General features: G+C 40.0%; 1 protein-coding gene across 1 annotated transcript; it reads right to left on the reverse strand.

Annotated features, from left to right (window-relative positions):
* Positions 1-4,180: 4,180 nt before the first annotated feature.
* Positions 4,181-46,259, reverse strand: ACTR2 (actin related protein 2). The gene is made up of 9 exons (XM_050754827.1): positions 44,914-46,259; positions 36,288-36,398; positions 28,940-29,155; positions 24,923-24,995; positions 21,651-21,787; positions 19,543-19,692; positions 14,225-14,370; positions 9,972-10,104; positions 4,181-6,860 (listed from the first exon to the last, which is right to left on the reverse strand). Exons 1-9 carry the CDS (start codon positions 44,959-44,961, stop codon positions 6,690-6,692), a joined length of 1,185 nt encoding a protein of 394 aa, XP_050610784.1. The 5' UTR covers positions 44,962-46,259; the 3' UTR covers positions 4,181-6,689.
* Positions 46,260-72,089: the final 25,830 nt, after the last annotated feature.

Genomic DNA, 72,089 nt, shown 5'->3' on the forward strand with positions numbered 1-72,089 from the left:
GACAGCCTCCTTAATTGATTCTTTGAATCAAGGTCCTTTAAATTCTCACCATAGTTTAGGTTTCACTCCTTTCTAATAGATCTTAAAAAAAAATGCCAGAAGTTTTCAAATGTAAATCTAAATTAGGGAAAAAAACTCCCACATTTGGAGGTAAATTGTGAGTTTCCAATAAAGAGGTCAACTGTGTATTATCAATTTAACAATTGAGTCTCAGTTAAGGCCCAAATTTCTTAGTCTTCAAACACTAAGTTGTCACAAAACATAAAAATATAAGAATATATACATATGTAAACATAAGAAAATATGAAAATATAAGAATTGACAACTCAGGAAACCCTTAGATTTTTATATTTTATTATTATTATTATTTTTGAGACAGAGTCTCACTCTGTCACCTAGGCTGGAGTGCAGTGGCGTGATCTTGGCTCACTTCAGCCTTTGCCTCCTGGGTTCAAGCAATTCTCCTGCCTCAGCCTCTTGAGTAGCTGGGATTACAGGTATGCGCCACCAGGCCTAATTTTTTGTATTTTTAGTAGAGATGGGTTTTGCGATGTTGGCCAGGTTGGTCTCAAACTCCTGACCTCAAGTGATCCACCTGCCTCGGCCTCCCAAAGTGTTGGGATTACAGGCATGAGTCACCATGCCCAGCAAGATTTGGCTTCCTAAAGTAAAATAGATCTCTTAATTTTCTTGTGTATAGACACCTCGAAAAAAATCCCAACCCCTACAGAACATCAAGGCACTCACATAAACATATTAATTTAAAATGATCCAATTAATATTGTGGCAGACTTTAATTTTAGAATTTCTCTAATTTTTTTTTTTTTTTTTTTTTTGAGATGGAGTCTTGCTCTGTCACCCAGGCTGGAGTGCAGTGTTGCGATTTCGGCTCACTGCAAGCTCCGCCTCTCAGGTTCACGCCATTCTCCTGCCTCGGCCTCCCAAGTAGCTGGGACTACAGGCACCCACCACCACAGCTGGCTAATTTGTTTAGTAGAGACGGGGTTTCACCGTGTTAGCCAGGATGGCCTCAATCTCCTGACCTCGTGATCCACCCACCTCGGCCTCCCAAAGTGCTGGGATTACAGATGTGAGCCACTGTGCTCAGCCTAATTATTTTTTTTTTTTTTTTTTTTGAGACGGAGTCTTGCTCTATTGCCCAGGCTGGAGTGCAGTGGCGCGATCTTTGGTCACTGCAAACTCTGCTGCCTCCCGGGGTCACGCCATTCTCCTGCCTCAGCCTCCCGAGAAGCTGGGACTACAGGCGCCCGCCACCACACTCGGCTAATTTTTTTGTATTTTTAGTAGAGACGGGGTTTCACCGTGTTCGCCAGGATGGCCTCGATCCCCTGACCTCGTGATCCGCCCGCCTCGGCCTCCCAAAGTGCTGGGATTACAGGTGTGAGCCACCACACCCGGCAGAATTTCCCTAACTACTTAAAACCTTTGATATTAATGCATTTGCATTCACATTTTTATGATACTTTTTGTTTTTTGAGATGAGATTCGCTCTTGTTGCCCAGGCTGGAGTGCAATGGCGTGATTTCCGCTCACAACAACCTCTGCCTCCCGGGTTCAAGCGATTCTCCTGCCTCAGCCTCCCAAGGAGCTGGGAGTACAGGCATGCACCACCACACCCAGCTAATTTTGTATTTTTTAATAGAGGCAGGGTTTCTCCATGTTGGTCAGGCTGGTCTCGAACTCCGACCTCAGGTGAGCGGCCGGCCTCAGCCTCCCAAAGTGCTGGGATTACAGGCCTGAGCCACCGTGCCTGGCCATAATTACACTTTTATGCACAAAAAGTGTAATTTCAAGAATCCTTATCCTCAAGAGTTGAGGCCCTCTTTTTCAAACCCATGTTTAAGGAAGAGCAAATATGTTACTCACTGGAGTTTTCTTTTCACCGACTGTTTAAAGTGTTCATCAGGCAAAAGCTCCACTTGCTGTGAATGGCAAAGGGCACCGTTCTTAAAGGTCACCCTGGGCATAAGAATCACTCTGTAATACCTTTGTGATCGCTTTCTGCACTTGCCAAACCCAACCAAACCTTTCAACTGGTCCACGAAAATCTACTCAACATTCTCTAATTCTTCTATTCCTATGTCAAGTGTTTCATGGAAAATTATATGCAAAGTCTTTTCCAGTCTTTCCTTTTTCCTCTGGTGGGTGGGAGGAGTTGAGGGGGTAGATATGAAACCGACAGGAACTCCATTCTGCCAAAAGGAAGAGATAAATCATTTGAATTCCCCCTACTCAGATATTTTACATCTGCAGATAACGCAAACTGAGATACTTATAATAGGCAACAAGACTGCCAGTCTAGACAATTTGAACAAAAGTAACTATGGTTCAATAGCTTATTTCTTCCTAATTTCAAACGTTAAACAATACAGAGAAAGATGCTTTAAAATGTTTTTAAAATGTTATGTGAACACCACTTGAAATTCATGTAATAGCTGCCTTATTTTCACCCCCCATAAATCAAGTTTATTTTTATTCTGTGACTACAAGTTACTTCCAATATAATGGTTAAAGTTACTAATTTTAGCCTTTTAGTTATATTCACACATGCAAACATGCTTTCCCAGGTACTACCCCTCACCTCCTCTACTTACCTCTGATGTAGCATTTTTCAACCTTCAAAGAGGTCAGGGATTTTTGAGCCAGAGGAAAAAAGTATCCCAGTATTGTGTGTAGTTGGCCAATTAGTCCAAGGTTAGACAGCATGTTAAATACTGAGCTTAGCCAGGTGCGGTGGCTCATGCCTGTAATCCCAGCACTTTGGGAGGCCGGGGCGGACAGATCACCTGAGGCTGGGAGTTCGAGACCAGCCTGACCAACATGGAGAAACCCTGTCTCTACTAAAAATACAAAATTAGCCAGGCTGGTGGCACATGCCTGTAATCTCAGTTACTTGGGAGGCTGAGGCAGGAGAATCACTTGAACCTGGGAGGCGGAGGCTGCGGTGAGCCGAGATTGTGCCATTGTGGTAAGCCGAGATCGCACCACTGTACTCTAGCCAGGCAACAAGAGTGAAACTCCGTCTCCAAAAAAAAAAATTAAGTTTAGATCAATCCTCGAGTTTCTGCTTCACTTTAGTTGGCTACCCTCTTTGATGGTTCTAAATACAGTTAATAAACTCACTCAATTGTATAATGGTCAAAGTTTGTGGGTGGAAGAAAAAAATGAAGGGCATTGAGAGACATTCATTCCATCAAGGGCACTATGCAGTGCCTGGTATTTTCTTCCTCCATTACATATAGAGATAGCTGTCATCACATTCTTCTTCTGCAACTCAGAAGAAACTTGATGAAACACCAGACAACCTTGCGATGTCTGGAAGGACTCTGGCCCTGAAGCGGGCAATGAGGTTTGCACATACAAGTCCGTGAAGAAGGAAAGGCAAAAATACTCTCTAATCTCCAGCCCTCATCCTCAAGGATAGTATAAAACAAGAAAAGGGCCGGGCGCGGTGGCTCACGCCTGTAATCCCAGCACTTTGGGAGGCTGAGGCGGGCGGATCACAAGGTCAGGAGATCGAGACCACGGTGAAACTCCGTCTCTACTAAAAATACAAAAAATTAGCCGGGCGCGGTTGTGGGCGCCTGTAGTCCCAGCTACTCGGGAGGCTGAGGCAGGAGAATGGCGTGAACCTGGGAGGCGGAGCTTGCAGTGAGCCGAGATCGCGCCACTGCACTCCAGCCTGGGTGACAGAGCCAGACTCCGTCTCAAAAAAAAAAAAAAAAAAAAAAAAAAAAAAAAACAAAAAAACCAAGAAAAGGTCAGTTAAATGTATTTTCATCCTTCTTTTATTTTGTTAAATATGCCTAAAAGTCTGCAGGTGAGTTAATATGTCCTTGAAAGGGGGCATGTGACACCTCGGTCTTTTTAGCATTTCTAATTCTGTGAAAGCCACCTTAAATCTTTTGGGAGACAAAACGGTCTGTTGGAAGAAAACAGCCTCTGATGTAGCTATAAATCGCTCTTCTATTTTCTTATTTATAAAATCATAACAGAAATAAGAAGTTGTTTTGTCAATAATAGAACACAGACATGAACTTGACCTAACAACGAGCATAAAGCTGTCAATTCATCTTGCATTAACAAAAATAAAAATACGAATAAAAGATAAAATGAAACAAGAGAAAAAACTATTAGAAAGAAATGACAAAATTCAAACTGACTTTGAAAAAATCTGATTTTATTTTCTGAATCAAAAAGAAGTATTTCATGTTAAATTTAGACTGTTTAGCTTTCCACTGATCTCTCAAGATACTTTCCAGATATTAACAGTACTCAGAACTGTGTAAAAGTTAACAACCAATACCATGTTTTAAAGAAAAAAGTTTAAATGTAAGATTGATGTCTTGGGAACATTACTAAATGTATTTCTAAGAAATCCTTCTCAAAGGTCAAAGTATTGACAATTCTGATTTAAAAATTTAAAATTTTTAATTATTGGAGATTTAAGTAACAATAGTTTCAAGAGCCAAGAATCAGATTGCTTTTTAAAACAGATTTTTTTTTTCCTGAGGGATTCACACTTGCCAACAACTCCAGTTAAATATAATAGTCCACCCAAATCCCAAATGTAAATGTATTATGTCACCTTGGAATAGTAACATTATAAAATGGGATTTCTAAATTATAATACATACACATAATATACCATTTTAACTGACATGTTTACCAGCAGAATTCTGAAATCAAAAACAAATTCTACATTCAAGGGACAAATGATAAATGCTCTTTCATTATTTTAAGAGTCCGTTCCATTTTTTGTTGTTTTCTACTCCCAGATTTTAAAATGGACCAAGGGACCCAAGGCCAAGTCAATCCTATTTTCCTGAACCCAACTGCCAGTAGGTACTGGCCCTACATACGCGTCCTTTAACAAGCCCCATTCTCAAAAGGCTGGGGGTATTTATATAAGAACTTATTCCAAAGTGGCTCTAAGATCCATGTTCCCAAGATCTGGTACGGGCTATTCATGTGTTCTGAGGCATGTCCAGCATGCAAGCAAACTTATCTGTTCAAATTGAGGTAAAACAGACAAAAAACACTTAATATTAACAGAAGCTACATAATTAAAACTAACCTTTTGCTGCTTATTTAAGCTAATTATGTATTCTTACAAAACAGAGACCCTCAAGTCAATAATTTCTTTTGATTTTAGTCACCTCCAAATTAAGCCTCTTCTTTCAAAGACATTATTAGTTAAAAAGTTTTTAAATGAAGAAAAATATTTTTTTCCAGAACTTGTATTTTGTCATTAGTGTGATGCAATTTCTTTTTATTTTTCAAACTTAGAAAGAACTCATGTATGGGTACTATTTGATATTTTTTTCAGATACCAAGGAATACCGACAGGATTCATAAATAGGATTTTCTGACACTGGCAGGAAAGTCTGCTAACGTTTACAAAATACCAAAGACTCTTCTTTCAAGCTTCAAAGATGGCTGAGAATTAACAGTTATGATTAGTTTTTCAGTGCAAATAAAAAATTTAAATCTTGATTTTTTTTTTGGCCAACATTTTAAACAGTCAAATTTTACTGTACTTCCAGATTTCAAATCAAAACAAACAAACAAAACAACTAATGAAAATTACCCAATTGGCAACAAGTCCCGTATTTCAATGTTATTTTTAAACCACCAATTATAACCTACTGCCAGTAATTATTTGTAAGTACCTGCTTGTTTTATTAAGCACTGGTCAGTTACATAAAAGAATAATTTGCAAGAATGATACTTGGCAATGGGTTACTTTAATGCTTCTGGAATAAACAGAAGCATTAACAAAACACCAGATCTTAAGCACTTTTAAATCTGTAATTTGAATTACCAAAAGGATTTTTAAATGTTACTTTTCCATTGAAGGACTGTAGGGAGTCTAGTCCCAGCTAACATGGTTGATTTTTAAAAATAAATAAATCCCTAAGCCACATAGTAATGGAATACTACACTTGCTTTTTATATCATATGGAAACAGCTCCAGACAGAGCACAAGTAGAAGAAAACCTGCCAAATCAAAGTACTGTAAATAAAGTTCCTCTATGTACTCCAGTGAGAAAACCTCAAAAATAAAAATCAGAAGACCACCCACTGTTACCCCTCCCCCCAACAGAACTCACCCAAAACACTTTAGTTCTGAACCTAACATTTCCCTAAGATGTTCACAGGAGAAGCTTTAAGGTACTTAAAGCTGCAGCAGTACAGCTGAAAGCGCCACATTACAGAGGAAATGCCCTAAAGGGTTCAGCAGCTGCCCACCCATCCCGAACCACCCCCCACCCCAGTAATATGTAAAAGCTCCTGAAGTTTTTTTCTTATGCTAATAAAGGCATACCACCTAGTGTGCTAAAGACTACGACTAGCAGCATTAGAGCAGTAAAGTGAAAACAGGAAGCCTACAGGAATGATCTAAATGCCTACTTAGAAGAAACAAAGCAGCAGACAGGATCCTGAGCCCTCTAGTCTATGTAGGGAAGCAGTTGAATTAAACTCAGATTTACCCACATTAACAAAAATTTAACAAAGCTTCCCCAAGACACCAGAATAAAACTTGACCTTTCCAGTCAAAGGGCAGAGAGAGGCCTCTTCCACGTCCTGGAGTTGAATGAGTTCAAAGATTGGCAATAAAGGAAAAAAGAAAGCATTAGGGGTGTGATGGGAACAAGCTTTGGAGTTTATCGAACAGTCACACCAAGTTTCTCCAGCACACGGACACCCTTTTCTTGGTACTCTTGTCGGGTCATCCAAAAGTTGTCTTTGTCTTTCATGATATCCGCTAGAACTGCACCACCCAGGAATACCATGTGCTTTCTGCGGGGTGGGTCTTCAATGCGGATCTTAAATTTCTAAAGGAGAAAGAAAGGATAATAAAATGGTACATGTGCACAGTGCTTTCTGCTTTATGAAAATGACTTTTAAATATATGCTCTCGCTCAACCTTGCAACAGTCCTGTGATATAAGTAGAACGGTAGGATTTGGTACCTGAGGTACAGGAACACTTAGTAATTTGCCCAAAGCTCATGTTTAGGAGACCACACATCCATCCCAGCATGCCTGGAACAGTCCTGATTTACACGTGGTGTCCCATCATTATTAACACCATCCCTTTTCATTCTTGAGTGTCCTAATTTGATCAGTAAATTACATGACTTAACACCCTACTGAGGGACCAAACATGAGAGACATAATTAGCGCAAATTTCCCATCCCCTGGCAGATGACCACTTGGGAAAGTCACTTTGCTATCAAACAAAGTCTGGATAAGAGGACTTGCATGACTTCTTAAAGGTCTAATACTGTTATGATTCTAGTCCAGTGCAACTGAGTAAAACTGAAGTTCTTTTCTTTTAAGCAAAGCTTACTTTCTATTGTCTCAAAATCAAATGAAATGTTCTTAAACAAGGCCAAATATGGTCAAAACAAATCATGGGGATGTTATGAGAAAATGAACACAGTAACCAAAATTAAAGACAACTGGGAAAAGTTTTATACTCTGTAGCTACTATTAAGTGTCTAGGAAGGACACACTCTCCTTATCTTTATGGTTGGTCAACACTGAAAGAGACCTTAAAATGACATAGCAAGTTTTTCATTTACAGTGTCACAATCCTGCAAAAAACACCCAATGTAACTATGTCATTCCAAATCATTTGTATATTTATGTCACATAAATGAACTGTAAGGGTTCTGAGAACTGTAAGGGTTTCCAAGATAAAGAAAAACATGAGTTTATTTACCAATTCTGAGACTATTTTAATTGTTCCTTTAGCTTTCTTGCTCTTAGGTAGGGGTCAGCCAATTTTTTTGGAAAGGGCCAGATACTTGAGGCTTTGCAGGTGTGACAAGTACCCAACCCCACATGTAGCTAGAAGGTGCCCACAGACAGTAAATGACAACAGGTAACATTATGTAAACAAATGGGCTTGGCTGTGTTCCAATAAAAGTTAAAACAAAAACAAAAACAAAAAAGCAGTTTTGGCATAAGGGCTATAAATGCCCACCTCTGCTCTAAGGGAAACTTAGCTAGCTCCTGAAGACGCTGCTTCTGTAAATATCTCAACTGCTTACTGTTTCTCTCTCACACACTACCTTAACCCTGGAGGTTTGGTAATATGAGTTCTTGCTCTTCATTGCTTCATCTTGCTCATCCCTAAAACTCCATAGCTCCAATGAAACTCATTCTATCAGATTACTCCATTTACCACTCCCTCCTTGCTGAACTCATGCACCTGCTCTCAAGCAGCTGAACAAGATAAGAAAGATACAAAACATCTTGCTTCAATGTATCACTAACCTCAACTGAGCTTGCTGCTGCATGGTAATCCTATTACATTTCTCTATTCTTTCTTCCATTCTCCAAAACAACCATTGCAACCTTCTCCTCTAGTCTAAAACTCTACCATCCCTTCCCTCCTCTCAGTGCCTCCTAACTGGTCTATGCCCACCTTTGTTCCCTCTTCCCCCAAGAGTCTATTCAACACACCAGACTTAATGAGCCCTTAAAAATATACATCAGATCCTATCATTTCTCTGCTTAAACCGCCCCGGCACCCAAGACTTTCCATTTCACCAGGAGTCAAGCCAAACCCTTTACCATGGCTGAACAAGACCTGCCCTCCTGCTACCCTTCTGACCTCATATCCCACGTGTCCTCCTCCCTTGCTCTCTCTGCTCCAGCCACACTGGCACATTCCCACCAACCTGGGGCTTTTGCATTGTTCCTGCCTATAAGATTCTTCCCCCAGATAGCTGCATGGCTCACTCCTCTCACGCTCAACTTAGGTCTCTGATCAAAAGTCACTTCACCCAGAAGGCCTTAGGCCTTTCCTGATCACAGTTTATGAAGGAGCACACAACCTCTCCAACCACTAACAGTTTCCAGCTCTTCACCTTACTTTTCTTCATATCACTTATTACCACTAATACATTATTTAGACTAAAAGTAGGGATTCTGTTTTCATTGTTTTGTTTGTCCCCAGCACCTAGACCTATGTCTGGCACCCAGGAGTTCAAGAAATGTTTGCTGAATAAATGATCACCTGAGATCAATTATAAATTATATGTAAAACTCAATAAAATCAGAAAAATGAGTGAAGTACCTAGACAGCACGGCTCCTTTCGAGTCTGTTAATCTGTTTAATGTATGTGAGCCCATACTCAATTTAATTTCAACAATTTGAGTCATATATGAAAGATGTAACATACAGTACTCTATAATACATAATCTCATTATCTAAAATAGTTGATCAAAGTCAGTGAGACAAAGCTCAGAGATTAACTCAAGATTAGATAACTCTTGGTTGAGTATACAGCACATACTGTATATTTCATAGTCCAGAGTTTGGTGGAAAAAACACACAAACCCATGCCAAAGAAACATCAACTATTACTAGTTAAAAAATTTCTTTCTACTGTACATACCAACAACTACCAATTAAAGTCTGTTTCAAGAGCTATGACAGTTACCGGGATGCAAAAAAATTTGAGACATGATGTTTTACAATCTGATGGAGGAGAGAAGACAACATATGTAACAAACAAAGTCAGAAATATGAGACAGCCCAAGAGAAGTGCTAAAGGCTGATTGCATATCCAAAATAAGTTTAAAAAAAAAACAAAAAACAAAAAACAAAAAAAACCTCAAATGGGGCATTTATTCCCCCATAGTACAGCAGGTTCTTCTTTTGCACATAGAGGCGCCTCGGAGTCTGTGCTGGTTGTTACAGATGAACCAGAACTTTTGGCCCTGACCTCACTGCCTCCATCCATTGACTATAGAGGTGACCAGAGCTTATCTTGAACTATTTCCCTCTTCCTGTCATTTCCAGACTGCACTTGACTGCAGTAGGAATTTGTTTTGGAAGACATCTTGCCCCCTCTGGTGGTTGTCAAGATTCACAAACTACTGTACAGTCTTTTAAAAGAATGTTAATAATAGTTGATTTACTAATACTTACAGAAAGTTTTTCCACATCACCCTTCAAAACTCGTTCTAAGTAAAGCTGTTTAAGTTCTCGTTCCAACCGTGATGGCAGGCCAGGATACATAGTAGACCCTCCAGAAAGCACAATGTGTTTGTAGAATTCAGATCTAGAAAGACACAATGGTTATTCATTTGGAGTTTTAGGTTAGGAAAATGGTATCTCACGGTTACTGTTACTTATGTCAGCCTCATGGGGTTGCTGGGAGAATTAAATAAAATTCCACATGTAAATCACAGGGCTGAATATTTGCTGTTATTACTACTGTGAAGTAATGACCCCTCTTTACACATAAAACCTTTTTATAATTTTGATGAAAATAAAATACTTCTAAAAGTATATAATACATTTTTTTTGTGTGAATGTAACTGAGACTTCTAATAATGACCAAGATTTACATTACAAACTTCTAGTACTTGGACTATGTTGTCACATGCTTCCCTAAAGCCATTGAAATGTGGTGATTTACTATAATTAGCCCTATTCTACTTTAATCCAGAATTCCTGCTTTTTAATTTTTTTATTTATCTTTTGTAGTTTTCTCTTTTATGTTCCTTTGCTTAGAGGCTGTCTGCTGTTATTTTTGGCTAGAATGATGTGTATGCTTCTTATAGCAGCACCCTCTTTTTTCCTTAAATATGCTGTTGTCTATGATATCAGATAATCCAATCTAAAAAGACTGCATATGTAGTAAAAGTAACAGAATCTGAGTGAGGGTCTGAGGAATAATACAAAGTTTGGGAGCTGATTTGCACCCATTTTGGCCTTATTCAAACTGGCTTCCAGGTTCTCAATGGCTAAAGCTACTGCAACTCCAACAAAGCATTGTTTTTGTATTTAATTGCCAAAGCAAGCCTGGTGAATGTCGCATAAACTAAGCAGCTGAAATACAGATTCACGTGATAAGTACACATAAGCATTTACATGTACATTTTCAACATGCAGAACACACAAAACAAAATTTGAGTTATTCCACTTTGCAACGCCAACTCTGTGGAGAAGGTACTGAATCTGACTCCACGCTTTGGGAACGTCGAAGCCCTAATCAGCAACAACAGGCATGTACTTTTTTTTTTTTTTTTTAAATATACAGAGTCTCACTTTGTCGCCTGGGTTGGAGAGCAGTGGCGTAATCTCGGCTCACTGCTCCGCCTCCTGGGTTCAAGCGATTCTCCTGCCTCAGCCTCCTGAGTAGCTGGGATTACAGATGCCTGCCACTACACCCAGCTAATTTATTGTATTTTTAGTAGAGACGGGTTTCACCATGTTGGCCAGGATGGTCTCGAACTCCTGACCTCGTGATTCGCCCGCCTCAGCCTCCCAAAGTGCTAGGATTACAGGCGTGAGCCACCGCGCCTGGCGAGCATATACTTTTAAATACAATTCTGCTGTGAATGAACATCAAATCAAAGGACAAAATAATCTAATCCCTATCATGAGAATTTACCATGATTATGAAGGCTAGATTCGATTTCTGATCATCTTGCACAAGGTTTATAGCTTGTTATAAGTCAACTGCTATTTTTATTAATTTCTATTACTATCCTGGCTCCAAAGCCATCCCATCAAAATTAATTAGGTGGCTTCAGGGTCACACAAACAAATAAATGCTTGCTGTACAAAATGCTTCTGGGTGAATTCCTCTATAACCTGAGTGTAGAGAAGGGATTTCTAACGATGACTCAAGCTCTAGCTGTAATAAAATATGACTATAAATCTTCTTATATGACTAAATAAAAACAAACTTTTGCATGGCTAAAACACTAAGAGCAATAGACAAATGGCAAACAGAGGAAATATCTGTAAAAGACATCAGAAAGCTAAAAGAAAACTTTTCAAAACTGGAAAAAAAAACCCAAAAAACCCAAAACTCCAAAATCTACAGACAAAAAAGCCATGAACGATTTGCCAAAAAAAAAAAAAAAAAAAAATCAAAAATGTCCCTTAAGGCTGGGCGCGGTGGCTTACGCCTGTAATCCCAGCACTTTGGGAGGCCGAGGTGGACGGATCACGAGGTCAAGAGATCAGAGACCATCCTGGCCAACATGGTGAAACCCCATCTCTACTAAAAATACAAAAATTAGCTGGGCGTGGTGGCACGCACCTGTAGTCCCAGCTACTTGGGAGGTTGAGGCAGGAGAATCGCTTTAACCCAGGAGATGGAGGTTGCAGTGAGCTGAGATTGCACCACTGCACTCCAGCCTGGCGACAGAGCAAGACTCTATTAAAAAAAAAAAAGTCCCTTAAATATACAAAAATATGTTATATATATATATATAATTTTCATAGTAACTTTTTTTTTGTGGAGGTGGGGAGAGACAGGGTCTCACTCTGTCACCCAGGCTGCAGTGCAGTGGCACAATCGTGGCTCACTGCAGCCTCTACCTCTCAGGCTCAAGCGATCCTCCCACTTCAGCCTTCTGAGTAGCTAGGACTACAGGAGTACACCACCACCACACCTGGCTAATCTTTTTGAAAAAAATTTATGTAAAGACAGGATGTCCATATGTTGCCCAGGCTGGTCTTAAACTCCCGGGCTTAAGCACACCTCCTGCTCAGCCTCCCAAAGTGCTGCAATTACAGCCAGAAGCCACCACACCTGGCTTGACTTCACTCTTAATGAGAGAAATAAAAAGTAAAATTACACTGAAATAATGTCTCACTCATCAGACTGGTGGAAAGGATAAATGATACAACTGCCAGAGAGGGAAATTTGGCAATATCTAACAAAAATACATGCATTTACATCAAACTAAGAAGTTTCTCTCAGCACTTTGGTAGGCTGAGGGGGGGGTGGATCACTTGAGGCCAGGAGTTCGAGACCAGCCTGGTCAATATGGCAAAACCCCATCTCTACTAAAAAATCCAAAAACAGGCCGGGTGCGGTGGCTCAAGCCTGTAATCCCAGCACTTTGGGAGGCCGAGACGGGCGGATCACGAGGTCAGGAGATCGAGACCATCCTGGCTAACACGGTGAAACCCCGTCTCTACTAAAAAATACAAAAAACTAGCCGGGCGAAGTGGCGGGCGCCTGTAGTCCCAGCTACTTGGGAGGCTGAGGCAGGAGAATGGCGTGTACCCGGGAGGCGGAGCTTGCAGTGAGCTGAGATCCGGCCACTGCACTCCAGCCTGGGTGACAGAGCATGACTCCGTCTCAAAAAAAAAAAAAAAAAAAAAAAAATCCAAAAACAAACAAACAAACAAAAAACCTGGGCATGGTGGTGCATGCCTGTAATCCCAGCTACTTGGGAGGCTGAGGCACGAGAATCACTTGAAAACAGGAGGCAGAGGTTGCAGTGAGCCAAGATTGCACCACTACACTCCAGCCTGGGTGAGAGAGTGACATTCCATCTCAAAAAAACACAAAAAACAAACCAATAACAACAACAAAAGAAGTTTCTGCACAGCAAAGGAATTAATCAACAAAGTGAAGATACAACCTATAGAATGTGAGAATATACTTGCAAACCAGACATCTGATAAGGAGTTAATATCCCAAATATATAAGAAACTCAAATCTCAAATGACTCAATAGCAAAAAAACAAATAACCCAATTAATAAATGGGCAAATGACCTGAATAAACATTTCTCAAAACACATACAAATGGAAAAAATGCTAAGCATCCCTAATCATCAGGGAAATAAATGCAAATTAAACCACAACGAGATATCACTTCACACCTGTTAGAATGGCTATTATCAAAAAAGAGAAAAGGTAACAAATACTGGCAAGGATGTGGAGGAAAGGAAACCCTTGTACACTGCTGGTGGGAGTGTGAATTAGTACAGCTATTACGGAAAACAGTATGGAGGTTCCTCAAAAAGTTAAAAATAGAACTACCATATGATACAGCAATTCCACTACTGGGTATATCTCCAAAGGATCTGAAATCAGTATGACTATGTAAGAGAGTATCTTTATCCTTAGGAAACACCAACTGGTAAAGAATTGATGCATTTTATCTACTCTCAAACGGTTCAGAAAAAAAACAGAATGAAAAAACAAACACGCAGAACATTATAATTAGTAAAATGGTAAATATAGATAAAGGATATAGATTAGGTTTTCTATATTTTTCTTGCAACTTTTCCATAAGTCTGAAATTATTTCAAGTAAGTTTATAAACAACTTAGTCATTCTATTTAATTCCACCTATTTCTGATAAATAACTTTAAAATTTTTTTATTTTTCTGATAAATAACTTTGAAATCACCATTTCTAATATACCTGGTATCAATGTCAGCCGCCTGAATTGTGTTAAAAAGCAATTCAGCAACACCAACTCCTTCAACATTGATCAAGTGAGGCTGAAATAAAGCTTCTGGTGCTTCAAATCTCTCTCCCCCAACTTTGATGATACGTCCATCTGGGAGCTAGAAACCAAGAATAATCAGGTACTAATCAGAAAAGATTAAAATTTCCCAGTGTTCTCCAGAACACTAGTACTTACAAATACATCTGTTCTGTAACCAAAATCATTACCAACAATAACTTTTCCTAAAAAATATTTTGGGGAAAAAAAGGTAAATTAAATAGATTCAGGTAACTGTTCTTATCATCACATTCTGTTTTGCTTTTAAAAGTGGTATGCCATGCCCCCAAATATCAGGAATTTCTTGGAGAAATCACTGATGCATAAGTGCATGACATTTGCAGCAAAGCAGAAACAGCCATCACTAACCAACCACTGTATTTTGATTACTGCTGCTATGTGTTACTGCAGTTTTATAATTTTAACATATTTGTGATTTTATGGATATTTCTGCTATGTAGAATAGACATGTTAAACATTGATTGACTGACTGAGATGGAGTTTCGCTCTTGTCACCCAGGCTGGAGCGCAATGGCGCAATCTCGGCTCACTCCAACCTCTGTCTCCTAGGTTCAAGCAATTCTCCTGCCTCAGCCTCCTGAGTTGCTGGGATTACAGGCATGCGCCACCACGCCAGCATATTTTTATATTTTTAGTAAAGACGGGGTTTCATCATGTTGACCAGGTATTGAACTCCTGGCCTCAGGTGATCTGCCCGCCTTGGCCTCCCAAAGTGTTGGGATTACAGGCATGAACCACTGCACCCAGCTACATCAAACATTTTAAATAATTTTATGTCACCAAATAATTACTCTGTGAAACTATTATTTTGCCATCAAAATACTTTATAACATGTGTGCCACTTCTATCAAATCATTTAATCCAAAAAATGTTTTATGATCAAAGAAGTTTACAGAACACTGATCTAGACTATTTTTATTAGGCAATTCTGTTGTATCCTACTAGGTCCTAATAAATTTTAAATAACTGATAAATATAATTTCAATTTAAGCAAATAAGATTTAAACAAATCAGGTGTCATATTATGACTTTGTACAAAAAAACCTTGTCAGTCACACATCATGTTCATATTTAATTAAATGAGAAATGTTAAGTAGAAACTTCCTCTCATAACACCTCAAAATTCACTGGATTGTCCTAAGTAATAAGCATGCCCATGTATGCTGGCATTTGACACATTTCTATACAAGATACCAGAATTAATTTTACATTAACAAGTCTAACAGTACATTTATAATATAATTACTTTTTTTTTTTTTTGAGACAGAGTCTCGCTCTGTCACCCAGACTGGAGTGCAGTGGCTTGATCTTGGCTCAGTGCAACCTCTGCCTACCGGGTTCAAATGATTCTTATACCTCAGCCACCCAAGTAGCTGAGATTACAGGCATGTGCCACCACGCCTGGCTAATTTTTGTATTTTTAGTAGAGACAGTTTCTGCATGTTGGCCAGGGTGATCTCGAGCTCCTGGCCTCAAGTGATCTGCCCAGTTTGGCCTTCCAAAAGTGCTGGGATTACAGGCATGAGCCACCATGCCTGGCCCTACTATATATATATATATATATATACTTTTTTGAGATAGGGTCTTGCTCTGTTGTCCAGGCTAGAGGGCAGTGGTGTGATCATGGCTCACTGCAGCCTCAATCTCCCAGATTCAAGTGATCTTCCCACCTCAGCCTCCCAAGTAGCTGGCACTACAGGTGCACACTACTATGTCTGGCTCATTTTGTTTATTTTTGTAGAGATGGGGTCTTGCTTTGTTACTTAGGCTGTTTTTGAACTCCTGGGCTCGAATGATCCTCCCATCTCGGCCTCCCAAAGTACTGGGATTACAGGGATGAGCCACCACGCCTGGCCAATTACAATGATTGTTTAGATTCCAAAACTGACTGATTCTGGTCCCAGCTACCTAGGAGGCTAAGGTGGGAGGATCACCTAACTCTGGGAGATTGAGACTGAAGTGAGCCGAGATCATGCCACTGCACTGCAGCCTGGGCAACAGAGTGAGGAGACCCTGTCTCAAAAGAGAAAGAAAAAAAAAGGTTACCAAAACTTACCTTAAAAAAGCCACCTCCATCAGGTGGGTTCACATGAAATCATCCAAAATATTTGGAAAAACTTCGCACAGCAGATCTTACTAGCAAAACCTCCTTCCTTAAGCACTTGAAGCCTGATAGTGTGGCTTCTTTCCATGCTCTGGCTGCTGGCCAACATGGGGTCAAGTTTTCTAACCACCTTAATGAACTGTTAAACGTAGGCATCCCATTTCTTTGCACCAAATCTTACCCTGTTCTGTATTTGTCCACTCATGCCCCTCTTTACTTACTCACCAGCTTATTACTTTATACTTGTGTATATGTGTGTGTATATATCAAATATATATATATATATGTAAATATATATATGGGTTTTTGCTTTGTTTTTTTGAGACAGGGTCTCGCTCCTTCACCCAGGCAGGAGTGCAGTGGTGCAATCCTAGCTCTGCCTCAAAACTTCAGCCTTGAACTCCTGGGCTCAAGCAATCTTCCCACCTCAGCCTCTCAACTAGCTAGGACTACATGCATGTGCCACTATGCCTGGCAAATTTTTGTATTTTTTGTAGAGACAGGGTCTTCTTGTTATATTGCCCAGGCTGGTCATGAACTCCTGGCCTCAAGTGATCCTCCTATCTCAGCCTTCCAAAATGCTGGGATTACAGGTGTGAGCCACTACACCCAGCCTATTTGTATATATTTTTGTAGTCTACCTCAAATGCTTTGAGAAAAGAGAGAAGAAATAAAACACGTTTTACATTTCTAGTTTGCTTATCTTTTGCCCTGTGCCAGCCACTTTCTTCCAAACTAATCAGGTAGATGGAAAATTAGACAACTAGAGAAACTATCAAGAAGACTTCAGGAAGGAATCTCCAGAGCAAATCTGGAGATGATTAAGTTACAAAATGGGTTTACTCCTAGAAGAAAACCTAGACAATACCATTCAGGACACAGGCATGGGCGAAGACTTCATGACTAAAACACCAAAAGCAATTGCAACAAAAGCCAAAATAGACAAATGGGATCTAATTAAACTAAAGAGCTTCTTGCACAGCAAAAGAAACTATCAACAGAGTGAACAGGCAACCTACAAAATGGGAAAATTTTTTGCAATCTATCCATCTGACAAAGGGTTAATATCCAGAATCTACAAGGAACTTAAACAAATTTACAAGAAAAAGACAAATAGCCCCATCAAAAAGTGGGCAAAGGATATGAACAGATACTTTTCAAAAGAAGACATTTATGTGGCCAATAAACATATGAAAAAAACCTAGTCATCACTGGTCATTAGAGAAATACAAATCAAAACCACAAAATCTCATGCCAGTTAGAATGGTGATCCTTAAAAAGTCAGGGAACAACAGATGCCAGAGAGGATGTAGAGAAATAGGAACGCTTTTACACTGTTGGTGGGAGTGTAAATTAGTTCAACCATTGTGGAAGACAGTGTGGTGATTCCTCAAGAATCTAGAACTAGAAATACCATTTGACCCAGCGATCCCATTACTGGTTATATACCCAAAGGATTATAAATCATGCTACTATAAAGACACATGCATACATATGTTTATTGCAGCACCATTCACAACAGTAAAGACTTGGTACCAACCCAAATGCACATCAATGTTGCAGTGGATAAAGAAAACGTGGCACATATACACCATGGAATACCATGCAGCCATAAAAAAAGAATGAGTTCATGTCCTTTACAGGGACATGGGTGGAGCTGGAAACCATCATTCTCAGCAAATTAACACAGGAACAGAAAACCAAACACCAAATGTTCTCACTCATAAGTGGGAGTTGAACAATGAGACCATATGGGCACTGGAAGGGGAACATCACACATGGGGCCTGTCGTGGGTTGGGGGGCAAGGGGAGGGATAGCATTAGGAGAAATATCTAATGCAGATGACGGGTTGATGGGTGCAGCAAACCACCATAGCACATGTATACCTATGTAACAAACTTGCATTTTCTGCACATGTATCTCAGAACTTAAAGTGTAATAAAAAATAAATTAAAAAAAAATTTAAAATGGGTTTACTGAATATTTGGGTCACTATCTTAACAACTCATTTTTTTTCCAACATGGAGTCTTGCTCTGTCACCCAGGTTGGAGTGCAGTGGCATGATCTCAGCTCACTGCAGCCTCCGCCTCCTGGGCTGAAGCAATTCTCCTGCCTCAGCCTGCTGAGTAGCTGAGATTACAGGTGCCCACTACCTTGCTCAGCTAATTTTTTGCATTTTTAGTAGATGGGGTTTACGCCATGTTGGCCAGGCTGGTCTCCAACTCCTGACCTCAGGTGATCCACCCTCCTCGGCCTCCCAAAGTGCTGGGATTTACAGGCGTGAGCCACTGCACCCAGCCAACAACAAATTTTTTATAATTATTTTTAAAATGACTATTTTGCACATATTTGTGAATATGTAGAGCTAGTATGCATCATATGGTTTTAAAATACTTGCCTTTATTGCCTATTACTATTTCATTTTAGTAATAACTAGTCAACTCCTCTGGTATTATAAACTATAACTAGGTCCTAAATCTCATTAGTTACAATTTCAAGTTAACATTTAACACCTCATTAAAAAATATTAAGTCAGGAAAGGCTGCCACCTACTGAATTAGTAAAGCAATGCTCCAGAATGACCATTTCCAAAGTACGTTTCTTAGACCACTGATCCCATGAAATTCTGAAAAGTCCTAGAGTGTAAGTCTGAGAAACACGCATACTATATTAATTGTGTATATATTAGCATACCAAAGGCTCTTGAGTTCTACAGTGATTTCCCAAACTTTTTTGACAATGTAATTCTTTTTAATTTTTGTGAAATGCTTATTAACATCTCAGGGAAATAAAGTTCTGTGAAACATATGTTGAGAAATGCTATGCCAAATACTAGAATCTCAAAATAACATCTCGCATCTAATTATATCCTAGTGTAGAGAGTAATTTATGATTCTTGCTTAAATTTGCATTATATGGTGCCCTAAAATAATTAAATAGCATCTTAATGTAGAAAGAGACATTAAAAGTCACACATATACATATTGCAACAACCCAAGACAAAAATACTGACTCTTAAGAAAACCTCAAGCTGACACCAATAACCATGGCTGCCCACTTTAAAACATATATATATATATATATATAATACACTGGAAACACTTACTGTATAAGATTCAACTAGTACTGTGGTTTCTAAGGCCAGTTTCTGCTCTTGCTCAATATTATATCCCACGTAACACAGTTTTTCTTTAATCATGCGAACCGTTTCAAAATCAGCAGAGTGGTTGAAGGCATATCCTCGCAACAGAAGCAGCTGGTACAAAACAATAGCAATAAGTTCATAATAGATCTGAATGAGTTCTACTCTGCAAAAGCTATTACTGCTCATTAAATATGTCACATCAATAACAGAATGGGCAGTGGATTCTCAGCTCCTACTGAGTACTTCAGAAGTAGGAGTTTACCCCCCATAAAAGGATTTAGAGAGGGTAAAATAATTAACAATTCATAAATAAGTCAGTAAAATGACTAGAAAAGTCAGTTTTCGAAAAGCTCTACATGAGTACTAATGTTTTGATAAACAATCAAAAGTATATTAATAAATATTATTTTAGTGCTGGACTCCTGTAGCCTGCAGTTTGCTCATACAATTAATGCCATATTTATGAAATGCCCCCAAGTCTTTAAAAGTTTTATCTTTAGCTTCTAGTACTGCGTCTGGCACATATTAGAACGGCAATAGCATTTGTTTAACAAATGATAAGGGAATTATTGGGATACTCAAAGGTATAATCTCTATTGTTATGTTTCTTAAATGCTAGAAAATATTAGTTTTTAACCCACTGAGAGAAAAAACATTACTAGACTTTAGAAATAAAAAAAATATCCTCTAATATTTGAGTCTGTGCTCTAAAGACAACCCCAGAAATTCTGTTGGTTACCCTTTGAATTTTGGCCTAAAATGAGAGTATTATAATTCTCATTAATTTAATCTCCCCTCATGAGGAGGATTACTTTAAATGACACTGAAGGAACCCAATGTCAAGGTAAAGACAGTGCAACCCAATTTAATGCAGAGACAGGGTTTCTTAACAGTAGCACCACTGACAGACTATACATTGTTTGTGGTGCAGCCAGCCCTATTCATTATAGAATGTTCAGCAGCATTCCTGCCCAGCTCAGACAACCAAAAATGCATCCAGAAATTGCTAATATCCCCCAGGGGACAGCACTGTCCCCTGGTGAGAACCACTGTCCTGGAGAGGATAGACTAATTACAGAATTCTGGTATAAACAATTTTCTAAATTTTAATATTCAAAATGATATATGTTAGCAAGTAGACGCCTTATGTACCTTCTCCAGCAATGTTTTAAAGAAAATTATAACTAGTTATAGTCACAAGTAAACTAAAATAGTAAATGTTAAAAACTGGATATATTCCATGAAAACTACTAAACATTAAAGTCTGGTGTATTTGGGCTGTTTTTCTCAAATATCATTAATTTGCTATCACTGTATTTTGTGGGAAAGGACAAGTGTAGGCAACCCAACCAAGAATATGGCTTAAAACATACCTCCTCAAAGAAAGGTTTTATGGCAGAAAAGGCTGCCTGAGCTGACCAAGAAAGTTTCTTTTTTTTTTTTTTTTTTTTTTTTTTGAGACTGAGTCTCGCTCTGTCCCCGGGCTGGAGTGCAGTGGCCGGATCTCAGCTCACTGCAAGCTCCGCCTCCCGGGTTTACGCCATTCTCCTGCCTCAGCCTCCCGAGTAGCTGGGACTACAGGCGCCCGCCACGTCGCCCGGCTAGCTTTCTGTATTTTTTAGTAGAGACGGGGTTTCACCCTGTTAGCCAGGATGGTCTCGATCTCCTGACCTAGTGATCCGCCTGTCTCAGCCTCCCAAAGTGCTGGGATTACAGGCTTGAGCCACCGCGCCCGGCCAAGAAAGTTTCAAGATAGGGGTCTCTTCCATCCTTGAAATATCTGTCTACTCATTCCTCAGGAATAACAAATATAATTAGGTAATGATATAACGTACTCTCATTAGTATACAGAGATCATGTTTGTACATCTTTTTTTCTTGTTTTTATGTATCTTTTTCTCTTCATGTGTATAAAACTTATATGGATTTTTATATAAATAAGGGAGGTAATTGGGTAATTTCTCTAGTGGTACAGATTTACTGGAATCCTAAAATGATACATTCAATTCTGTGTTAAGATGGTAAACAAATTACAAAATTTAATTTCCATGATATTTTCCTTTCACTTACCTTGATAAGATATCTAGTTATATCCCTCCCAGCAATATCCAGTCTCCTGGTAAGATGAGGGAGAGAAAAGCCTTCATATACTGGGCAAATGTGAGTCACACCATCTCCAGAGTCTACCACTACACCAGTCAATAAACCTGCATAAAAGCCGGGGAGGGGTTAAATAAAAAGTCATATCAGAAAAATCAAAGCCAGCAAGTTCCAAATACAGTACGGGAGCCAAAATAGAAACGTAACCAACTAGAAGCCAGAATTTATTATTTACTTTGCAGGTTTTTCTAATGCATAAGTATTAAAGCGAGTGTTCTCTTTTCAGACTTCTGGTCTACTATTATGTGCTGCCCAAGGAGATGAGAAGAAACAGACCCTGAGACCGAGGACTGAAAAACAGGACTTTTTTTTTTTTTTTTTTGAGACAGGATCTGGCTCTGTCACCAAGGCTGGAGAAGTACCAGTGGCTCAATCTAGGCTCACTGCAACCTTCATTTCCTGGGTTCCAGTCATACCTCCCACATTAGCCTCCTGAGTAGCTGGGACTACAGACATGCTCCTCCATCATGCCTGGCTAATTTTTGTATTTTTTTGTAGAGACAGGGTTTCACCATGTTGCCCAACCTGGTCTCGAACTCCCGGCCTCAAGTGATCTGTCCACCTTGGCCTCCCAAACTGTTGGGGTTACAGGTATGAGCCACCATACCCAGCAGAACATGTTCTTAAAGCTCTGTACAATTCTTCGTTTTTTTCAACTTAGATAGTTTTGAATATACTACAAATAACATATACGGTGTATTCTGGAAAAATGCCTATGGATACTAGACAACTAGAAATCTGAGAAAAATTAAACGTGACTACCCAAAGCATCCCTTTGATTATTCACTGGAAACCTTATAATAAAAGGCAATGTCAGTTAAACCTCATAATAAAAGAACAGCAAAGAAGCTGCTTTGTTTCCCATGTTTCCTCAACCTCCTGGGCTCAAGTGATCCTCTCACCTCAGCCTCTCAAGTGGCTGCGACTATAGGCGTGTGCTACCACACCCAGATGATTTTATTTTTTGTAGAGACAGGGATCTCACTATGTTGCCCAGGCTGGTCCCAAACTCCAGAGATCCAGCAATTTGCCCGCCTTGGCTTCTCAAAGTGCTGGGATTACAGGCATGAGACACCATACCTAGTCAAAGAAACTTTTTTAAAATTTTATTTATTTATTTTATTTTATTTTATTTTTTGAGACAGAGTCTCACTCTGTCACCCAGGCTGGAGTGCAATGGCGCGATCTTGGCTCACTGAAACTTCCACCTCCTGGGTTCAAGCAATTCTCCTGCCTCAGCCTCCCTAGTAGCTGGGATTACAGGCGCCTGCCACCACGCCTGGCTAATTTTTTGTATTTTTTTTTAGTAGAGACGGGGTTTCACCGTGTTAGTCAGGATGATCTCGATCTCCTGACCTCGTGATCTGCCCACCTCGGCCTCCCAAAGTGCTGGGATTACAGGCGCAAGCCACCGCGCCCGGCCCAAAAACTTATATTTTTTAATTTAAAAAGTTATTTTAAACCAAAATATGCAATTATCTATAACATGTCAGTATTATGTTATTTGGTTCTCATCCCTAATAGACTGTCTCCCTTTTTCTTATATAATTTTGCATGTATTATAGTATTTAATTACAATAATTTGTCTTGGGAAACATTTATTAAAACTACTTTTTTTTTTTTTTTTTGGTGAGACGGAGTCTCACTCTGTCGTCCAGACTGGAGTGCAGAGGCACGATCTTGGCTCACTGCAAGCTCCACCTTCCGGATTCATGTCATTCTCCTGCCTCAGTCTCCTGAGTAGCTGGGACTACAGGCACCCGCCACCACCATGCCTGGCTAATTTTTTGTATTTTTAGTAGAGACAGGGTTTCACCATGTTAGTCTCAATCTCCTGACTTTGTGATCCGTCCACCTTGGCCTCCCAAAGTGCTGGGATTACAGGTGTGAGCCACCGCGCCCAGCCTAAAACTACCTCCTTTTTAAGTTGATAACATTTTAAGTTGATATAATTATTGATGCAATAAGCCTCATAAATAAAACTCATATACGGACCTTGAATACTGTACTCTTCTAAAGAAGAGGCTTTCCATTGCAAAAAAAAAAAAAAGAGGAATCCACACCATCATCAATTCAAAAATACTCCCAGTAACACTGACTAAAGCAAGAATTTACATTTTATTTCCCAAAGAGCCCTTCCTACCCACCTCACCTTATCTTCTACCACTTCCATCAGGTCACACACTGGCCTTTCTCCAAACACACTTGACCCATTTCCAGTGCCACACCCTTTTCCCACTGGATTATCCCATTAACTGCCTAAAAGACTCCTTGGCACATATCTGACAGGCCCAGACATTCTCAATAAGTTCCTGTTGAATTTGTAAGACCATAAAAAAAAAAAAGAGCTCTCCCGACATGGCCAATATGTTATTTCCAATAACGAGGGAGGCAGCTGCTAATGGAAATATCAATGGAATATAAGTAGTCCCCTCCATTAAACCCACCTCAAAAGTTAGACATGCACTCCCAAATGTTTACCTTCTCCTTTTTAATCTACTATATATTTGACAGGCATGATTTTATGCTACCTTTTTGAATCTCTGTGTTTTTTATTTAACTTGAGTCAATTCTGAGGACAAATTCCATGCATAAAAAAATAGCTATGCCGGGCACAGTGACTCATGCATGTAATCCCAGCACTTCAGGAGGCTGAGGCGGGCGGATCACGTGAGATCGGGAGTTTGAGACCAGCCTGCCCAATATGGAGAAACCCCGTCTCTACTAAAAATACAAAATTAGCCGGGTGTGGTGGCACATGCCTGTAATCCCAACTACTCAGGAGGAGGCTGAAGCAGGAAAATCGCTTGAACCCAGGAGGTGGAGGTTGCGGTGAGCCGAGATTGCACTGTTGCACTCCAGCCTGGGTAACAAGAGCAAAAATCTGTCACACACACAAAAAAAATTAAAATAGCTTAAAAGAGGGAACATCCTATTTAAAAAAAAAATAAGTTTTAAGCCTTTATTTAACCTTAAATCCATATTTAGCAAAGCAAATAAAAATGTATATAAAATATTATTTGACAAATTTTAGAAACTGTGAAAATATTTCAAAGTGTGGTATATAAATAATGTACTTTTCTGGGGCTTATAACTTATTGAGAAACCAAATTCTCTGACATAAAATGTACATAATAAATGTCTGATGAAGTGATTTTTTCTAACAGTTAAGCTTCACCTACCTTGAGCGTACAAAGTCAGAACTGCCTGGATGGCTACATATACACCGGAAAACTGGTAAGTTTCAAACATTACCTGTAAATGCAGACAGAAAGAAAAAAAACTAGTATTTAGAAATTTACATAATAAATATATGTTTTCTTCATGGTCACAAAGTGGAATTAATTGCCCAAAATAGAATCAAAGTGGACCTGAAATAGTCTTCCATTTTCATCAGCTCCTCTTGTTTATTAAAGTCCTGCTGCTACAGAGCTCCAAGTCTGAAGACAGACTTCTGGATACATACTAAGTCTCCAAGTATTTCATAAGTGTGACAAAGCAAAGATTTCTTAGTGTATTAGTTAATGACTAATTAGTGTGAAAGAAAGCTCTCTGTATTGAACAAGACTTTCTTAATTGATGTCCCTTAAGGGAAATATCTTTTTTTTTTCTGAGATGAAACCTCACTCTGTTGCCTAAGCTGGAGTACAGTGGTGCAACTTCGGCTCACTGCAACCTCCACCTCCTGGGTTCAAGCAATTCTCCTGCCTCAGCCTCCCGAGTAGCTGGAAATACAGGCACGCACCACCATGCCTGGCTAATTTTTGTATTTTTAGTAGAGACAGGGTTTCACTATGTTGGCCAGGCTGGTCTCGAACTCCTGACCTCATGATCCACCTGCCTCGGCCTCCCAAAGTGTTGGGATTACAGGTGTCAGCCACCACGTCTAGCCAGGGAAATATCTTTTAATTCAAAGATAAAATACAGAAATTGCTTTACAGAGCTTCACAACCCCTCCCTCAATCTGGGCCAAGAGTGTAGCTCTATCTACTCTGAGCAGCTTAAAAATTAAAAGAAAGAAAGAAAGAAAGAACAACAGTAAAATGGCATGGCAAAGGGTTATTTCCTGATTGCTGGAAAATACAGAAATGGCTTAGCTGCTAAGCCCAGTCCCTACTTGAATCAAGACTGTAATTACATCCTCCTAATGAACTATCCTGGAAGGAGGAGTTGTTTCCTTGGTGCCCTCACTGGTCACACACATGTTCATTCTCTGTAGCCCAGGTTGTCTGGGAATATCCTGCATGATTTTTTTTTGGTGATCTAGACTGAGCACTCCTTGACTGGTAGGGTTGCCTATCACTCTGAATATCTATATATTTAGAAATTTTACAATGAAAATTACATAGAATTTAAATTCTACAACTCTGAAACACATACTCATCAATTAAACAATTAGATAGTCTGAATAGCATTTTATCCATCATCCTTTATTCCACCTCCACAGGGATGAAAATAGAAGAATGATCATATATATGCACATACCAACTTGAAAGCATGTTAATGAGATTAAGGTAGGACACTATCAGTCATAGACATATTTGTACTCAAACAAATAAGAATATTAAAATGTAAGCCATAAGAAATCATACGGAATCTTTAAAAATGATCTTAGATTTTCAAAACACTTAATACAAAAATTGAGTTTTAATACAGGCTTTAAAAATACTGTCTAACAACATTTTCTTCTAAACCCTTTCAAAAATATCCATCAACATTTAAACATTCATAAACAAAACATTTACATTAAATAGTAACTGGAAAGCTACAGAAGTTATTATATTTCTACCTCATATATACAAAAATAAAAGAACCTTGAAAACTTACTTATTTAAACTGTGAGGACCATAGCTCTCTTGTTCTCTCTTTCCTCTGTAACTGCTTATTTCATTATTTCATTAGCATGTTTTTTTTCTGTTTCTTTTTTTTTTGAGACAGAGTCTCACTCTGTTGCTCAGGCCAGAGTGCAGTGGGGTGATTTCAGCTCACTGCAACCTCCACCCTCCTGGGTTCAAGCAATTCTCCTGCCTCCGCCTCCTGAGTAGCTGGGATTACAGGTGTGCGCCACCACGCCCAGCTAATTTTGTATTTTTAGTAGAGATGGGGTTTTGCCATGTTGGCCTGGCTGGTCTCAAATTCCTGGTCTCAAGAGATCCACCCGCCTTGGCCTCCCAAAGTGCTGTGAGCCACCTCGCCCAGCCTCATTAGTGTTTTCAATCTCCTTCTGCTGGCTCCTCCTATCTCTCTGGTCCTTGGCCTTTTCACCACTGTCTACCCTCTCTTCTTTATTGAACCGTATCATTTATATCCAGATGACTCTCAAGTTTGTATCTCCAGCCCAGTCTTTTCTCTTGAACTTGATCTCATATATATAACTACCTGTTTTGACATTTCTGCTTGGATGTCTAATAAGGACCTACAAACTCAACATGTCCACAATTGAATTTTTGCTCATTTCCCTCCAAACCCTGCTCTACTTTTCTCAGTTTTTCTCCAGACCTCAGTTGATGGTAACTCCATTCTCCAGTCAAGTCAAAACCTTTGGAGTCATCTCTGACTCCTTATTCTCTATTACCCATACCAAATGCATTAGAAAATTCTTTGGCCCTACCTTCAAAATAGACCTATAATCTGGTAATTTCTATTTCTTCTACTACTACTACTCCAATCCTAACAATCATTATCTTTTGCTTAAATGACTGACAAAGTCTCCAACTGTTTTAACTTCTATCTTTCCCTCCTTGTGGGATACTCACAACACAACAAAGAAATCTAAATCTGAGCATCTCCCTTTCCTGTAACAGCCTCATATTTCACCCAGAGTAAAAGCCCAATTCCTAATTAGAGCCCACAAAGCACCAATATTACTTATCCGACCTCATCTTCTGTGGCTCTCCCCTCAACCACACTGGCTTCCTTGCTTATTCTTTAATATGCCAGGCTTGTTCCTAACTTAAGACCTTTACATTGGCTACTCCCTTTATCTGGAACATCCTTTTCCTATATATCCTGGCTAACTCACTTACCCTGTCTGTTTAAACATCACCTTCTCACAACCTATGTAAAATTACAACCTCCCACTCCCCCTTAACCTGATTTATTTTGCCTTTAGCATCTACAGTTGAACCTTGAATAACAAGAAGATTGAACCACACAGGTCCACTTATACACAATTTTTGTCAATAAATCTTTCCTGCCTCCCCTTCCCTCCTCCACCTCTTCTGTCTCTGCCACCCGAGACTGCAAGACCAACCCCTCCTCTTCTTTGTCAGCGTGAAGACAATGAGGATGAAGATCTTTATGATGATCGACATCCATTTAAGGTAGAGCAAATGTATTTTCTCTTCCTTATGATTTTCTTAATAGCATTTCCTCTAACTTACTTTATTATAAGAATATAGTATATAATACATAGTATGTTATCAGTAAGGCTTCTGGTCAACAGTAGGCTATTAGAAGTATTTTTGGGGGCAGTTAAGTTTGCACAAGAGTAGGGAGGGTTGGTGCCCCTAACCCCTGCATTGCTCAAGGGTCAACTGGATCGCTTACCTTCTAACAAACCATTTAATTAACTCTGTAACTGCTTATTGTATTAGCCTTTTCAATCTCCTTCTGCTGGCTCCTCCATAAAAACTTAATTAAATTAACTCACTAAATTAAAAACTTAAATTTTTTTGGCCTGTTTTTCCCTGTTAGAATATAGACACTCCATGGCAGTAGGATTTTTTGTTTACTGATCTATTCTTCTTTCCTATTTAGAATAACAACTAGCATATAGTAGATACTTAGTAAGATCTGAAGGAAAACAATTTTTTTTTTTTTTTTTTTTTTTTTTGAGACGGAGTCTCTCGCTCTGTAGCCCAGGCTGGAGTGCAGTGGCCGGATCTCAGCTCACTGCAAGCTCCGCCTCCCGGGTTCACGCCATTCTCCGGCCTCAGCCTCCCGAGTAGCTGGGACTACAGGCGCCCGCCACCTCGCCCGGCTATTTTTTTTTTGTATTTCTTAGTAGAGACGGGGTTTCACCGTGTTAGCCAGGATGGTCTCGATCTCCTGACCTCGTGATCCGCCCATCTCGGCCTCCCAAAGTGCTGGGATTACAGGCTTGATCCACAGCAACAGTAAAAAAAAAAAAAAACTTTTTTTTTATTTAACATAATATCACAGAAATACACATATGCATATCCTGCATAAAAACTCACCTCTACAATCTTCTCTCTGTTTTTGGTTGGGTTCATAGGAGGTTCTGTGAGTAAGATTTTACAATTTCTGGTATCTATATTAAGTTTCTCTGGTCCAAATGTGTAGTCCCACAGGTGTTTCATGTCATCCCAATTTCGTACTATGCCATTTTCCATAGGGTAGTTAACTTCTAACATTGATCGTAATTCACTTGCCTCATCTCCAACCATAAGATCCTAGAAAATTATGTCAAAGCTGTAGATCAAAGTTTTGCATATTTTAAGAAAACTGGGGAATAATTAATTTTAATCTTTCTGGCACTTGCAAAATAAAGCTTTTTATTCCACAAGTTAGAAAATCTTTTCTATCAAGAACAATGTCTTAGAAAGTTTAATCATGGGTAATAAATTTTTATGTACAACGTGGTTTAAATCAATAAATTGACCTTACCTTTAACACAAATGTTTCCAAAAGAAGAGCATTAGCACAAATAAACCCCACATTTTCATATTTTGGAGGGTTTTGTATGAGGTTTCATCTGTTTCTTTTGCTCAATTGTTCAAAAAATAAGGCCTGTGATATGTGAAATAGTACATCAGGGGGAAAAAAACTTGTAGAAAAATGCTCAATGCATGCAGCACAATTCTTTGCACTAAATATCAAAATGATAAATGTAAGTACTATAAAGCATAATGAAAGAAGCAAAAAAAAAATGATTCTTTATTACTCTATAATAATGCATACATACACCAACGAACTTATAAATGGCACAAACTTCTATCTACATATGCCTGAATTAGAATTTAAACTGTTTCTACATATGCCTCACCAAGGTGAATGAAAATCTGTAGAGTTATAAAAAAATTAAGATATAGGCAAACAACCTATCCTTTAAAATCATCTCCTGAGCAACACTTTCAAGTTTAAAGTACAATATTGGAAAACTACACCATCACACATGAAGCATAATACTCACAAGTCTTGTCTCCAATGAGAGCATACTTAAGATGATCCACATTTGAAAGTCACATTTTGTATACATAATAAGGCTAAGGACGTCCTAGCATTTAGATTTATTTTTAGAAAACAGCTAGTCAACATGTTAAATAATATTAATTTCTACATATGTTGATAAATTCAATAAAACACAACTAGTATCAGAAGCAGATACTTGCTACAATACATTAAGTTTTAATTATGGAGAGACAAAAAAAAAAAAGCAGCAGCAAAATTAACACAAGATTATTTTTCTGAGACTGAGTCTCGCTCTATTGCCTAGGCTAGAGTGCAGTGGCGTGATCTCAGCTCACTACAACCTCCTCCTCCCAGGTCCAAGCGATTCTCCTGCCTCAGCCTCCCGAGTAGCTGGGATTACAGGCACCTGCCACCACGCCTGGCTAATTTTTGTATTTTTAGTAGAGATGGGGTTTCACCATGTTGGCCAGGCTGGTCTCAAACTCCTGACCTCAAGTGATTCACCCATCTCAGCCTCCCAAAGTGTTGGGATTACAGGCATGAGTCACCGCGCCTGGCCAACATGAGATGTTTTAAAATGAAGGCTTAAAAATACATGTTTTTTTTAAAAAAAGGCAGGGCGCGGTGGCTCAAGCCTGTAATCCCAGCACTTTGGGAGGCCAAGACGGGCGGATCACGAGGTCAAGAGATCGAGACCATCCTGGCTAACACGGTGAAACCCCCGTCTCTATTAAAAAAAATACAAAAAACGCCTGTAATCCCAGCACTTTGGGAGGCCGAGACATGCGGATCACGAGGTCAGGAGATCGAGACCATCCTGGCTAACACGGTGAAACCCCGTCTCTACTAAAAAATACAAAAAACTAGCCAGGCAAGGTGGCGGTCACCTGTAGTCCCAGCTACTCGGGAGGCTGAGGCAGGAGAATGGCGTGAACCCGGGAGGCGGAGCTTGCCGTGAGCCGAGATCTGGCCACTGCACTCCAGCCTGGGTGACAGAGCGAGACTCTGTCTCAAAAAAAAAAAAAAAAAAAAAAAAAAAAAAAAAACTAGCCGGGCGAGGTGGCGGGCACCTGTAGTCCCAGCTACTCAGGAGGCTGAGGCAGGAGATCGGCGTGAACCCGGGAGGCGGAGCTTGCAGTGAGCTGAGATCCGGCCACTGCACTCCAGCCTGGGTGACAGAGCGAGACTCCGTCTCAAAAAAAAAAAAAAAAAAAAAAAAAAAAAAAAAATCAGAGATGAAACCAAGATGAGGACTCTAACAAAAAAACAAACAGATCTCTGGAAAATCCACTAAAAGCAACATCAAAAACTACAACAAAGTTAAAAACAGATGCTAGAAATGTTCAATAAAAATGTCTGTTGCAATTTCTGATGAAGTTAATTTAACATAACTTACTAACTTATTACTCAAAGTTCTGAAATATTAAATGTTTAGACTCTTTTTTTTTTTTTTTTTTAGATTGGGTCTCACTCTGTCACCCAAGCTGAAGTGCAGTGGTGCCATTATGGCTCACCACAGCCTCAACTTCCGCAGGCTCAGGTGATCCTCCCACCTCAGCCTCCCACGTAGCTGGGACTACAGGTTACATGCCCAGCTAATTCTTGTAGTTTTAGGGGTTTCACCATGTTTCCCAGGCTGGTCTTGAACTCCTGGGCTCAGGAGATCAGCCCACCTCAGCCTCCCAAAGTGCTAGGATTACAGGCATGACTCACCACGCCCAACCAACTGTTTAGATTCTTCTATGAGGAATATGCAAAACAGAAAATCTGTATTTGTGAATTCTAGTTAATAACATGCACATGTTGAAGTATACTGGTATCTGCAACTTACTTTGAAATCCATTAAAAAACAAGATGCAATGATGAATGAATAGATGAACAGATATGTAATAAATCAATATGATATATATTAATGTCAGAATCTAGGTGATGGATATACAAGTTTCATTGTAAAATCATTTCAGTATTGCTATGTTTTCTTAATACTGCTTAATAAAATGTTAGGAGTGAAATCTATACCTGTAATTATATATACTATTTTTGTTACTAACTTTCCTCTACATCCTTTTTTGTGTTGTACAATATAACAGATTAGTTAGGTAATATAATCAGTATTATTTCAATCAATTTGAAATAAGTCTGATCTGATTTCAACAGAAATTTACTTTTTATTTAACGTACGAATAGGGGCTTACATTTACATGACCCAATGCCAACTCTAAATAAATGCCTCATGTATCGACTTCTAGGACCACACATACTATAAAGGATTAACTGAAAGAAATGTTTAGAAATGAATATCCTTGCCTTCCTTAGAACAAAGAGGACATTTAAAACGGAGTATTAACTTATTTAAGAAGTACAAAGTTTGACTATTCAAGCTATCCAATTAAAAAATTTTCATATCTAAAATTTTAAACAAAAAATCCTACTAAGTGTTATATAACTTGCCTTCATCACTCAGAACCAAGTTATAAGTGATCAGATCAGACCTCAGGTATTAACCACCTGCCCCACCACTGAACATCACCTAACTGAAAGAATGAAAAAAATCACAGTAACTGAGATGCTGTTTCAAAGGTATTTATACTTCATGAAAAGTGGGTAGTAGGGATTATATTTGCCAAGAATCATTTTGAACAATGTCACCTCGTATTAGAATACAAGTAAACTCAAGTTCAAAAGCACAATTAAATCCCTAGAAGAAAACTCCACTGAAAACATTTGTTTGTTTGATTGTTCAATTAACTAATAGAGGTAGGGTCTTGCTCTGTCGCCCAGGCTGGAGTGCAGTGGCCCTGTCATCACCCACTGCAGCCTCAAACTTCTGGGCTCAAGCGATACTCCTGCCTTAACCTGCCAAGTAGCTAGGGAGGCACATATTACTATACCTGGTTACTTTTTTAAAAACTTTCTGTAGAGACAGGGTCTTGCCATGTTGCCTAGGCTGGTCTTGAACTTCTGGGCTCAAGGTATCCTCCCACCTAGTCCTGCCAAAGTGCTGGGATTAGAGGCATGAACCATCTCACTAGGTCAAAAACTTCTGTTAAAATAAGCCTACACCGTTCTCTACAAGCACACCCTTTCCTTTTCTTTTTTTGAGATGGAGTCTCACTCTGTTGCCCAGGCTGGAGTGCAGCGGCGCGATCTCAGCTTACCGCAACCTCTGCCTCCTGGGTTCAAGCGATTCTCCTGCCTCAGCCTCCTGAGTAGCTGGAATTACAGGCACGCGCCACCACACCTGGCTAATTTTTGTATTTTTAGTAGAGAAAAATTGAACTCCTGACCTTGTGATCCACCCGCCTGGGCCTCCCAAAGTGCTGGGATTACAGGCACGAGCCACTGTGCCCAGCAAGCACACATTTTCTTAATCTCATTAGAATATTAACACAAATATATGATCTTTTATTTATGATAAATTTCCTCTTTTAAATGGTTTTGTTTATTCAAAACAAAACTTCACAAAGTTACTATTACTAGTTAAAATATATTGTATTAGAAGTGCCTGATTTTTGTCAGAGATTCTTACAAACAATATTAAAAACAAACCTGAAAAGTGTCTACTACAGAAGCACTTACACTATCACAGAAAAATACAACGAAAGAGTTAAATGTCTGAGATAAGCCCAGCAAGCTTTTAGTTGAAAAGAAAAAGGCACTGCACAATGTTATTTATTTGGGGGGGGAAATCTGTCGTTTATAGAAAAGCTTTACCTTTTTCTTATTTAACCTCAGATAACCTTGTGAAATCTGCTCATCAGTAAGGATGATATGGAAAGAATTCTCTTTTTTCTATCTATGGTTCGTTTACATATTAAGATTTTACTCCGTTTATTAAGTACACATCTGATACCATACTAGATGCAAATATATATACAGGCTATGACAGTCAATGTTCAATTTAACACTGGTCAATAAAGTGAATTTATTCAAATGCAACAACTTCACTTGAATTTTCTGGATCACACATATCCAAATAAAGTCATTTTATTTCTAATATGCACAACACATTCCATTTTAACTATAACATTCATCTACAAGAAAAACAAGGAAAACAATTCAAAACTATGTTAGTAATTAGTTCTTGTTTGGTCCATTGTACGCAATCAGGAAAGTATAGGACTTAATTAGTTGCTATCAAATTGAAGCAATGAAAAAGGTTAAAAATCAAAGTATTTAAAATAAAAATATGGAATAACCCCCCCTCCCCACTACTAAAGGGACACAAAACAACAACTACTGTCCCATCAAGCAAAAGTGGAAAACAAACAGAGCATGTGTGTAACCTCACTTACCATCTTTTTGTTATTCTACTTCAACGGGTCAAGAAAGGTGAAGAGAGAGAAGGTAGAAGTAAGAGTCAGAAAAGGCCTAAATAAAATCCTCACTGAAATGTTTAAACATACAAGCAATAGAGACAATTAGGTTGAGGTCAGATGCAGTACTACTATATTTAATGGAGTTAATAATTAGGGCCAAATTAACAAGGACAGTTATTCCTGAATGCAAATTAACTCATTAAACGATTTAAATTTCCATTTTTTAGTCTACCACATTTTAGCTAACAAGACACAAAAAGTATAAGTCAAAATACTAAGCACAGGAATTCCAAAAAGTAAGCTTCTTTAATTCATTACTGAATTTAAGAACTTTAATTAAGAAAAATAAATGATAACAGCAAAGGTCTAGCTGAGTAGGCATAGAGTCAGATAGCTCAGGGTTGTTTTTCCAAGCTCTAATGTTCAAGTTAAATTTATTTGACATAGCTATCTTTTGCTGTTTTCTACTGGAAGAACAATTTAACTTGATAGGCTTACAAGATTGCACAGAGTGAACAGAATTGAGCCAATAGAATACAGAATGACAAACCATACAAGCAAATACTGCTAGGGAATTCCTTGGCAAAAATGTTTTATTAGCATATTGACAAATTTGATTTTTATCACTTGGCCTTAAAAACGAAGAACGTGGGCATGAAGAGATGTGTAGTTATTTGTGCCTATGTTGGAAAATAAAAATGGCTATACAAGGTATTTCTTCACACCTCAAAAATTTCATTGTCCCTCAGTATATAGCCATTCTTTAAAAACCTGACACTGAATAAAAAGTATAGCCTTCAACTTCATTAAACATTTATCCTTATCACTATTATTAGCTAATTTCAAGTCAAAGTTCATTTAAGATAGAATTCATTCAGAATGAAAGGAGTTCACAATAAGCAAATAAGGAATCCCACAAATATTCCAAAAGCTCCTTAAAAAGGAAAAACTTATATTGAGTGTCCCATTTTATTTTTTTTGTTAACAGGAGAGGCCAGAATAATTCACTACTTTAACTCTTTAAAAATAAACTAACACAGAACCCAAGTTTCAGCTTGTATTTTTATTCACTGTGTAACTCAACTCTCTATCCCAAAAGCAGAAAGCTACATGCAAATCTCTACCATCTATTACCAACTTCCTACATCAAACAAATGTCCCAAAGAGATATACTCTAATGCATATTTCAAATGACTCATAACCTTACACTGAAGGCTTGCTAAAGACTATCCAGATAGGACCAACAATGGTAGCGTGTTCACAAACAATTCACTAAAAAAACCCCTAAATTCTACTGCATTCTGTATAACTTGATCCCTCAGTCAACTGAAGAACTTAAAGCCAATTGGTGACCACTGTCCTCTGACTGTTCTCTTTCTTCTCAAATATTCTAACTCCCACTTGATTTCTGATCCCTTTAATATGGGAGAAAAATCTATCATCTTTTCATGTAGTCTTTCATGTTAAATACAGCGAGTAGGCAGTGAAAACTTTCCTTCCTCTACATGGTAAAGTATATAATGCAAGGCCAAATAAAGGCTCGCATGACTTCCTTCTGCACATTATGGAAATAAGTTGTATTAATGAAAAGAGGAATCAATGAGAGTTACACCCTGTGTTTTCCTAAATGGCTACATAAAAAAGTAGAGGGATCAGGCCATAAAAACATGAAGAGAAAAAGTCTAAGGTGCCAAAGAGACACTCACATACAATGACAAATATATGGAATTGAAAGACATAAAAATACCAGGCCGATTTCTTTTAAAAATCATATTATGTACATAATAGGACTTAAGTCACTAACACAGTGTTTCACATTAATGTAACACACTTAAGTATTTTACTCCAACAAGTAATGGCATCAAGCCATACATAAACAAAAGCAGATGAAATTAACTTCAATTTTTGTGCACCTGTTCAGGTGTTGATATAAATTAAAAAGATGAGAACTTCTGCCCTCCCCTTTGCTTTTTATGGCAACATATTTTAAAACTACTTAAAAGAACTGTTAAACTACTTTTATAAGAACACTTCACATGTCTTGATTATCATTTATCAATAAATAAAACATTACCTTGATTTCAATGTTTCCCACTTTGGTGGTTGATCTGATAATAGGTCTTCCAACCAAAGCTGGGAAGATGTGTTCTGGAAAGTTAGAGCCTGCATATCCACACTTCACAAACTGGAATGAAACAGTAAAATAAAAGTGGGTTAGCATCAGGGTATTTACTATATTTTAAGACAGCATCTGAAAAATATCACTTTGCATTTATATAACATTTTAAACTTTTGGTGCTTTCAGTCCACCCAAAGTAGCCACTCAATCTGTTGCAACCTCTCCACTTTACTTCTTTCATGGCACTGACTACTTCCAGGGTTCATGTTTATTTACTGCTAAATTAGTGCCTAAGTCCCCTCACTAGAGCAAAAGCCTCATAAGAGCAGGGAGCTAAGCTGAGCAGTTCGTGCTGGAATCCGATACCTATCAGAGATCCTGGCACAGTACTCACTCCAGAAGTATCTGTGGGATGGACAAATTTGCTGAACAAATGCTAAGTTGTTTTTGTTTTTGTTTTGAGGTGGAGTTTCACTCTTGCTGCCCAGGCTGAAGTGCAATGGCATGATCTGGGTTCACTGCAACCTCCGTCTCCTGAGTTCAAGTGATTCTCCTGCCTCAGCCTCCCAAGTAGCTGGGATTACAGGCATGTGCCACCAAGCCCAGCTAATTTTGTATTTTCAGTAGAGACGGGGTTTCTCCATGTTGGTCAGGCTGGTCTCAAACTCCCAACCTTGGGTGATCCGCCCGCCTAGGCGTCCCAAAGTGCTGGGATTACAGGCGTTGAGCCACCATGCCCAGTCAAATGCTAAGTATTTTTAAAAAGAGAAATGTGAGAAAATGAACAGAACTAAAGTTTCAATTCTGAAGCAGACTTTCATTAATTTTGGGCAAATCGCTTAGACAATGTCATTTTCCAAAATGGGAAAACTAAGTATCATTTAAACTAATATCATGATACTATGAAAATAAACATTTATTAGGCATTTTTGGCTATTTGTTTATTTTTAGACGGAGTTTCACTCTTGTTGTCCAGGCTGGAGTGCAGTGGCGTGATCTCAGCTCACTGCAACCTCAGACTCCCGGGTCCAAGCAATTCTTCTGCCTTAGCCTCCCAAGTAGCTGGGATTACAGGCACCCACCACCATGCCAACTAATTTTTGCGTTTTTAGTAGAGACAGGGTTTCACCATGTTGGCCAGGTTGGTCTCGAACTCCTGACCTCAGGTGATCTGCCCACCTTGGCCTCACAAAGTGCTGAGATTGCAGGAGTTGAGTCACCATGCCTGGCTAGCTATTCACATTTTTATATTTAGATAAATGTATTTAGTAATACCAGGTAACATAATTTCATTTTCAGTGTACTGCTCCGAGGAGAACATATCATCGATGGTGATAAAACTTCCATTTTATACATAAGAAACTGATATTCTAGGGGATTTAACTACAGTAAAACTTAAGAGAGAATCAAGCTTTTAATATTTTTTTAATTTAAAAAATATTTAAAATTTAGAGTTCGGGTCTCGTATGTTGCCTAGGCTGGAGCGCAGTGGCACAAGTGCAGCTCACTGTGGCCTCTAACTCCTGGGCTCAAGTGATGCTCCCGCCTCAGCCTCCCAAGTAGCTGGGACTACAGGTATATGCCACCAGGCCCAAATAAGTTTTTATTTTTATTATTTTTTTTTGAGACAAGAGTCTCACTCTGTCGCCCAGGCTGGAGTGCAGTGGCTCCATCTCAGTTCACTGCAACCTCCACCCCCCAGGTTCAAGTGATTCTCGTGCCCCAACCTTTTGAGTAGCTGGGACTACAGGTGTATCCCACCATGCCCAGGTCATTTTTTTTTTTTTTACCTTAATCCATCAAGATAGCAAAAATCGCACTATTTCACATTACTTCAAGTGTGAAAGCATTAACAGTTATAATAACAAGAACTAAAATAATTGGCTGGGAGTGGTGGCTCACACCTGTAATCCCGGCACTTTAGGAAGCCAAAGGGGGTGGATAACTTGGGCCCAGGAGTTTGAGACCAGCCTGAAACTACACAGCAAAACCCCCTTTCTACAAAAAATACAAAAATTAGCCAGGCATAGTGACACACACCTGTAGCCCCAGAAACTTGGGAGGCTGAGGTGGGAGGATCACCTGAGCCCGGGGAGGTCGAGGCTACGTTGATCCATGGATTGTACCACTGCACTCCAGCCTAGGCAACAGAGTGTGAGACCCTGTTTGGGAAAAAAAAAAAAAAAATGGCTGAGTGTGGGTGCTCACGCCTGTAATCCCAGCACTTTGGGAGTTTGGGAGGCCGAGGCAGGTGGATCCCTTGAGGTCAGGAATTCGAAACCAGCTTGGCCAATATGGTGAAACCCCATCTCTACTAAAACTATAAAATTGGCTGGGCGTGGCGGTGCATACCTATAATCCCAGCTACTCGGGAGGCTGAGGCAGAAGAATCGCTTGAACCCAGGAGGTGGAGGTTGCAGTGAGCCGAGATTATATGAATGCACTCCAGCCTAGGCGACACAGTGAGACTCTGCCTCAAAAACAATAATAAAATAAAATAATTAAAAAAAAAAATTATACTGGCTACTCTGGGCACACTGCCTATAGGGTAGCCCTGCTCTGCAAGAAGCAGTAAAGAAAAAATAAAAATTATAATTTTAAAGTTATATTATTTTTCGTAGAGACAGGGGTCTCACTGTTGCTCAGGCTGGTCTTGAACTCCCAGCCTCAAGCAATCCTCCCACCTTTACCTCCAAAAGTGCTGGGATTATAGGCATCAGCCACAGTGCCTGACCCCAATTTTTCAATAATATAAAACTGACAATCTGATTACTTCTGCAAATAATAATAATAATTAGTATTTTTAAAAAATCAAGGCCGGGCGCAGTGCTCACGTCTATAATCCCAGCATCTTGTGATCCCAGCTACTGGGGAGGCTGAGGCAGAAGAACTGCTTGAACCCGGGAGATGGAGGCTGCAGTAAGACAAGATCACGCCACTGCACTCCAGCCTGGGCAACACGAGACTCTGTCTTAAAAAAACAAACAACAAAACACTAAACCATGATGTGATACAATACAAAGAAAACATTATTTTCTAAACTATCATTTGGTATCATTGGTATCATCTTAATCCTTGAAATTCCTCCTCCATGTCAATCATTTTAAGACTTGGTGACTTTGTTCTTTCATTGTGTGCAGTAAGGCTGTGTTTAAGAAATAGATTTTACCATATATAGTTTCCTCTTCATAGCAGTGTGGTTTAAACTAGTTCCCTTACTTCCCACTGAGTCATCAAATGGTTAAGAATATGAACAGTATAATATTCTTTCAAGCAAAAATGAAAAATTCTGTCTGCATCTGCTCTAAAAGTACATTTTTTTCTCTTCCAAAAAATAAAAATAATAACCTGGGATTTATAAAGCCCCATTTCGGCTTATTTAATATTTATTTTTCCCTTACTAATTTTATCTCATGGTACTGATGTTATTTAGTACGTTAACTGCACAGTGACAGTTCTGATCTTAGGCCACCAAAAGATTTATTCTACTTACTCCAAAGCATTTTGCAAGATGAAATCAAATTTGATTTTGGTTTGTTTCTGTTTCAAACACTCCTAAATTCAACATATAAAGTAGCAGAAGCCTGATAAAGCAGGCCACAATCAGCTACAAATGTCAATTACATAAATGCGAATGCAGTTATTCTAGCACTATAAGCTTCTCTGTACGACTGGACCTTATTAAGCACTATGCCAGCAACATAGCAAGCACTAGGGAAACCTTCATTTTGTTGGTGATCTAACTCACTGCTGATGAAATCACCCTAGTCTGGTAACAAGACAAACACCACCAGGGGCCTGGGCCTAGCTCATGAAGAGGACCTAAACCTAGAGTTTCACAGACCTCCAGATTTTCACCTATCGCCCAAGTGGCTTGATTTCAGAAGGAGGTTTGAATGGTTAAAAACCACATAAACTACTGGATCAAATGAGTTTTCCTCCTCTGGGCAATCCTGCTGAGACACTGGTCAAGCTAGGAGATAGAAAATCGAGCAGGACCAACATCGGGCTCATGATCGTAAGGACACACTTGTTTCCAGGCAAGCTTGTCCAACCCATGGCCCAAGGGCTGCATGAGATCCAACACAATTTCATAAACTTTCTTAAAACATTTTTTTGGCGATTTTTTCAGTTCATCAGCTATTGTTAGTGTATTTTACGTGTGGCCCAAGACAATTCTTTCAATGTGGCCCAGGGAAGCCAAAAGACTGGACACTCCTGTCCTAGAATACTTAATTTGGGTCTGCCGGAGGGGTTAAAAAAAACATCAATTTTTCAAAAAGCTTGTAAGTTTATTTTTATTTTTTATTAGCTATGGGGTCTTGTTGTATTAACCCAGGCTGGTCTCAAACTCTTGGCCTCAAGAAATCCTCTCACCTCGGCCTCCCAAAATGCTGGAGATACAGGCATGAGGAACCACATCAGCCAGCCTACAATTTTATTTATTTATTTATTTATTTATTTTCTGAGACGGAGTCTCGCTCTGTCGCCCAGGCTGGAGTGCAGTGGCCGGATCTCAGCTCACTGCAAGCTCCACCTCCTGGGTTTATGTCATTCTCCTGCCTCAACCTCCCGAGTCTCGCCCGGCTAGTTTTTTGTATTTTTTAGTAGAGACGGGGTTTCACCGTGTTAGCCAGGATGGTCTCAATCTCCTGACCTCGTGATCCGCCCATCTCAGCCTCCCAAAGTGCTGGGATTACAGGCTTGAGCCACCGTGCCCGGCCCAGCCTACAATTTTAAAACCTAAGGCATGTAAGGAGCAAATGAAAACACCTTAGGGTAACAACTATTTCCATAAATTTTTCAAAATTACATGTGAATATCCTCTTTAATATTTAATTATAAAGCAATCATTATAACTTCAGGTACCTGAATAAAATCAAGATGACTATTCACGTCTACAAATGGTAAGAAACAGAATACACAATTTAAGTGGTTCCTAGTCCTCTACATACTCAGAACTATTACAGCATTCCTGTTACATGATTCATGTATTTTATCAGCACTGTTTCTTCATTTGAAACCAATCAGGTCCACACAAAATCTGAATAAAATTTTAAAATAACTAGAAGCATAAGAACAAATAAATTTTTATTTGAATTAACTACACTCACTTTTTTCATTTATATGACAGGAACTGATCATTTGTCTTAAGGAAAAGGATCTTAAAAATATGGATTAGACACCAGACTAACCAATAACATATTACAATCAGCTTTCTTTTTGTGTGTGTGACAGAGTCTCACTCTGTTGCCCAGGCTGGAGTGCAGTGGCGCGATCTTGGCTCACTGCAACCTCCGCCTCCCAGGTTCAAGCAATTCTGCCTCAGCCTCTCAAGTAGCTGGGATTACAGGCAACAGCCACCATGCCCAGCTAATTTTTGTATTTTTAGTAGACACAGGGTTTCACCATGATAGCCAGGCTGGTCTCAAACTCCTGACCTCAAGTGATAATCCTGCCTCGGCCTCCCAAAGTGCTGGGATTACAGGAATGAGCCACCATGCCCAGCCTAAAATCAGCTTTCCAATGTTAGCTAACTAATGGAATAGTAACATAACATTAGCTTCTGACAGCAGGGTGCAGTGGCTCAAGCCTGTAATCCTGGCACTTTAGGAGGCTGAGGTGGGCAGATCTCTTAAGCCCAGGAGTTTAAGACTAGCCTGGGTAACACAGAGAGAACCAGTCTCTACAAAATAAAAAATTAGCTGGGTGTGGTGGCACAAGCCTGTAGTCCCAGCTACTCGGGAGGCTGAAGCAGAATCACTGGAGCCCAGGAGGCAGAGGTTGCAGAGAGCCGAGATCACGCCACTGCTCTCCAGCCTGGGCAATAGAGCAAGATCCTGTGTCAAAAAAAAAAAAAAAAAAACTCAGCTTACAGTTAACATTCCCATTCTAATTTAATATTTAAAAACTCATATATACGACAAATACAGGGCTCATTGCCTCAAACCCCTAAAAGAGGAAGAATTCATTAAAATATAACTGGCTTGACTTTCTAAAAAGAGTATCTGACACAATTACAAAACAAAAAATTTTAAATTCAATTTTTAAAGTTTTGAATTTATTTAGGGGCCAGTTTGAGACTATAGTGGAAACCAGGCTAATAATTTTTTAAAAAGCACCTTTAACTGAATTTTAACTGCACATGTAACATGTGTTTATAGTTAATTTAAATATAGTTTAATAACACATGCTTTGTTCAAATAAAGAACATTTTTCCAATAATTCAGAAAGGTCATGAAGTCCTCCCCATCTTCCCTCACTCCCTTATCCTTTGTCTCACAGGTAACCATTATGAACATTTCTTATGTATCCCTCCAAAAACTTTATATGCAGATACAGGTTTGTGGACATACATCTTTAATAAGGAACATACACTTAAACTGAATCATTTTAAAACCTTTTTCAACTTAATGAATCTTAGACATGTTTCCATAGCAATGGATCTGCCTTTTTAAAAGTATTACATTCTTAAAAACCGCCCCATTAATATGTTTTGTTTGTTTGTTTTTGAGAGGAGTCTTGCTCTGTCACCCAGGCTGGAGTGGCACCATCTTGGCTCACTGCAACCTCCCCCTAACGGGTTCAAGTGATTCTCCTGCCTCAGCCTCCCGAGTAGCTGAGATTACTGGGATTACAGGCACCCACCAACATGCCTGGCTAATTTTTGCATTTTTAGTAGACACGGGGTTTCACCATGTTGGCCAGGCTGGTCTCCAACTCCTGAACTCAGGTGATCCGCCCGCCTAGACCTCCCAAAGTGCTGGGATTAAAGGCATGAGCCACCGCATCTGGCCTCATTGTATGTTAACACTCTTTTTACTCTAGTCCATTTCTAACACAGTTCAGATGAAGCTAACATAATTATTGCTTGTAAAATTCTGTAACAAATCTAATCATAGGCAGTATTATGGCAGTAAATACCAGCTCTTTTCTCCCTCAACAATTCAGATTCCAAAGTGTTTTGTTCAAGTAAAACGTACTTTAATTCATACATCATATGTATGAGAGGGAGGAGAGAAAAGTCACAAAATGTTGCAACATCAAAATGGTTAGAAATCACTAAAGAAGTCATCCAGAATAAGTAATATTTCCATCTTCTAATTTGCTGACTTTGCTATCCGAAATACATTTTTTTTTTTTTTTTTTTTTGAGACGGAGTCTCGCTCTGTAGCCCAGGCTGGAGTGCTGTGGCCGGATCTCAGCTCACTGCAAGCTCCGCCTCCCGGGTTTACGCCATTCTCCTGCCTCAGCCTCCGAGTAGCTGGGATTACAGGCGCCCGCCACCTCGCCCGGCTAGTTTTTTGTATTTTTTAGTAGAGACGGGGTTTCACTGGGTTAGCCAGGATGGTCTCGATCTCCTGACCTTGTGATCCACCCGTCTCGGCCTCCCAAAGTGCTGGGATTACAGGCTTGAGTCACCGCGCCCGGCCCGAAATACATTTTTTTAAAATCTGGCAAGACAAGAGGTTTGAATGAAACAACTTTTTTTTTTTTTTTTAATTGAGACGGAGTTTCACTCTTATCGCCCAGGCTGGAGTGCAGTGCCACTTCCTGGCTTCAAGCGATTCTCCTGCCTCAGCCTCCCAAGTAGCTGGGATTACAAGCATGCGCCACCACGCCCAGCTAGTTTTTGTATTTTTAGTAGACCGGGGTTTCACCACGTTGACCAGGCTGGTCTCGAACTCCTAACATCAGGTGATCCGCCCGCCTGGGCCTCCCAAAGTGCTGGGATTACAGAAACAATTTTCAAATAGTTTATAAATCAGTGCCTTAGTCAGATTTTACAATTTTTGAATCTTAAAGGTTAACATTACCTGTATTCTGAAACGAAAGGTGAAAAAGGGCCTGGGGGTAGGATAACCAACACTAATTAACTTCCCCTAAGGCCAGTGCAATTAACAGTCTTGTGGGGTCCTAGGTCACCCAAAACCACCCAATGGAACAGGCTGGTCTCGGCGGGCCTGCACCTGGGCCAAATCACCAGTATGCAGAACAAAAAGTGAACGATGCGCTGCCAATCTGGACCCCTTCCCTCGAAAAAAACTAAAAGCCCAACACACACAGCGAAAGGGCTGAGGTCCACACTCCATGACAGCACTTCCCTTTTTTTTTTTCTTTAAAGTAAACCCGCTTCCTGCTTCTCGTTCGGTATATCTTCAACTATACAGGAAGAGGAAGGCCTCTAGGTCTTTCTCCGTTTTACACACCGGCGGCCCTGGGGAAAAGAGCCCTTCTCGGAACACACAAACCGAGCCTTTTACCCCTCCGTCCGCTATAGCCCAATTGCCCCCGCTTGAGCGCGAAGCCGATCCCCGCCGGGCGGCCAGTAGGCTCTGCGTCCAGTGCCGGTCTCGCCAGCCGGAAAGTTGCGGGGGTGGCAGGCTAAACGGGCGGCAGGCTCAGGGGAGACCAGGGTAAGACCGGCTCGCTCCCACGCCCGCGGAGGTGGGAGGCACCGCCCCGCGCCCCTTCGCCCAGAGAGCCGGGAGGTGCAGCCCAGGAGGCCGAGGGCCCGCGCGCCCGCTGCTCGTCCCCGCCCGCGTCTGTGGCCGCCAAGGCCTCCTCGCCCGGCGCTTACCCCGGTGCCGTTGTCGCACACCACCACCTTCCTGCCCTGGCTGTCCATCGTTCGCCCAGGGGAGAGCCGCTGCCGCCGCACAACCTACAGCCGCCGCCGCCCGGCCGTTTTCTCTTCTTCCTCCTTCGTCTTCCCAGCCCCTCCTTCGGCCCAACTTTTCTCCCCCGACCGGAAGTCGCCGCCCGGCTCCGCCCGTCATTTAGCTGAATGTCTGCACGAAAAGGGTGGGACGGGCGGGCAGCGCGACTGGCAGCGGTGAGCTCCAATTAAAGATGGAGGAGCGTCGAGGTCCCTCCCGCAGCTCCGCTTCCGGCTCGCCTGTCCTGGTAGCTACCCAGCCGGGTTCTTTGCGGCTTCTAGTTCCCGGCGCTTTGCCGGGCGTTAATGGCGGCCAACGTTGCAGGTGCTGCGGCTTTCTCCCTAAAGTGTCACAGGAGCTAAGGGCGCCGCTTAACGAAGTGCAGAAGACGCAGGCAGGTGAAGGACACCGATTCTGCTGCGGCAGTGGAATGTGGCGGAGAAACCGGCGGGTAGGGCGGGGAGCAAGCCTGGTGGCCCTAGCGGACCCCACCATTCCACAGGGCTTGGTGTGTCATTGCTTCTGGGCCTTTTCCGCGGACAGAACTGGGATGGATACACACATGCTTATTTGAAATCATGCGTTTGTTCCATACTCCAATGTCAGCCCACCCCTTCTTTGCCCAAGTTGCTCTGTGGTCAAGCGAACGAGAGCAGGTGCCTGCATTTCCAGCCTCGTGGCCCACCGCCTCCTTCTTCCAGTAGTCCCATGTTGCTTCACACCTCTTCAGTACATGTACTTCTGTGAACCCAGAGCCTTGGCTTTGAAATCAGACAACCCCAGTTTCAAACGTGGCGCTGCCAATCACGAGTTTTGTGATTTTGGCATACCCCTGTCTGCATGGGGATAATAAGTTCTATCTCCATAGGTGTGGTGAGGATAAAATTCTATGCATAGAGGAAATGTTCATTCAGTGGTAGCTATTTCTAATTCTGTTCTTCTGAACGTATGATTCTATCTACGATGCCTCATTTTTTTTTTCCTTTTTAATCAATTGGCAAACTTGTGCTCTGAGACCCAGCTTGTCACATCTCTGATGACGGCTGATATCCTCAGGATGTTCCTTACTTCCTTTCTCGCTATTACTTTACTATGAATATATGAATAACGTGTTTATTACATGCAACAAATATTTATTAGATGAATGACATTAAAATTCACCTTTAAAATGCCATCCTTTATGAGAGGTGAGAACTAGAACTTTTCCTTCGACATGGCTGTACATGTTCAACAACTAGAATGAAACAGGGATCATGAACCCTCAATCCAGTATTCTTTTTATAATATAGCTGCCTGCCAGTTTTCACTGTTCTTTTATTAGACCAGTGATTTTCAAACTTTTTTAAAGGCATAGAGTGCTTTATTCAAATTTAATCTTATGTGGAACCCTCAACACATAAATATCAAAATAAAAATAAAGCTGCCATTGTTGTAGTTGGAAGTTTGAGAGGTTAGACTAGGTCTCAGAGGAACATTTCTTCCCTTTGCCTGCTTTAACAGTCAGAGAAGTACCTCAGCCAGCAGAAAAATTTATCTGTTTATAAATTCCTTGAGTATAGAGTCCATATCTTATTTTTTTGGCCTCCAATGCTAGTGCTGTGCAATTTTCTTGAAAGTACATTTTATTGGTCTCAGCAAATTGAACTCAAGCATTTCTGTGTTCTTTTACTTTTCCCCTTTGTGGAATTAAATGGATTGCTAATTTGTATTTTTAAAGAAAGAACATGAGGCCAGGCGCGGTGGCTCACACCTGTAATCCCAGCACTTAGGGAGGCCAAGGAGGACAGATCACCTGAGATCAAGAGTTCGAGACAAGCCTGGCCAACATGGCGAAACCCACTGCACTCCAGCCTAGCAACAGAGCGAGACTCCGTCTCAAAAAAAAAAAAAAAAAAAATTGTCAAGTTTGGTCCTGAGATTTATATGAAATGAAAAGGAACCAGAATAAAGGGATTTTGAAACACAAAAAGATGGAGAACTTCCACCAACTGAATTCAAAACCTATTATAAAGCTACAGTAATGAAGACTCTAATACTGGCATAGAGGCAGATATATCGATCAATGGAATTGAACAGATAGTCCACAAATAAACCTTTACATTATGGTGAACTGATTTTCAACAATGGTGCTAAAACAATCCATGGGGAAAGGGTAATCTTTTCAACGAATGATGTGGGAGGGGAAAAAAAGAACTTTGATTCTTAGCTCACATCACACATAAAAGTTGATTTAAGTGGATCGTGGGCCTAACTATTAAAGCTAAAACTATAAATTTCAGAAAAAAAAAGAGGAAAATCTTTTGATATTAAGCAAAGTTTGCTTAGATATGACACTAAAATCATGATCTACAAAAGAAAAAATTGGTAATTGACATAATAGAAATTTAAAGCTTTTAGTTCATATATTGAAACAAAAAATCTAGACCAGGACAATGGCTCACATCTGTAATCCCAGCAGTTTGGGAGGCCAAGGTGGGCGGATCGCTTGAGCTCAGGAGTTCAAGACCAGCCTGGGCCAGATGGTGAAACCCCATCTCTACAAAAAATACAAAAATTATCTGTAGTAGTCCCAGCTACTTGGGAGGCAGAGGTGGGAAGATGGTTTGGGCCCAGGAGGCGGAGTTTGCAGTGAGCTGAGATTCCGCCACTACACTACAGCCTGGATGACAGAGCCAGACGCTATCTCAAAAAAAGAAAAAAAACGAAAAATCTTGGTCTGTCTTAGGCAAAAAGCAACAACAAAAAAAGTAGAAAATAAAGCAAAAGGGCCAGGCACAGTGGCTCACGCCTGTAATCCCAGCACTTTGGGAGACTGAGGCAAGTGTATCACCTGAGGTCAGGAGTTTGAGACCAGCCTGGCCAACATGGTGAAACCCCATCTCTACTAAAAATACAAAATTTAGCTGGGTGTGGTGGCGGGCGCCTGTAATACCAACAACTCAGGAGACTGAGGCAGGAGAATTGCTTAAATCCAGGAGGCAAAGGTTGCAGTGAGCCGAAATCGTGCCACTGCACTCCAGCCTGGGCAACAGAGCATAACTCAATCTCAAAAAAAAAAAAAAGCCACGAACTAGGAGAAAATATTTGCAAATCATATGTTCAACAAAAGATTTGTATCCAGAGCAAAGAACACAGAAGACAAATTACCTAATAGTGGGCAAAACATTTGAATAGATATTTTACCAAAGAAGATTTATGAATGGCAAGTAAGCACATAAAAAGATATTCAACATCATTAATCATTAGAGAAATGCAAATTGAAAGCATAATAAGATACCACTTAATACCCACTAGAATGGCTATAATCAGAAAAATAGAAAACAAGTTTCGGCAGGGCTAGGTGGCTCATGCTTGTAATCCCAACACTTTGGTAAGCCAAGGAGAATGGATCACCTGAGGTCAAGAGTTCGAGACCAGCCTGACCAACATGGTGAAACCCTGTCTCTACTAAAAATACAAAAATTAGCTGGGCGTGGTGGCAGGTGCCTGTAATCCCTGCTACTCGGGAGACTCCAGCAGGAGAATCACTTAAACTTGGGAGGCAGAGATTGCAGTGAGCCAAGATCGAGCCACTGCCCTCCAGCGTGGGTGACAGAGCGAGACTCCATCTCAAAAATAAACAAAACAAAAAAGTAGAAAACAAGTTTGGCAAGAACATGGAGAAACAAACACTCCTATATTCCTGGTGAGAATGTAAAATGGTACAGGCACTTTGGAAAGCAGTTTGACAGTGTTTTAAAAAATTAAGCATAAATTACCATATAACCCAACGATTTCACTCCTAGGTATATACCTAAAAGACATGAAAACATGTCCATGGACTCGTACCTAAATGTCCATTACAGGATTACTCATAAGAGGCAAAAGTGGAAACTATTCAAATGTCTATCAGTTTGTGAATAAGTAAACAATATGTAGTATAGCCACACAATAGAATATTAGTGATAAAAATAAACCAATACATGCTGTAACATGGATGAAAGTAAAAAAAAAAAAAAGGCCAGGCGCAGTGGCTCATGCCTGTAATCCCAGCACTTTGGGAGGCCGAGGAGGGCAGATCGTGAGGTCGGGAGATCGAGACCATCCTGGCTAACACGGTGAAACCTCATCTCTATTAAAAATCAAAAAATTAGCCGGGTGTGGTGGTGGGCACCTGTAGTCCCAGCTGCTCAGGAGGCTGAGGCAGGAGAATGGCGTGAACCCGGGAGGCAGAGCTTGCAGTGAACCGAGATCATGCCACTGTACTCCAGCCTGGGTGACAGAACAAGACTCCATCTCAAAGAAAAAAATTAAAAAATACTATAGCAGATAAAAAGACCATATACTGTGTGATTTCATAGGAAAATCACAAATACAGAAAAAGCAAGGTTATAGATACAGAAAGCAGATTAGTGATTGCTGGGGCTGAAACTGGAAGCCAGGTTTGGCTGCAAATGGTCATGGGACAACTTTATGGATTGATGGAATACTTAAATTAGATTTTGGTAATGATTACACAACCATAAAAATTTACTAAAAATCATCAAACTGCACACTTGTAATAGGTAAATTTTGAGATGTGTAAATTTCATGTTGTAACTCCAATAAGGTTTTAAAAAACTTAAGTTACCTGCCCAAATTTACCTATCATGTAGCAGAAGCAGGATTAGACACAGATGTGCCTGACTTCAAAACCTGAGCTCTGTTTACCCAGAGTTTTGGAAACTCCAGATCTATCATGAAAACCTAAGTCATTCCTAACCTGAGTCATCCTACTCAGGAATGACTTTTTTATTATAATTTTATTATTTTTTATTTTATTGTATTTAAAAGAAATAGAGATGGTGGCTGGGCACAGTGGCTCATGCCTGTAATGTCAGCACTTGGGGAGGCCAAGGCAGGTGGATCAGTTGAGGCCAGAAGTTCAATACCAGTCTAGCCAACAGGGTGAAACCCCATCTCTATTAAAAATACAAAAATTAGCTGATTGGCCTGGGAGGCAGAGGTTGTATTGAGCCGAAATCACGCCACAGCACTCCAGCCTGGGTGACAGAGTGAAACCCTGTCTCAAAAAAAGAGAAAGAAGGGAGGGAGGGAAGGAGGGAGGGAAAGGGAAAGGGAAGGAAAAGGAACAGGAGAAGAGAAGAGAAAAGAGAAAGAGGGAGGGAGAGAGAGAGGGAGTTTCGCTATGTTAACCAGGCTGGTCTCCAACTCTGGTCTCAAGTGATCCTCCCATCTCACTGGGATCCTCCCTCCCAATCCCAACGTGTTAGGATTACAGGTGTAAGCCACTGCGCCTGGCCAGGAAGGACTTTTTTGGAGGGATTCTATCATCTCGCTTGGACTTGGGATTACAGGTGTGAGCCACCGTGCCCAGCCTAAGAACAATACAATTATTCTTTTCTAGCTATTTTGAAATATACAATAAAATATTGTCAATTATAACTTCCCTATTGTATTTTCAACTAGAACTTCTATCTAGCTGTATTTTAACAATTAACCAGTTTGTCTTTGCCCTCCCCAGTTTCCCTTCCCGGCCTCTTCTAATGACCATTCTATTCTCTCTCTCCATGAGATCTACTATTTTACCTCCCACATATGAGTGAGAATATGTAATATTTGTCTTTCTATCCCTGGATCATTTCACTTAGCATAATGTCCTCCAGTTCCATCTATGCTGTTGCACATGACAGGATCTCATTCTTTTATGGCTAAATAGTACTTGATTGTGTATGTGTACTGCATTTTCTTTATCCATTCATCCATTGATGGACACTTAAGTTGATTCCCTTTCTTGGCTATTGTGAATAGTGCTGCAGTAAACATGGGAGTGCAGATATCTCGCCAATATACTGATTCCTTTCTAGGGATGTATACCTAGCAGTGGAGATTGCTGGATCATATGGTAGTTCTACAGATAAAGATACTTTTAAAACAATTTCAGTACCTGCCAGGTGCGATGGCTCAACCCTGTAATCCCAGCACTTTGGGAGGCCAAGGCAGGTAAGTCACCTGAGGTCAGGGTTACGAGACCAGCCTGGCCAACATGGCGAAACTCTATCTCTGTTAAAAATACAAAAATTAGCTGGGTGTGGTGGCATGTGCCTGTAATCCCAGCTACTCCGGAGGCTGAGGCAAGAGAATCGCTTGAACCAGGAGGCAGACACAGTGAGCTGAGATCGTGCCACTGCACTCCAGTTTGGGTGACAGAGTGAGACTCTGTCTCAAAAAAAAAAAAAAAAAAAAAAGATAATAATTACAATACCTTTATTATGACTGACAAAATTAACAGTAATTTCTTATTGGGTAATATGCAACCCATATCCAGTTTTTCCTAATTGTCTCAAAAATGTTCTAAACAAGGTCCACAAATTACATTTGTTTGATATGTCTATTTTATTTGATCTTATTTTATTTTATTTTTTATTTTTATTTTTATTTTTTTGAGACGGAGTCTGGCTCTGTCGCCCAGGCTGGAGTGCAGTGGCCGGATCTCAGCTCACTGCAAGCTCCGCCTCCCGGGTTTATGCCATTCTCCTGCCTCAGCCTCCCGAGTAGCTGGGACTACAGGCGCCCACCACCTTGCCCGGCTAGTTTTTTCTATTTTTTAGTAGAGACGGGGTTTCATCGTGTTAGCCAGGATGGTCTCGATCTCCTGACCTCGCGATCCGCCCGTCTCGGCCTCCCAAAGTGCTGGGATTACAGGCTTGAGCCACCATGCCCGGCCTTATTTTATTTTATTTTTGAGATAGTGTCTTGCTCTGTCACCCAGGCTGGAGTGCAGTGGTACTATCTCGGCTCACTGCAATCTCCGCCTCACAGGTTCAAGTGATTCTGCCGTGTCAGCCTCCCCAGTAGCTGAGAGTACAGGCTCATGCCACCACACTCAGCTAATTTCTGTATTTTTAGTCGAAATGGGTTTCCGCCATGTTGGCCAGGCTGGTCTTGAACTCTTGACCTCAGGTGATCCACCAGCCTTGGCCTCCCAAAGTGCTGGAATTATAGGCATGAGCCACTGCTCCCGGCTGATATGTCTATTTTAGTTTACAAAATGGTGCAACCACTTTGGAAAGCAGTCTGGCAGTTCCCCAGAAGGTTTAACATAGAGTTACCATATGACTCAGTAATTTTACTCCTAGGTATACACCCAAGAGAAATGAAAAAAGTTTTTTTTTTTTTCAATCATATTCTAAACAAGGTTCACAAATTGCATTTGCTTGATATTTCTGTTTTAGTTTATAACACTTTCTTCTCTCTCTGTCTGTCTCTTCTTGAGACAGGGTCTCTCTCTGTTGCTTGGGCTGGAGTGCAGCGGCATGATCATAACTCACGTAACCTTGAACTAGACTCAAGCAATCCTCCCACCTCAGCCTCCTAAAGAGCTGGGACTACAGGCATATACCACCATACCCAGCTAATTTTTAAAAATTATTTTGGAGAGATGGGGTCTTGCTGTGTTGCCCAGGCTGGTCTTAACTCCTGGCTTCAAGTGATCTCCCCTCTCAGCCTCCCAAAATGTTGGGATTACAAGCATGAGCCACCACACCTAGCCTCTCTCTTTTTGTATGCCATTTTTTTTTTTTTGGCTGAAGGCTGGGTCATTTGGCCTGTAGGATTTCTCACATTCTGGATTTGACTGACTATATCCATACTGTATTGTTCTTGTTCCTCTAGCCTCCATATTTTTATAAACTAGTAGTTAGATCTAGAAGCTCGATTAGGTTTAGGTTCAATTATTTTGGCAAGATTATTCATAGGCAGCAGCATGTACTTCTCATTGCATCACATTTGGAGATCTGTAATGTCTGCATGTCCCACATTTAGTGATGTTAAAATTATTCAGTGGGTTCTGGTGTTATCACATGATCTATCACAGAATTCCCACTGAACCTGTCACTTAATAGTTTTAGCAGCCATTAATAATTGTTGCCTTATTGGACCAGGTAACATGATTAAGTGCAGTTTGCCTAACTCTTAACTTTTTATTTCCAAAAACTTATAGGTTTTGACCTTATTAGCCATTCCAGTTGCTTTCAAATAGAAGAATTATAGTTTTGAAGCTTGTTTAGTTAATAATTTTTTTAAATAAAAAAGAACTCCTAGGCACTTCATGTGTACAATATAAACTATAATTTTAGTAGACATTTTAGTTGTGATATTCCTTATTTGTTTTCTTTTTTTGAGACGGAGTCTCGTCCTGTCACCTAGGCTGGAGTGCAGTGGCATGATCTCGGCTCACTGCAATCTCCACTTCCTGGGTTCAAGCGATTCTCCTGCCTCAGTTCCTGAGTAGCTGGGATTACAGGCATGCACTACCATGCTCGGCTAATTTTTTGTGTTTTTAGTAGAGACGGGTTTCACCGTGTTAGCCAGGCTGGTCTCCATCTCCTGACCTCGTGATCCACCCGCTTCGGCCTCCCAAAGTGCTGGGATTACAGGCATGTGAGATTGAGTCTCGCTCTCTTGGCCAGACTGGAGTGCAGCAGCATGATCTCAGCTGACTGCAACCTCCACCTCCTGGGCTCCAGTGGTTTTCCTGCCTCAGCCTCCCAAGTAGCTGGGACTACTGATGTGTGCCACCACATACAGCTAATTTTTGTATTTTTAGTAGAAATGGGGTTTCACCATGTTGGTCAGGCTGGTCTCAAACTCTTGGCCTCAAGGGATCCTCCTGCCTCAGCTTCCCAAAGTGCTAGGATTATAGGTGTCAGCCACTGCGCCTGGCCCCTCATTCTTTTATCTCTCCCTCACCTCACATCATCTACAGACACTAACTCAAAATGGATCAAAGACCAAAATATAAGAGGTAAAATCATAAACTTAGGAGGGATAGGTATAAATGTTTATGACTTCAGATTAGGCAATAGATTTTTAGATATAACACCAAAGGTACAACAGCAAAATAAAAAATAGATAAATTGGACTTCATCAAAATTTAAAATGTGTGCACTACAAAAGACTCCATCAAGACAGTGAAAAGACAACTCACAGAAAAGTAGAAAATATTAGCAAGTCATATCCTATAAGGGATGTGTATGTAGAATATACAAAGAACTTTTACAACTCAGTGAAAAAAACAGCCAAAAAACAAAACAAAATAGCCAGGCACAGTGGCTGGCATCTGTAATCCCAGCTACTCGGGAGGCTAAGTTGGGAGCATCACTTGTTCCCAGGAGTTTGAGGCTGCAGTGAGCCATGCTGTACTCCAGCACACCACTGCTGTACTCCAGCACACCACTGCTGTACTCCAGCCTGGGTGACAGAGTGAGATCCCAACTCTAAAAATAAAAAAACAAAGAAACAACCAAAATTTTAAAATGGGCCAAACAATTTGAGCAGACATTTGGCCAAAGAAGATATAAAAATGGCCGATAAGTACATGAATCACTAGCCATCAGGTAAATGCAAATCAAAATAGCAAGATTACATTTCATACCCACTAGGTTGGCTATCATCAAAAGAACAGTAAATGTTAATGAGGGTGTGGAGAAACTGGAACCCTCATGCGTGGCTGGTGGGAATGCAAAATGATGCAGCCACTTTGGAAAGCAGTCTGGCAGTTCCCCAAAAGGTTTAGCATAGATTTACCATACGACTCAATAATTTTACTACTAGGTATATACCCAAGGGAAATGAAAACATGTGTCCATACGAAAACTTGTACACAAAGGTTCATAGCAACATTCATCATAATACCCAAAAAGTGGAAACAACCCAAATGTCCATTACCTGGTGAGGGGATAAAGTGTGGGACTCATATAGCCATATAATAGACTATCTTCAGCCATAAAAGGGAATGAAGCACCGATACGTGCCATGACATGGATGAACCTCAAAAACGTGCTGAGGGAAAGAAGCTGGTCACAAGAGGCCACATATTGTATGATTCCATTTATATTAAGTTTCCAGAATAGGCAAATCTATAGAGACAGAAAGTAGACTAGTGGTTGCTTGAACTGGGTGGGAGGTGGGGGAGCAGGTGGCAGAGAAATAAGGAGTGACTGCTAATGGGTATGAAATTTCATTTTACAATAATGAAAATGTTCTAAAATTGATTGTAGTGATGGTTGCACAACTTTACCATTGAATTATACACTTCAAATGAGTGAATTATATGGTATGTTAATTCTATCTCAATAAAACTATTAATATTATTTTAGGAAAAGAAGTTTGGGGATGAAAATTAAAGCAGTTCCCTCAGGGATACGCTGCTCTACTGTTAGGACTAGAATTCGGTTCACTGATTTTGTCAGTACTTTTTCCAATCCAAAAGTTATACCAAATACTCTGATTCTGTGGCTGAACGAACTCCAAGTCCTAAATGCTGAGTCTTGCTTCACCAAATAAAGCTGAGATTTTTAGAGAGAAAAAAAAAATCTGTTTAAGCCAGTTGAAGTGATGATCCAACTCAACACAGTAAGGCTGAAAGACTGACAAGGACAGTCACAGAGGCCTTTTTAGTGTTGGCACAGTATAGAGGCTAAGAGCTAAGAATCCAGTATCATATCGTAAACTTGAATTTAAAACCTGGATCCCCTACTTCTTAGCTATCTCCTTGAGAAAATTGTTTAATCTCTTATATGGATTGTCTCATTTGATACTCCCATTGGTCCTAAAATGCAGATGTTACTATTCCCCTCTGTGTTTGTTTGTTTGTTTGTTTTTGGTTTTTTTATTTTTTTTTAAACAAATGAGAAAACTAAAGCTCAGCAAATTTAAGTAACTGGTCAAGTTCATACTTCCATAAACAGTAAAACTGTTCTTCATAGCTTTGTCTGCCTACCTCCAAAACTATGCACCCTAATCAATTATAAACCATAATCATCCCGGTTTATCAATTTAGAATGGAAGATATTCCACTTATTTATTTATTTATTCATTTGTTTATTTCAGACAGGGTCTGGCTCTGTCACCCAGGCTGGAGTGCAGTGGTACAATCGCGGCTCACTGCAACCTCTGCCTCCTAGGCTCAGACAGTCCTTCCACTTCAGCCTCCCCAGTAGCTGGGACTACAGGCAGGCACCACCAGGTCCAGCTAATTTTTGGTTGTATTTTTGTTTTTGTTTTTTTTGTTTTTTGGTAGATACGGGGTTTCACCATGTTGGCCAGGCTGGTCTTGAACTCCTAAGCTCAAGCAATCCTCCATCCTTGGCCTCCCAAAGTGCTGGGATTACAGATGTGAGCCACCACGCCTGGCCCATATGTTTTATTAACCAACAGATGTGAGCCATCTCTTCAGAAGCCTTATTTTCTGGTTTTAAAACACTTGAAGGGTTGAATTTGTAATCAGAAAAGCGATAGGCAAGTGTGGTATCTGCACAGAGAGGCTGGAACTATTCCATGCAGAGAGAGCTTAGAGAATCTCCCTTTCTTCCTAACACCAGTAGGATTCTGACCTAATCAGGTGTTATTAGTCAACAAATATGTACAGAACACCCGCGGTATGCCAGGCTCCATTCTAGGACCTTGGCATGGGTTTTGCCTTTATGAAGCTTACATTCTTGTTGGGAGAGACATATTGAACGAGTAAACTTAAAAAATGTGATAAATTCAGATAATGAGAAGTGCTATAAGGAAAAATAATTAAAAGTGACTTAGAGTGGGGAACACCGCTCTTAGGAGGTAGCACACAACCGGAACCTTTGCTCATTGCTAGATTCAGCTGTGAGCGACAGAAGACCCTGGTAACAGTGGCTTAGAACATGGATGTTTATTTCTCTGCCACCTGAATGAAGTTGGTAGGTAAATATTCTAGGGCTGAATGACACTCCACAGTAACAGGGATCTGGTCTCCTGTCCTTGTGGCTTTGCCATCTTCATCATACAGCTTCTGCTTCATAATATGTAATGGTCGTTTGTGCTACGGTTATCATTTTTACATCTCAGCCAGTAAGAAAGAGGAAGGGATGGGGGTTGGGACGTGGAGATGATGAAGTGCAAGCTTCTTCCTTTTAAGGACTCTTTCTGGAAGCTCCATGTCTTTAACAGTGTTTCTAGTTCCATCTCGCTGGCTAGAACTTTGCTAGTCCTATCTACCTGTCAGAGAGGCTGGAAAATGTAGTCTTTGTTCTGGATAGCCATGTGCCAAGCTAATAATTATGAGTTTTATTTCCAAGAAAGGGGAGGATGGATATTGGGGCACAACTAGTGATCTTTGCTTTGAAGAAAAGAAAGACAGAGAGAAAGAAAAAAAAATTAGTGTGTTCATTCAAGGAATAGAAGGCTCGTGAGGCTAGAGTATACTAAGTAAAGGGAAGAGTGATAGATGGAGGACTTTGTAAACCACAGTAAGATTAGCTTCTAGTTCAGTAAGAGTGGCATACCTTTGCAAGTTTTGTTTTAAAACTAGACTTTGAGAAATAATGAAATCTGGTCAAGCATGACACATTTTCTCCACTCTTTCCTTGATTCCAACAAAATGACAGCTAAGGTTTTGGGTTTTTTGAAAAAACAAAGCCCACAAGAAGACAAAAAGACATGGAAAAGAGAGAAAAGAAGATCAGCAAATATAAACCAGAGAGCAGATGAAGGAATGATAATTAACTAAGAAAACTTTAGAAAGCTGAAAACTTAATGCCTGAGGTGGAAATGGAGGGAAAAAAGCAAGCCTGCTCGTGAGGCAGAATTCCGAAAAGGACCTGGTTGAAAATATGTCCAACTCAGTTGCACACTTAAATAACCTCCTTCAGCCCTTGCAGCCAATGACCCACTCCTTTGTAATGGAGTAGAGCAGTTTTACTCTCAGATTAGTTGAAGAAAAAGGCAGTCTGTTCTCAGGGACAAGCATATCTGAGGATGAGAGCCTTATTAAAAACAGGGAGGTAATGAGAAGTCTATATCCAAAGAGTGAGAAACCCAGTCTCCTTCCCAACAAGCCAGCAGTCAATTTGCCACTTCCACCCTACCTCGTTTGTCTTTCTGTTTTGGTGAAAAAGAAAAAGAAAAAAAAAAAAAGCTATTCAGAGGCAACATTAACAGATATTTACAGCTGGTGGTCCCCTAACAAAAGCAGTCAAACCCCTGCTGACAGTGAAACCCACTAGTCAGCAAGACTCAGCATTCAACACACAGCTTCCAATCAGTGGGGCTTTTTGGGTTTTGTTTTATTTTTAGTGTTTTATTTATTTATTTATTTATTTATTTATTTATTTATTTATTTTCTTTCTTTCTTTCCTTCTTTAGAGACAGTCTTGATTTGTCAGCCAGGCTGGAGTGCAGTGGCTCAATCAGAGCTCACTGCAGTTTTGAATTCCTGGCCTCAAGTAATCCTTCCACCTCGGTCTCCCAATGTGCTGGGATTACAGGCATGACAGCCTAGACTCATCAGACCAATATCAGAATATTATTTCTAGAAAGAAAGAGCAGAAAGCAGAGATAAAAAATTATTTGAGAAAAATAAAACATTATTTTCAAGAGCCTAGAAACAATTTTCTAGATATGCTCTCTTCCTCAGGTAGTTACTGAAGGGAAGTGGGGGAGCTACTCAAGAAATATGAAGCCTGTAATCCCAGCACTTTGGGAGGCCGAGTCGGGCGGATCACGAGGTCAGGAGATCGAGAACATCCTGGCTAACACGGTGAAACCCTGTCTCTACTAAAAATACAAAAAACTAGCCGAGCGAGGTGGCGGGCGCCTGTAGTCCCAGCTACTCGGGAGGCTGAGGCAGGAGAATGGCGTGAACCCGGGGGGCGGAGCTTGCAGTGAGCTGAGATCCGGCCACTGCACTCCAGCCTGGGCGACAGAGCGAGACTCCGTCTCAAAAAAAAAAAAAAAAAAAAAAAAAAAAAAAAAAAAAAAAAAAAAAAGAAATATGAAATCAGAGGAACTAGGAGGCCAGGGATCCAATACAGGAGGGAGACAAGAATTCCATGAATGCTGATGGAACAAAAATCCCAAGGAAGGAAATCAACCTCTCTCTCTCTCATTCACTCTGACTCACACAAACAATAGATTTTCTGATGTATTTTAAAACTTTGAGAAATACATACTTGTAGTTTGGTGATGAATTAGTGGTAGCAAGAACAAAGAAAAACTAAGGGCCGGGCACGGTGGCTCACGCCTATAATCTCAGCACTTTGGGAGGCTGAGGCGGGCGGATCACCTGACGTCAGGAGTTCAAGACCAGCCTGGCAAACATGGTAAAACCCTGTTTCTACTAAAAAAGAAAATACAAAAAATTACCTGAGCGTGGTGGTATGTGCCTATAATCCCAGCTACTCAGGAGGCTGAGGCAGGAGAATCTCTTGAACCCAGGAGGCAGAGGTTGCAGTGAGTGGAGATCGCACCACTGCACTCAAGCTCAGGCAACAAGAGTGAAACTCCATCTCAAAAAAAAGATAAAGAAAAGAAAAGAAAAAAAATAAAAACTAAAGAAAAAACGAAGTAATAATTAAGTCTAGGAAAAAATTTAAAAACTGTAGGCTGCGTGTAGTGGCTCACACCTATAATTCTAGCACATTGGAGGGCCGAAGCAGGCAGATCAGTGGAGGTCAGGAGTTCCAGACCAGCCAAGATGGTGAAACCCTGTCTCTACTAAAAATGCAAAAATTAGCCAGGCGTGGTGGCGCACACCTGTAATCCCAGCTACTCAGGAGGCTGAGGCAGGAGAATCGCTTGAACCTGGGAAGCAGAGGTTGCAGTGAGCCAGGATCCCACCACTGCACTCCAGTCTGGGTGACAGAGTGAGATGCCATGTCATAAATAAATAAATAAATAAAATTGTAATATCAAGGAAATGTCATCTTATGGACTGTATGACTCAGAATGAATGTAAATATTGAATACTGGTCTAATCAAATATGATATATTGGTGTTAGGATGATAAGGGGAAAAGAAATATGTGTTAGGGAGGTGTCTTAAGAGAATTAAATGATCTTCCACAGTAGATGGTTAATAGGTGATGTCTATACTGAAAAAGATCAAGAAATAGTCAAATAAGCATGTTTAGAAATAGAGGGTTAAATATCAGAAGAAACAACTAAAAGAGTTAAAGTTGTTGCCTTATGTGAGCAGAAATTAGGAGTAGAGAGAATAAGAAATTAAGAGTAAAAAGAATAAGGCAGGGGTCTGATGCTCATCTTCATTAATCTTGTTAAACCATTTAACTTTCTAACCTGTGCGCGTGCATGTGTATGTGTGTGCACGCGTGTATGCATACGTATTTGTAGGTAAGTAGGTAGGTTGTGGATGGAATACTCCGTACTAAATAAACAATGGCAGATTTTTTGCTTTTTGTTTCTCCTTTTGTCAAGGCTCCATTACCTTACACACTATCAATTGCAAGATGATAGTGTATCCTTCAGTTAAATGTTAAGCCTAGAGCTCCCTTGGGCTTCTGGATAAAATATGGAAGACACTCTACTATAAATTCATCAACAGCACTTTTATGAACTTTTGCAACATTTTAATACATGTTCTTACCAAAACTCAGCCACTTACTGTTGATTCTTTTAGGCTTTTGTTTCCAAGTTTAATTTTTTTGTCCTTGAGGCCTGCTGACCCAGTGTGCTGTCCAACAAGTGAACAATGATGCTCCTGTTGTTTAAGTTTTATTGTAAGTTGTATAACAGGTCTACAGTGTAATTAAATGTCTATTACTCATAAACATAAACATATATGCAATATAACGCATAGATGATAAAATTTATGCCTATAGGATCTATTACACAATGATGTATCATTTTTATTGCTCTCAGAATTTGACTTCTAGTAGCTGACTTTTCAATAAATGTCCAGTGCCCCTAGTTTTAAAATTAAATAAATTTGAGTTTATCTTTTCATATGATTTTAAGGAAAAAAAAAGCTTGACAACAGTATTTAACATCAAAATGTGAACTTCTGACCTCCACATGAGCTGTCATCACCAAAAGAAAAGTAAATGATCACAGCAATTGCAAATGTTTAAACTTAAGAATCATTTGTACTATCTAGATAAGATGTATAAAATGTGATTAAATTCAGAATTTATAAATCTTTAACCTAAATAAGATATGCTATAGTCTCAACTTTGTGATTAAAATCTGATATAATAGTTTGCAATTAAAAAGAGAACAGTCTGGATGCGGTGGCTCATACCTGTAATCCCAGCTCTTAGGGAGGCAGAGGCGGGAGGATAGCTTGAGCCCAGAAGTTCAAGACCTGCCTGAGCAATATATCAAGACCCCGTTTAAGAAAAAAAAAAAAAAATGAAAAGAGAACACATCAGGTATGGCGGCTCACGCCTGTAATCCCAGCACTTTAGGAGGTCGAGGTGAGCGTATCACTTGAGCCCAGGAGCTCGAGACCACCCTGGCCAACATGTCAAAACACTGTCTCTATTAAAAATACAAAGATTAGCTAGGCAAGGTGGTGCAGGCCTGTGGTCTCAGCTTCTTAGGTGGCTGAGGCACGAGAATTGCTTGAGCCTGGGAGGTGGAGGTTGCAGTGAGCTGAGCTCACACCACTGCACTCCATCCTGTGCGACACAGTGAGACTCTGTCTCAAAATAAAAAAAAATTAAAAAAAAGAAAGGAAAGAGAACAAACAGAAGACTTGTATGTTCAGTGATAAATTTACATCTCTAATGAAAGATTAAAAAGGAATATATTCCATGGCCAAGTCCCCCAAAGGCAGTGTGCCTGGAACAGAATGAGCTTTTTTTCACAAGCTGTTTCAGGCCTTGAAGCTTAACAAACAAGTCCAAAATAAAAAATATGTGAATTTATGGAAATAAAAATAGAGCCTAGTAAAACTAAGCTCAGATCCTGCCTCTTTCATTGGCCTGGAGGCCTAAGGTCTATATTGTCTACCTCCCTGGGGGATTACTTCTTTTTCTTTAATTGATACATAATAATTGTACATATTCATGGATACAGGTGATATTTTGATGCATACATGCAATATGTAATGATCACATCGGGGTAATTGGGATATCCATCACCTCAAACATTTATCAGTTCTGTTTTTTGGGTTTTTTTTTTTTGGAGACGGAGTTTTGCTCTTGTTGCCAAGTGCAATGGCTTGATCTCAGCTCACTGCAACTTCTGCCTCCCAGGTTTAAGAGATTCTCCTGCCTCAGCCTCCCGAGTAGCTGGGATTACAGGCACCCGCCACTACGCCTGGCTAATTTTTGTATTTTTATTAGAGACAGGGTTTCACCACATTGTCCAGGCTGGTCTCGAACTCCTGACCTCAGGTGATCTGCCCGCCTCAGCCTCCCAAAGTGCTGGGATTACAGGCGTGAGCCACCATGCCCGGCCGAGTTTGTTCTCTTTTTAACATATAGAACATTTTAGATGTACCATGAGTCCCCTTTTCTTCCCAGTATCACTCCCAGTTTCCTCTCCTTTTCCCAAGAAGTAGTATTGCCTTAAGTCGTGATGAGTTCTTAGAGACCATTTTTGAAAACACTCATTAGATACACATGAAAAGATGTTCAACATCATGAGCCATTATGGAAATGCAAATTAAAACCACAACGAGGCTGGGCATGGTGGCTCACACCCTTAATCCCAGCACGTCAGGAGGCCAAGGCAGAAAAATCATTTGAGCCCAAGGGTTGGAGACCAGCCCAGGCAACATAGTGAGGCCCCCATCTCTTCAAAAAATAAAAACTTAGCCTGGAATGGTGGCTCACACCTGTGATCCCAGCTACTTGGGGGGCTGAGGTGGGAGGATCATTTGAGCCCAGGAGTTTGAAACCAACCTGGGCAACATAGTGAGACCTCATCTCTACAAAAAATTTAAATATTAGCTGGACATGGTGGTAAGCTACGGTAAGCTTACAGTGAGCTGTAAGCTGCACTCCAGCCTGGACAATGGAGCAAGACTCTGTCTCCAAAACAAACAAAAAAATGAAAAAAACCACAATGATATACCACTACATACCTATTAAAATATTAGAATGACTAAAATTTTTTAAAATAATGCCAAATGCTATTGAGATACCAAATACAGAAACTGTATTTCTCATATATTTCTGGTCAGCCTGTGAAATGATACACTCAGTGTAGAAAATACCATTTCTTATAAAACTAAACATGTACTTACTATACAACTCAGCAACTGTACAACTGATGTGCACTTACCATACAACCCAGCAACTGTACAATTGGGCACTTACCCCAGAGAAATGAAAACATTCATTCACACGGAAACATATGCATGAATGTTCATAACAGTTTTATTTGCAATAACCAAAAACTGGAAACAACCAGTTTTTGTCCTTCAATGAATGAATGGTTAAACAAAATGTGATACACTATCCCATGGAGTACTATACAGCAATAAAAAGAAAGAAACTTTTGATACACACAACTTGAATGGATCCCAAAGTAATTATGCTAAGTTTTAAAAAACTCATTGTTAAAAAGTTACATACTGACATACTGTATACTTCCATTTCCATAACATTCTTGAAGTGACAAAATTATAGAGATGAAGAACAAATTAGTGGTTGCCAGGCATTACGTGTGGGGGGCAGGGAGTGGGATGGATGCGACTATAAACAGGTAACATGAGGGATCTTTGTGATGATGAAGCAGTTCTGTATCATGACTGTGGTGGTGGTTACACAAATCTACTCATATGATAAAATTGCATAGAAGTACACACACAAATGAGTGCATATAAAACTGGTGAAATTTGAATAAGGTTGTGGATTATATCAATGTCAATTTAATAGTTTTGATATTGAACTGTGCTTATGTAATATGTTATCACTGGGGAAAACTGAATGAAGGGGACGTGGGATCTCCCTGTACTATTTTTTGCAATTTCTGTTTATTTATAATTATTAAAAAGTTAAAAAGCCAAATTGAAAAGTATCCACTAAATGCATATATACTCCTGTATGAAATTCATACTATTGATTGCCGTATTTGTCTTTTCCATAAATAGTATCATCCCGAAAGTGTCATTCTGCAAACTTGCCAGCTCACTCAACATTCCAATTTCGAGATCCATCCAAACTGATACATAGAGAACTAATTCCTCTAACTACTGCATACGATTCTATTATATGAATATGTCACCTTTTATTTATCCCTTCCCCAACTTACGAACATTTAGATTTTTTTTACTGTTACAAAGCTTGCTGCAATGAATATCCTTGTATGTGACTTGTGCACATACAAGTTTTTCTAGTGTAGTATTTCCTAGACCTAGAAGTAATAAAAATACTAGCTGTCAATATTTCCTGAGCACTGACTGTAATATTACTATGATTGGTGAGCAAACCTAGAAGTTAGCTTACTTGCCAAAGGTCACATAGCTAGTCAAACCTATCATGTCCAGCTCCAGCATCTGCATTCTTATCCACTGCAGCACATGACTGCCTCTAGCAGTCGGATAAAAAACTGTTTCACAGGCCAGATGTGGTGGCTGACGCCTGTAATCCCAGCACTTTAGGAGGCCGAGGCGGGCAGATCACCTGAGGTCAGGAGTTCCAGACCAGGCTGGCCAACATGGTGAAACCCCGTCTCTACTAAAAATACAAAAATTAGCCTGGTGTGGTGGTGTGTGCCTGTAATTCCAACTACTCGGGAGGCAGAAGAATTGCTTGAACCCGGGAGGTACGGGCAGATTGCCTGAGGTCAGGAGTTCCAGACCAGCCTGGCCAACATGGTGAAACCCTGTCTCTACCAAAAATACAAAAATTAGCCAGGTGTGGTGGCACGTGCCTGTAATCCCAGCTACAAACAAACAAAAAACTGTTTCACGAAGGCCAGTCTCAGTGGCTCACACCTGTAATCCCTGCACTTTGGGAGGCCGAGGTGGGCAGATCACCTGAGGTTGGTAGTTCCAGAGCAGCCTGGCCAACATGACAAAACCCTGTCTCTACTAAAAATACAAAAAGAAAAGAAAAAAAAATTGCTGGACATGGTGGCAGGTGCTTGTAATTCCAGCTACTCAGGAAGCTGAGGCAGGAGAATCATTTGAACCCGGGAGGCAGAGGTTGCGTGAGCAAGGCCACACCACTGGGTGACAGAGTGACACAAGACTCTTTCTCCAAAAAACGAAAACGTAAACAAAAACCTGTTTCACCGCCCGCAAAGGACACACTAGAAAAGTGCAGTGAAACATTACCTTTTACCAATTATATCATACAGTTTTCTTATTTTGAACTCATGTTCAGTTAAAATTTTCTGGTCTTCTTCCCGAATGCTTATTCAAGTGTCTTCAATTTGTACTTTGCGATTTAATGTTTAAACCTAAAACAGGGTCTTTTAAAATCTTATTCTGGTTAATTTAATCGTCTTGATTTGAGACTAATTCCAGGATGTTGAGATAAATATTTACTTTAAACACAAGAGTTTTCAGAGCATTACCCTATAAAGTATTCCTGCCAAAAATGTTGAACCAGAATAAAATTGGATTTTTAGAGCTAACTTCCATTTAGAGGAAATAAAAAGGGTAGAGGAATAAGTTAAATGATACCATAGGGAAGCAAATACACACATCCATAGTGCGTATTATTCTGTACAACGGTTAACACAGTTTTTGCAACAAATCGATGACATGATTAAAGTGTGTGTGTGCACGTGTGTGTGCACTTGGGTGCGCATGTGTGTGTCGGCAGGGAGGGGAAATCTTCTCTAAATGAAAATAAATCTAAGAAACCAAACAACCAATTGTAATATGTAGACCTTCTTTCTACCTGAATTTGAATAAACCAACTAAAAAAAAAGATATTTGGAGACAATTCTGAAAGTAGGATTATGGGGATTAGATGGTATTGGAGGATACCAAGAGATTATTGTTAATTTACATAAGTACTATAAAGGCATTGTGGTAATGACAGAAAATATCCGTTAAAAAAACAAAAGATTCTTACCAAGTACTTGTAGGTGAAATGACATGATATCTGGAATTTGCTTTAAAATACTTCAAGAAGAAAAGGTTACATTCAGCAAATGGGGCAAAATCTTGGTGATGATTGAATCTGGGACATAAATATATAGGAGTGCATCTTACTCTTCTCTAAGTATGTTTTAATATGTTTAATAAGTTTTATAATAAAATTTAAGGTGTTTTATTATAAACGTAACAGAAAACATGTCATGGGGAGAGTTTAGAAGCTTCGAAAAGTAAGAGAAAAAAATTAAGTTTATAATCCCCTACCTACTACCCACTGTTACAGTTTGGATGCATTTTTTTCCTAGTATTTTTCTCTTTTCTTTTCTTTTCTTTCCTTTTCTTTTCTTTCCTCCTTCTCCTTCTTCTTCTTCTTTTTTTTTTTTTTTTCTTTTTTTTTTTTTTTTTTTTTTGAGACAGAGTCTTGCTCTGTCGCCCAGGCTGGAGCGCAGTGGCCGGATCTCGGCTCACTGCAAGCTCCGCCTCCCGGATTTACGCCATTCTCCTGCCTCAGCCTCCCGAGTAGCTGGGACTACAGGCGCCCGCCACCTCGCCCAGCTAGTTTTTTGTATTTTTTAGTAGAGACGGGGTTTCACTGTGTTAGCCAGGATGGTCTCGATCTCCTGACCTCGTGATCCACCCGTCTCGGCCTCCCAAAGTGCTGGGATTACAGGCTTGAGCCACCGCGCCCGGCCACATTCTTTTTTTTTTTTTGAGACAGGGTCTTGCTCTGTTGCCTAGGCTGGAGTGCAGTGGCATGATCTCAGCTTAATGCAACCTCTGCCTCCCAAGTTCAAGTGATTCTCCTGCCTCAGCCTCCGAAGTAGCTGGTATTACAGGTGCGCGCCACCACACCTGGCTAGTTTTTGTATTTTTAGTACAGATAGGGTTTTACCATGTTGGCCAGGCTGGTCTCAAACTCCTGACCTCAAGTGACCTGCCTGCCTTGGCCTCTCAAAGTGCTAGGATTATAGGGTGAGCTACTGCACCTGGCAGCATTTTCTTCTAGTATTTTTCTATGTCTCTTCTGATTTGATTTTCATAATTGAGATGAAATTATATAATTTTATGTCTCATTTTTCCATTTACATACATAAGCATTTTAAAATATCATGAGTTTTCTTAAGCATCATACTTAATGATGAACATAGTACCGAAAAGTACCCAAGTTAAAATATTTTTTTCTTTTATCTTAAAAATATGTTATTGAGGAATAATTTGCAAAGACTATACTGCATCTATTTAAAGTATGCAATTTTATTAATTTAGACAATGGTGATCTTATCTTTTTTTTTTTAAAGACAGGGTCTCTGTTGCCCAGGCTGGAGTGCAGTGGCTCAGTTATAGCTCACTGCAGCCTCGAGCTCCTAGGCTCAAGTGATTCTCCTACCTCAGCCTCCCAAGTAGCTGGGACTACAGGTATGTGCCACCACGCCTGGCTGTTTTTAAAATTTTTATTTTTGTAGAGATTGAGTCTAACTATGTTACCCAGGCTGATCTTGATCCTCCTGCCTCGGCCTCCCAAAGTGCTGGGATTACAGGTGTGAGTGACCACACCCAGCTGGTATTCCTGTCTTGAGGTTTATTTTATCTTATGTTAACACAAAAACTTTGGTTTTCTTAGACTTTTTGTTTGCATGATTTATTTGTTCTTCCATTTACAATCAACCTCTCTGTGCCATTTATTTATTTATAATTGACAATAATTGTATATATTTATGGTGTACAACATGATGTTTTGAAATATGTATACACTGTGGAATAGCTCAATCAAGCTAATTAGTGTATGCATTACCTCACGTATTCATCATTTATTTATGGTGACAGCACTTAAAATTTACTCTCTTAGCAATCGTCAAGCATACAGTACATTGTTATTAACCACAGTCACCATATGGTGCAATAGATCTCTTGAATGTGTTCCTCTTGTCTAACTGAAATTTTGCAACCTTTGACCAACCTCTCTTAATTTGCCTCTCATTCCCCCAGCCTCTGGTAACCACTATTCTACCCCTCTGCTTCTGAGTTCAATTTTTTGAGATTTCACATACAAGTTAGATCATGTGGAATTTGTTTATAAGAGGAGTCTAACAAGCAATTGGCTTAACAAAATTAAATTAGACTGGCTTAATCAAAATATGGAATTTGTTGACATGTGGCTGAAAAGTTTAGGAGTAGACCTCAAGCATAGTGTGACCAGGGACTCAAATAATGCTATTAAGACACAGTCTCTCTTTTGTTTTTTTTTTTGTTTGTTTGTTTGTTTGTTTTTTTTTTTTTTTTTTTTTTGAGGCGGAGTCTCGCTCTGTCGCCCAGGCTGGAGTGCAGTGGCGCGATCTCGGCTCACTGCAAGCTCCACCTCCCGGGTTCCCGCCATTCTCCTGCCTCAGCCTCCCGAGTAGCTGGGACTACAGGCGCCGCCACCACGCCCGGCTAATTTTTTGTATTTTTAGTGGAGACGGGGTTTCATTGTGTTAGCCAGGATGGTCTCGATCTCCTGACCTCGTGATCCGCCCGTCTCGGCCTCCCAAAGTGCTGGGATTACAGGCTTGAGCCACCGCGCCCGGCCCAGTCTCTCTTTTGTATCTCATGGCTACATTTCCACTGTGTCGGTTTTGTTTCAGGCAGGATTTACTTTGAGGTGGTAAGACGATGTCAGCAATTCTCCATCCTATATCATTCTAGGTTCAAAGTTACTTGAAGAGAAGTATTTTCCCATGGCTCATTATGATTAGATAAGGCTCTAATCCATTTTGATTTGATTTTTGTGTATGGCGAGAGATAGGTATCTAGTTTCATTCTTCTGCATATGTTCTTGGCACCTTTGTTGAAAATGAGTTCACTGTAGATGTATGGATTTATCTCTGGGTTCACTATTATGTTTCATTTGTCAACGTGTCTGTTTTTATGCCTTGCTGTTCTGGTTACTACTGTTCTGTAATACAAAAAAAAAAAAAAAAAAAAAAAACACTTGAGACAGGGTCTCACTATGTTGCCCAGGCTGGTTTCAAACTCCTGGGCTTATGCAATCCTCCTGCCTTGGCCTCCCAAAGTGCTGGGATTACAGGCACAAGCCACCATGCTTAGCTCTGTAATATAATTTTAAGTCAGGTAGAACAGAGGGGACAGGAGTGCAGGGGTTCACATGCAGAGTCAGAAAGGGAAAGAAGAAGCAAGAAACTCAGACTCCATGTGTTTGAGAAATCAAGAAAGACTAAAAGCCAGTCTGCAGCAAGCACTTTGGAGAGTGAATCTGAGTGGAGAGTAACGTGGAAGTGTCAAGAGATGTGCAGAAAATCCAAAGAAGTCTGAGGACACTGTGTGTGTCAAGAAAATAAGAACCAGAAGTCACTGGGACAGGGACGGTATTTAACATAGAAATCTAAGTGGGAAAAATATAATAAAGTTAGTTTTGTGATTAAAAAAAATTTTAAGTCAGGTAATATGATTCCTCCAGTTTTGTTCTTTCTGCTCAGGATGACTTTGGCTATTCTGGGTCTTTTGTGGTTCCATATAAATTTTAGTTTTTTTTTTTTCTTTTTAATTTCCATGAAGAATGTCATTAGTATTTTAATAGGGATTGCATTGAATCTATAGATTGCTTCGGGCAGTATGGACATTTTAACAATATTGATTCTTCCAATCCATGAACATGAAATATCTTTCAATTTTTTGTGTCCTCTTAAATTTCTTTACTTTCTTTTTTTCTTTTTTTTGGAGACAAAGTCTTGCTCTGTTACCCAGGCTGGAGTGCAATGGTGTGATCCTAGATTACTACAGCCTTGAACTTGAACTCCTGGGCTCAACTGATCCTGCCACCTCAGCCTCCCAAGTAACTAGGACTACAGCTGCACACCACCATGTCCAGCTAAATTTTAAAATCTTTTGTAGAGACAGTATCTCACTATTTTGCCCAGGCTGGGAATTTATTTCACCAATGTTTTATAGTTTTCATTGTAGATATCTTTCACTTCTTTGGTTAAGTTTATTCCTAGGCATTTTATTTTGTTTGTAGCTGTTGTAAATGGGATTCCTTTAAAAAAAATTTTTTTTTTCAGATTGTTCACTGTTGGCATATAGAAATGCTACTGATTTTTTGGCCGGGCACGGTGGCTCAAGCCTGTAATCCCAGCACTTTGGGAGGCTGAGACGGGTGGATCACGAGGTCAGGAGATCGAGACCATCCTGGCTAACACGGTGAAACCCCCCTCTACTAAAAAAATACAAAAAAAAAAAACTAACCGGGCGAGGTGGCGGGCGCCTGTAGTCCCAGCTACTCGGGAGGCTGAGGCAGGAGAATGGCGGGAACCCGGGAGGCGGAGCTTGCAGTGAGCTGAGATCCGTCCACTGCACTCCAGCCTGGGCAACAGAGTGACACTCCGTCTCCAAAAAAAAAAAAAAAAGAAAAAATGCTACTGATTTTTGTATGTTTGATTTTGTATCCTGAAACTACTGAACTTATTAGTTATAATAATTTTTGATGGAGTCATTAGGTTTTTCCAAATATATGACTATATCACTTGCAGACAAGGATAATTTGACTTTTTTGTTTCCAATTTGGATGTTCTTTATTTCTTTCTCTATCTCATTGCTCTAGCTAGCTAGTACTATGTTAAATAACAGTGGTAAAAGTGGGCATCCCTGTCATGTTCCAGATCTTACAGGAAAGGCTTTCAGTTTTTCCTCATTCAGTATGATGCTAGCTGTGGGTCTATCATATATGGCTTTTATTGTGTCAAGTTACGGTCCTTCTACACCAAGTTTTTTGAGAGATGTTGGATTTTTATTGAATACTTTTTCAGCATCAATCATGCTCAATCATGGTCAACAAATATGATCAATTGAAATGATCATACGGCTTTTGTCCTTCATTCTGTTGGTAGATCACATTGATTGATTTGCATATGTTGAACCATCATTGCATCCCTTGGATAAATCCCACTTGGTCATGATGAATGACCTTTTTGCTACATTGTTGAATTTGGTTTGCTAGTATTTTGTTGAGGATTTTTGCATCAATGTTTATCAGGAATATTGGCCAGTGGCTTTTTTTTTTTGATGCATCTTTGTCTGATTTTGGTATCAGGGTAATACTAACCTTGTAGAATGAGTTCAAAAATATTCCCTCCTCCTCTGTGTTTTGGAATAATCTGAATAAGATTGGTATTAGTTCTTCTTTACATATTTGGTAAAGTTCAGCAGTGAAGCCATCTGGTCCTGTGCTTTTCTTTGCTGGGAGACTTTTTATTATGGCTTTAATCTCATTAGATGTTATTCATTTGTTCATATTTTGGATTTCTTCGTAGTTCAATCTTGCTAGGTTGTATGTGTCTAGGAATTTACCAATTTCTTCTAAGTTTTCCAATTTATTGACATATAGATGCTCATAGTACCCTCCAATGATCCTTTGAAATTCTGTGGTATCAGTTGTAATGTCTCCTTTTTTATCTCAGATTTTATTTATTTGGGTCTTCTCTCTTTCTTAGTCATATTAACCATCTGTAAGTTTTGTTTTTCTTTTTAAAAAATCAATGTCTTGTTTCATCGATCTTTTGTATTTTTTTCATTTCAATTTGATTTATTTCTGCTCTGATGTTAACTATTTCTTTTCATCTACTAATTTTGGGTTTGGTTTGCTTCTTGCATTTCTACTTCTTTAAGATGCATTGTTAGGTTATTTGAAGTTTTGTTTTGTTTTTTTTTTTGAGACGGAGTCTCGCTCTGTCGCCCAGGCTGGAGCGCAGTGGTCGGATCTCAGCTCACTGCAAGCTCCGCCTCCCGGGTTTATGCCATTCTCCTGCCTCAGCTTCCCGAGTAGCTGGGACTACAGGCGCCCGCCACCTTGCCTGGCTAGTTTTTTGTATTTTTTAGTAGAGACGGGGTTTCACCATGTTAGCCAGGATGGTCTCGATCTCCTGACCTTGTGATCCACCCGTCTTGGCCTCCCAAAGTGCTGGGATTACCGGCTTGAGCCACCGCGCCCGGCCATTATTTGAAGTTTTTCTACTTTTTGATGTAGGCACATATTGCTGTAGGCTTTCCTTTTAGTACTGCTTTTGCTGTATCCCATAGATTTTGGTATCTTGTGCTTCTATTTTCATTTGTTTTAATAACTTTTTAAATTTCTTTATTAATTTCTTCATTGACTCACTGGTCATTCAGGAGCATATTATTTAATTTCCATGTGTTTGTATAGTTTCCAAAATTCCTCGTTATTGATTTCTAGTTTTATTCCATTGTTGTCAGAGAAGATACTTGACATTATTTCAATTTTTTTAATGCTTTA

The sequence above is a fragment of the Macaca thibetana genome, chromosome 13, assembly GCF_024542745.1.
Source record: "Macaca thibetana thibetana isolate TM-01 chromosome 13, ASM2454274v1, whole genome shotgun sequence".
NCBI classification, from domain to species: Eukaryota; Metazoa; Chordata; class Mammalia; order Primates; family Cercopithecidae; genus Macaca; species Macaca thibetana.

Bases quoted from the DNA above. Each gene is read 5' to 3' on its own strand.
- ACTR2 (XM_050754827.1), bottom strand. From the start codon at position 44,961: ATGGACAGCCAGGGCAGGAAGGTGGTGGTGTGCGACAACGGCACCGGG. The intron at 36,399-44,913 runs GTAAGCGCCGGG...GTTTCATTCCAG, and splicing joins TGTGCGACAACGGCACCGGG to TTTGTGAAGTGTGGATATGC. The intron at 21,788-24,922 runs GTAGGTGAAGCT...GCTTTTATGCAG, and splicing joins TCTGACTTTGTACGCTCAAG to GTTTATTGACTGGTGTAGTG.